The sequence below is a fragment of the Grammomys surdaster genome, unplaced genomic scaffold (genome assembly GCF_004785775.1).
Source record: "Grammomys surdaster isolate TR1022 unplaced genomic scaffold, NIH_TR_1.0 146, whole genome shotgun sequence".
Lineage (NCBI taxonomy): Eukaryota > Metazoa > Chordata > Mammalia > Rodentia > Muridae > Grammomys > Grammomys surdaster.
In genome coordinates, this window is record NW_021604604.1 from 1603973 (window position 1) to 1671835 (window position 67863).

The 67863-nt window shown below is 41.4% G+C and overlaps 2 protein-coding genes across 3 annotated transcripts; one reads left to right on the top strand and one right to left on the bottom strand.

The window, feature by feature from the left end:
- Window positions 1-28097: 28097 nt before the first annotated feature.
- On the bottom strand, window positions 28098-36179 carry Thnsl1 (threonine synthase like 1). Of its 2 annotated transcripts, none has more exons than XM_028764925.1 (4): window positions 36068-36179; window positions 33415-33473; window positions 32434-32590; window positions 28098-31070 (listed from the first exon to the last, which is right to left on the bottom strand). In XM_028764925.1, the coding sequence occupies exon 4, from the start codon at window positions 31026-31028 to the stop codon at window positions 28782-28784; it is 2247 nt and encodes a 748-aa protein (XP_028620758.1). In that variant the 5' UTR covers window positions 31029-31070; window positions 32434-32590; window positions 33415-33473; window positions 36068-36179; the 3' UTR covers window positions 28098-28781. The 2 variants fall into 2 exon arrangements, with proteins under 2 accessions (XP_028620758.1, XP_028620759.1); XM_028764926.1 differs by lacking the exon at window positions 36068-36179 and adding an exon at window positions 34459-34536.
- Window positions 36180-36549: 370 nt separating this feature from the next.
- On the top strand, window positions 36550-60530 carry Enkur (enkurin, TRPC channel interacting protein). The gene is made up of 5 exons (XM_028764959.1): window positions 36550-36841; window positions 45250-45395; window positions 47385-47608; window positions 52336-52482; window positions 60126-60530. Exons 1-5 carry the CDS (start codon window positions 36765-36767, stop codon window positions 60297-60299), a joined length of 768 nt encoding a protein of 255 aa, XP_028620792.1. The 5' UTR covers window positions 36550-36764; the 3' UTR covers window positions 60300-60530.
- The last annotated feature ends 7333 nt before the right edge of the window (window positions 60531-67863 follow it).

Genomic DNA, 67863 nt, shown 5'->3' on the forward strand with positions numbered 1-67863 from the left:
GGTGTGAATACTTTACAATCACTCTGCTTTATCAATAGCCAAGCACAAGTCTCACAGAAGATATCATCTTATCAATAAAACTGTGTTGGGTATTAGCTACAAAAGCGTAAGAGTTAGTATAAAATTGATAAGGTGAGATATAAATAATTTTTTTAAAAACTAAAATGTGTACTTAGAAGAAGAGTGTATGGATATTAAAATATAGACTCAATATGCAGCAGAGTCCAAATGTTCACATGACACTGTATTTCACAAAATGGTATTTCTCCTCAAGGAGTGATGGAGATAGATATCTTTTTACCAGTTGATGAAGCGGTTTGCTATAGTATTAACATTTGTTAACCTAGCTTTAATTTCCTGCTCACACTAGTTTACTCTTTTTGCCTCTCCTTGCCATCTGACTGCCATTGACAACCCTAAAAACTCCCTCTGAGTTGTCACTTCATGAAGCCATACATCCCTAATGAATTTGCATATCTGTTTACTCATATATTAAATACTTATTAAATGTCTACTGTATAGTGAGTGTTAGAAAAAAGAGACAAGGCATAGTCCTGCCCTTGAACAGCTAATAGAATTTAGACAGAAATTAACACAGAGAAAGAAGTTGACTATGGAAGATGGTGTTTCCACACAAGTTGACCAGACTTTATGAGAACACAAAGCAAGGACAGGAGACTTGGTTTTGATTTAAAATGTTGGGGAGTAGAACAAAGGTTCTTAAAATACATTTTTATGGTCAAATTAGATTATATTCACTAAAAACTACGACAACAATATGAAGTGGAAATTTCTGATACCTTTGGAGGCTCAGTTGTGTCGTGATGTTCTTCTGGAAACTGTCTTATGAGAGGAAGTTTTTTGCCGAAGCAGACATTTGGGAGGATGTTTTGTTGAGAACAAACAGGTGGTGTTTTTCTGAAAGCAGCCTGGGAAAAGGGCATGTGATGTTTTGCTAGAGTGGATGCTTGAGAGGACACGTGATGTTTGGAAAGTTTATAAGTATAACCCAACAGTCAGTGGATGAGTCTGTGGCATTGGTTTGCCTTGCCACTCTTAGCTAGTCTTCGTTAGCTTTCGCTCATCTTTACTGATGACACTGTAGCATTGGTTCATCTTGCCTTCTTCCCTGATCATCATTTATTGTGACTTTGTAGAGAGAAATGCACCAAAGAACTTCTGGTGGTGTTCTGGTGATTTATTGCCATTTCTGCAGACAGGATGATTGGCAGAACCTCGAAGTTTCTTCTAGATCAAACTGCCATTGTTGATTCATGAATGCTGTTTGTAAGTGGATCAAGCTACGTTGTTGATTCATATGAACTGAACTTCTGCTATCCTGACAGTGAAAATTGGAATCTCCCCAAAGAACTATTTCTAAACAGGTCTACAGTTTCCTTTGCCCTATTAATCTTTCCTTTCAACTACCTCTGGTGGATGGTGGGCTAGAAGGGGGGTTAAAGCATTTAAGAACACTTATTAGAGTAGGTTTTGAAAAACATAAGCTTACAACAATGGTTGAATTTCTCATGTGTAGGCACATGTCCTCATAGTATAATCTCAGTAATGGTAGAGTACTTGTATAGCATGGACAAAGTTCTGGGTTTGAGCCCCATCACCTCATAAACTGGGCTTGGTGATACATACCTGTAATCCCAACATGCCAGCACAGCAGAGACAGACACAGGAAGATCAGGGAAGTTCAAGGTCATTCTGAGTTGCAAATGAGCTCAAGGCCAGCCTATGTTACATGAGACACTGTCAATAAATACAAATAAATACATAAGAAAGAAAAGAATTGGAAAAAAGCATGAATAATCTAAAGGGAATTCTGTATGCACTAATTTCCTCCCATTTTATAGATCAGAAAAATGGAGATCTGAAGGTTTTGAAATAGTAAGTGCCTTCTCAAGTTCACACAGTCATCAAGTAGCAGAACACTGTTTGGGAGAATGCTTCCAGCCAAGAAAACAGTGTATATGAAGGGTGCAAAGAAAGAAATGAGAATGGCATGTGTGCTCTGCACTTGTGGGACTGTGCACAGGCAGCACCAGCACAGCAGGAGCACAGATAGTTAGAGGGAAGCCTGCTGATGGGCTCTGGTAGCTCTGTTCAAGTGATGCAGGTCTTCCACATTAAAACTGCCTTAGCTAGGATAACTCCTAATATTATAAACAGAACGGGAGAAACTGACGTCATGTTCATATGCTGAGGCCTCAGTTTATCCTACATTTCTTCAAGCCCTAATTTGAATGGAAGAGGGAGTTCAAACAGTTAGTAATGGGTGAGGACCTACATTTCCACCACTGCCCTCTGCACCTCAGTAGATGAGTAAGCTTTAGAGGCAGGCAGGAACTGTCATTTCCTCTGTCAGGGTTTAGTTCTGTTTTGTCCTCACACATCTAATAAGTACCTTATACTAAACACTCAAGCTGCAGTGGAAATAAATAAATAAACAAACAAATAAATCTAAAGCCATGACTCCAGACTTTCTCTGGAAAGTAGAGGTCAAGGGGAATTCAGAGTTCCCTGAGGCATGTGCTCTGGAACTCTGATCTATCCCTGGAGCTATCTATTGTCTTAATCTTTAAACCTCGGACAGCAAGGGTGGCAGAGATACAAATCTTTCCAGCTAACTGCATCTCCAGAATACCACCCATTCCCAGAAGGAAAGTTTCACTTCTGTCTTTTGCAGATGAATACACCTTTTGTGGTGTACATTTTAGCAATAATATTTGAGGCGCTAAGCAACACTCTCGAGAGGGTTGATCCCTAATTAGGGCATTTCAAATGCTACCTAGCCACTCGTGGAATGTGGATGCCTGATTAGGATATTTCAAATGCCTCCTCACTCCCAGGGTGGCGATTACTATCTCCAGGTAAATCAGCACACAGATGAAGTCACTGTTCATTACCCAGAACCAAAGGGGAAAGTGTCCCTTTGTCAGTGTTTCTAAATACTCACTGCAAGAAGAGAAGCCATCTTTGAGTGATGGGTCCTGTCATTTCCTCTTCCTGAGCAGATCTGCAGCTGAAACTTTAGTCATGCATGAGCTCTGTATCCCTCTGTCTGCAAACCAGAGTGACACATTCTGCTCTCTAAACTCTACCATCATCCCTCAAGCTTTGGCCACAGCTGGACAGATGCTGACTTAGAGAAGGAGAGATACAGGCTGACACTCCTGGGAGAGAAAAGCGACAGCAGAAAGGGCCAGGAACATGTTTCTATGTGGCTGCACAGGAAACATATTGTGCACTAGCTGAGCTTAGGAACAGAGACTTCTGAGCAAAGAAGAAAGCTGGCACCCTGGACAAGCTAAGAACAGAGGCACATTTGCTTCCTTTCATTTGCCTCTGCCTGTCACATTTAAAAGACACCCTCAGCTCAACACAGTTCTTCAGGGAAGTCAAGGTACCACCAATTGGAACTCTTAGAGGACCCCACTCTGAATTAAGAGCTTTGGCCTTAATTCTCAAAAACAAACAAACAACAACAAATAACAAAGAAAGTACCTGTGTATACATATATGATGGGGGGCTGTAGGCTGTGTGGGATAGCATATGTACTTATTAGTGTAGGTAGATATTGGGTATCTGTATTCAACCATTTTCTGCCTTTTGTTTTAAAACTGGAAGTTCATCAAGTTTACTAAGATTGCCTGGCTAAATTTGGCTTCAGTGTCAACCTGTCTCCCCAGTACCTAGGGCTAGGGTTACATGTGTTTACCTTGCCCCATCGTGCGTGGCTTTTTATACAAGTTCTCAGAAGCTTGTGTTTACACAGCAGACTATTTACTAAGCTGTCTCCCCACGTGACACATGTGATTTTTTTGTGTAATCTCAGAAAAGTCATGAGTCCCCTTCCCTAAAATATCACACATACATATACAGACAAACATAATACTAAGGGTCTCCCCACACCAACAGTGCCACAAGCTGAACTGTTGGGATAATGGAAAGGCCTAGCAATAAAATCTCTTCCATGACTACGATGTAGACACACATCTGGGGCAACCGACATCCAGAATAAAAGTTTGATTTTCCTGTGAACCACCCCCTCCATTCTTCCTCCTGTAGTTTCAGCCCCAGACAAAAGGGAACCAGGATAAAAACATTAATTATTGTATAATTCTTTTTAGCATTTATCAGCCATATTTTATTCAGTAAGCATATATGATTAGAATAGACAAAATACCATCAATATTTCCATGAGAAATTCTTACTTGAACATACAACTGATAGGTTTTTCTATATTTTTATTGTTTGTTGATTTAGTGGATGGAAGGTTTTAGATGTAGGGCTGGTAGAATAACCCAAGGCCAGATTCATTCTGAGATGAAGGGGCACCGAGTCTCCTTGCATGACTTGATAGCGTTCTCAAATGCACAAAACATGAGCATTGAGTGCATCAATTGAACTTATTAACAAAACAAAATTTTGCCGTGGAGAATCGAAGCCATTCAAGCACTTATGTGCTTTCAAAAGTCATAATAGATCTCCGTGAGAGAAAAGCCTCTCTGAGCTGGAGGTTGGTGGGTAGCCCACTCCTTCTCCCAGCACCATGCTCTATGCTAGCCTTCTCTCTCCTCCACTAGTTGTAAGTGCCTGAGGACTGTGGAGATGAGCTGTCTGAGCACCATTTCAATTCCTCTCAAAGAGTAGTCTCCTCGCCTTCCTCTGCCCCAACTCATCCTCTGCCAACTCTTGCATGAAAGACAAAAATCTACTAGGGAGCCTCCACCTCCACTTCCCCCCACCACCCACCTGCCCAAACCAGGCTAGCCATCCTGAGCTTGGGCCCTCCTCGAGATCCAATACTGGAGCGGAAATACAAGGTTATCTGCAAACAAGTACTAGATTGCATTTGTTGTGTGTTTTTGGGGGGGGTGTTATTATTGTTTCGTATTTTGTTTGTTTGTTCTTCCATCAAACTACTTATAAGATAAACAACATTTTATCCAGAGAGCTAGGGAAATTGCAGGTGACATGCCCAAGTGCTTTGAACAAGGGAGCCATCATTCTCCCACCCCCTGAGCCCCTCCAAACTTTAACCTCAGTGCCGGCTCCTACAGCACATATTGGGCAAGGATCCTTTCAGACTCTGAGAGGTCAGAAATTGGACAAAGCATCACAGGATCGCCTCCAGCATGAGCTGGTTCTACTGACCCGGTGCCGAGCATGGCACCGTGTCTACTTCTTCTCCTATCCCGTGTCACACTTATGTATGCCAATCCCTCAGAGGGTAAAGGAGATACACAGAGGAGCAAACTACCCTTCCCGCCTTCAAGCGCTCCAAATCTACTAGGGCTCCTGAGAGCTACCGGGATGTAAAATCTACCTTTTATACGAAGAACTTCCCTGTAGGAAAGGAAAGCAGAGAGCGATTCACAGAGGAAGAAAAGCTTGGTTGTACTTGGACGCATGAAAGTAGAACAGAGGGGAAAGCATGATAAGCATAGGCGACAACGTGTAAAAGCCCGGAGGGGAAAACAAGTGACATCTGGAGAGAGGGAGGTCATCCCATGTACCTAGAACACGGGAATTGAACACGGGAACTGAAGGACAGACAGGATGGATGATGTGAAAAGGGTGGTTAAGGATGGACAGGAGGGGCGAAGCTTCCGCTCTCAGCTTGGCTTCCCTGTCACTTCCCGGCAGCCTAGCTGACCGGGCTCTCTCCCCACAAATGAGTCATTGCGTATATTCCCTGTCTAGCCCCAAGCCTGGCTTAGTGAGGTGTGTGCTGTCTAAACATGGCTCTCCTCACACAATTTTGGTGATTATTAATGGATAAGGCCAGACTTGCAGTGTCACTGGTAGCCAGAAAGCTAGCTCCAGATGGGCAATTGGCTGAGATCTTGGGCAGGCCTTCTGACAGCTCCTGCCTGAGGAAGGCAGATAGTCACTCTGGAGGGACACAGAGGAAAAGCAAAAGGGAAATGCTAGAGGCTAAGTAGAGACTTCCCAGATGGGGAGTGGCTGTCCGGGACCTCCATTCTTCCTGATGATTCTCTGTCATCTTCTGCCTTTATCTTTCCTCCCTTGACAAGTGTGCACACACACACACATACATACGAAAAGATGTATACAACTTTTCAAAGCAAACTTGTTTACCTTTTCTGACTTTCAGACAGAGCATTGATGCAAATGTCAGGAAAATCAAGATCTGTTTGATTAAGGAAGACTGATTCTGTGGACGAGATCATGGTTATTTGTTAGCAGGAATGGTGGCTCTCAGAGTGATGTCCTTTGTAGGAACCAAGGAGGTCTCTCTACACAGGAAACACACCACCAGGGTGATGCAAATGCCAAAATCCTATTCTTAAGTGTATGAAACGATTCGTAAGCTACAGTTTTAACTAGAAGGGATGCTGTGGCCTTGTGTGCTTCCTCCTTGTTTATAGTGGTTATCGTTGCTTTCCCTCAGAGAGACGGCCAGCTGGTGGGGTTTTTAGCAAATCTGCATTTTTGCAGCTGTCATCCCAGCAAATATTTTGAAGTATCCACCGTACACCAGGAACTATTTGTTCTAAATACTGATTGTGTGCATTTTGGCTGGGGCTGGGGGTTAGATTGTGAGGACCATGTTGATACATCAGATGGAGAAGTGTGTGGGCTAGAAAGGAGAGCCGCTGGTTAGGATTCTGATGATAAACTTACTGAGTATTACTGATTTTACCGTGTGTGCGTGTGTGTGTGTGTCTGTCTGTCTGACTGCTAGTATGTCTGTGTGATATGGGAGGGTGACAGGGTTGGAGCATGGGTTGAGCAGTCTAGAAGCTGCTCTAAGTGCTGAGCCTGCAGTAAGTTTCTGTTCTCTTGTCTGGGTGTGTCTTGGAGCCTGCCTTGTATCTGCAGCACACCTCAGAGACTAACACTTTGTCACATGTGTCTGGTACCTGGGAATCTTCTCATGGAGACTTGTTGCCATGGAACATCAAAACTGTTCTGCTCAAAGTTTTGACATCTGGACAGCTAGCTCAGAGGGGGTTTTAAGGGTCTTATTACCTCATCTAAAGATTCATGAGGAAGGTGGGTGGAATTTGTAATCCTGGCACTCAGAAGGCTAGGGCAGGAGGGTTTTGAGTTCAAAGCTAGCCTGTGCTTCACTGTAAGGTGGAAGAGGGAGGGAGGAAGGGAGGGAGGGAGGGAGGGAGGGAGGGAGGGACAGAGAGAGACAGAGAGAGACAGAGAGAGACAGAAACAGATACAAAGATAGAGATAGTAAGAGAGAGGGGGAGGGAGGGAGGAAAGGTAAGGAGGGAAGGAAGGAAGGAAGGAAGGAAGACAGGCAGAAAGGCTATGCCTCATCTAAAGAAATAGGAGAGATTGGTCTTATCTTTCTGGGTACATGGCTGTGGTGGGCTCTAACTGTAAGTTTTACCATGTAAGGTGACAGACACTGGGAAAATTCCTTCTAGAAAATCTCTCTGCATTGATGTAGTGAATGTACATTTGTCCTGGAGACTGAGGAAGCAGGTAAGGTCTTCCAGTTTGGGTAGGTGTGAGGCTTCCATGAATTATGTTATCTCTCTGGACTTTCCTTGTTGAAATGAGAAGTGTCTTCTTCCTATGATTGGTTGAGAAAGTCGAGCAGCTGAGGTATTCTTTGGCTCTTTGTTGGAGCCTGTGTTATGAGAATGGAGACTTTCCTCATTCAGGAGCCTGTTCCGGCCCAGCCAAATTACCCAGGAGCTTGGCACCCAGTCTGTTTGCACAACACATTTTTAGACTCTGAGTCACCTTTGAGTTCTTTCTGGTATCAGGTTGGATTAAACCTCACAGCATCCTGTTACCTCTGTTTCTCTGTACAGGCAGGTCTGCTCCAAAGGCTTCCCAGGAGCCCCACCTCCACAGGTAGAGGAGCCAGGGCAGATCAAAGGGTTGCCTATATTACACCCACTTGACTGAGAATACCAGGTATCGATAACAAGGGTTTTATCATTCCCTGCCTTACCTAATTCACAGAAAGTTGCCTTGGGCAAAATGGTGTAACAAGTCCAATTCTTCTGTGATTTTTTTTCAGCCTTTCCTTAGGTTAACATTGGCTAGTATACCCTCCCATTCCCAGTAAAATATAACGTCATGCAACATGTGTTTCTTAGCAATTACCTTGCCAGGTCTAGGCACTACAGATACAGTAACAAAGTGTATGTGTGTGTGCGTGAGTGTGTGTGTGTGCGTGTGTTTGTGTGTGTATGTGAAAAAGAGAGAGAGAGAGACAGAGACAGAGACAGAGAGGAGAAACAGATCTTCTCTCTCATGGAAGGGTCAACAGGAACCGCCAGAACTTTGGCTATTTCTACTATAAGAATTTTCTTTGTGCTATATATACAGGCCTCCCATAACTAGTACAAAATTATACTTTAAAAAAATCAGAGACCAAAGTAACATCAATCAGCTGTCTTCCTAAATACAAAGCTAACTTATGCAGAGGAAAACTGAAAGCATGGGCCTGTGGAGAGGGGAGTGGCCAGTTTCTCTGAGCAGTTGCTTTGTATGAGTCTCGGAGGTTACACTAGCCCCCATCACTCTGCCAGGTATGGCTTTCTTTCCCACTGGCCACCTTCTGCATCAGAAATCAACTGTACTTATGTAAAAGGTGGCCTGTTTTAAATTGTGTGACATAGACGGGCTGAAAAGGCAGTAAAAGCCAGAGACTTTCTTGAACCAAAAAGGAAATAGGTGAACAGTTGGTCCTGGGTGCAAATTGCTTCAGCCTGGGGTGGCAGCAAGAAAAGCTTCCTTTCTCCCCACCACCTTGTCTCCATTCATGAGACCTGACATTACTGAGGCAAAGACAGAGGAAGAGAGACCTCTGAAATGACTTAAGAGAAGAAAGGACACAGGCATTGCTCTAGCAGGATGTGTGTGCGTACTTGTTTATTTTGAGGTGCCACAAATTAAAACCAGTGCTAAGTAAGCACTTCATCACTGAGCTACACTTCCAGCTTCATATATATGTAATGAATATATATATATATTTTTTAATAAATATATATTCTAATACATATGTATGTAGGATGCTACTACACATATGTAAGGCTTGCAGTATAGGATTTCTAGTGGTCTAAAATAGATCTTGAGTGTACATCCTGAAGGATTCCATAAGTGAGGCCATGAAAATGTTCAGGTATTTTGTAACAAAAGGGAAGAAGGAAATGACACAGAAGTCTAGCTGTTACTGTAAGACTCTAGCCAGCAGAGCCTTCATTTACCAGAGACCCCCCTGAATGAACCACACAGAGACGAGAACCACTGCAAAAAAAAAAAAAAAGAGGAATTTTAATGTTCCAGCAGGCTGGTGCCATCCTGCATCTCAAGAGGAGAGCCAACCACGCGCAGCTCGCTTGTTCAGTGAGCTTTTATAGAGGGGCAGCAGACATTAGGCACAGTATGATTGGCAGAACAGTGTGACTTTTTAAACTGATTGGTTTTTAGGGAATGAAGCGGCAAGGACCTCCCTTGTCTGGGCGTGGCCAACGTGCATTGACCATGTGCTCTGCCCCCCACCCTCCACGCCCCCACCCCCCACCCCCTACCCCCCCCAACAGGTCAGTCCCAAACTCCTCTGGTCTAAGGAATGTTAATTAGCCTTTCCCTTCTATGACCTTTCTCTTCCAGGAGGGGAGGGGTCAGGTGGAATTTTCCTCCACTACCACATCTCCCAAGGTCTTGCCTCTTCTCTGTGTGCTTGACTGTCACTGGTTAACGCCATGTTGCTAGCTCTCACGTGGGAAGAACCTAAGAGTGATCATTTGGATAAGCACATTTAGCAGTAGCATCTTAACCTGACTCTTCCAAAGTCTAGGAGTCCAGAAACACTGTTTATCCACTTTATTGTGTTTCTGTATTGGGTTCATAAGCAAACCTGGTACTCTTAATCTTCCCAGAGTTCTCCATGTCTCTGTCTCTCTGTCTCTCCCTCTGTGTGTGTGTGCGCATGTGCGTGTGCGTGTGCGTGTATGTGTGTATGCAACTGCACACGCACATATCCCAAATCTAATTATTTGATGTAGTTCCTGGCGGAGCCCAGCTCTGAACTGGACCATTCTTGACTCTTTCCTTTCCTCTCACTCTCCCTGACCCCCACTCTACCTCTCTGAGTTTCTTGTGTATTTTGGGGATGTATATGACTACACAGAATGCTCACTTTCCCTAGATGAGTATATTTTAGATGTACATACCATATCATACATGTCATACCATATCATACATGACATGCCATATCATACATGTCATACCATATTATACATGCCATACCATATCATACATGTCATACCATATCATACATGTCATACCACATCATGCATGTCATACCACACCATACATGTCATACCACATCATACATGTCAGTTTGGTTTTAGCCTCTTTTTTTCACTTTTATAAATTTATTTCATTTTTTGAAACAAAGTCTCTTGTGGCTTAGGTTGGACCAGAACTTGCTATGTAGCTGAAGATGACCTTAAATTTCTGATCCTCCTGTTCTACTTCCCAAGTGATAGAATTAGAAGCATCACCACCATGCCTAATGTCCCAGGGTACTAGGGATCTAACCTAGGGCTTTGTGGATGCTAGGCAAATGCTCTACCAATTGAGCTATAACCCTGGCACTCATCCATTTTTGGGATGTTTGTTTGTTTGTTTTTTGCTTTAGTTAAATAGCATTAATTATAGCTTTAGTGCCTCTGGGTAGAATTTATTTCCAAGTAAAGTGTGCCTTTCTGACCTTAGAAAAGAGACTTTGGTAGTGAATTTGCTCTGGAGCATGTCACTCCTGCCCTGGCCAGCTGTGGCTGCCTGTCTTTAGCTGAGCAGTGTTTTGATTGCTCCTGGATTCTTCCCATAGCTGAGCCTTTTGTGGCAACTGCCATAGCTTCAGGTGGCAGCTTACTGAGAGTACATCCTCAAGGTGAGTTTTTAGATTGTAAGGGTTAATCCCATACCATTAGTGCATGCAACAAAGAAATACTCCTGTGCTGGTACCTTAGCACCATCAAGTAAGATCAGTGCCCCAAACTCCATGCCATTAACATGTCAGTAAGCTGGAAAGTCTTTAACTCTTGCTTTTATTAGAATTCCCAGCATTCCAGTCCTTCCACAAAGTAATCTCTGGCCTTCTAGACATTTCTCCTTCTAAGCCATCCCCCTGGAATAATCCCCTTGTCTTCTCACCTGTTTGCAGCACTGCGTTAGGAGCTACACTTGCGTTATTACACACGTTGTATTTTCTTTATTGAACCTGATGATGTCCATCTTTCAGAGTCCCTGTGAAGTCCCTAGTTAGCCCCCATATACAAATTCACCTTTGTTCCAGCCTGAATCTTGCCACCAGTCTCTGATTTTAGCAATCTGTACAGCTGAGTCTGCAGAGGAACTGTCCCTGTGTGTGCCTTCTCCTCCCCATAACCTGGGAATGCCTGGGGTGGAAAGGTGGTGCTGCCTATCTACAGAGCTCAGGCTTTGATTCCCAGCAGACCTGGATTCAAATTCTGCTCCTTTCCCTACTTAGGCGGGCCAGTTTACCTACAGAGCCTTAGATTCTTTATCTGTGAAGAGAGAGCAACAACATATATATCTTGAACGAGACTAAAGATGGTGCCAGAAATATACAACAATGATGACAGGGGATGAGGGTCAGGGTAGTACACATCTTCTTGGCTGCCTTTGTGTTCACAAGAAGGAGCAGCTGCCCAGGAGCTTGCTTCAGGGCTCAACTTAGGTTACTCTAAAGGGAGGTAGACAGCTGGTGGTGCTACAGGAATAGCCTGATAAGTGAAAGTGACCAGAGAGCATCAGAGAGTCCAAGGGGCATAAAAGAAGCAGCCTGGTATCTTTTTATCAGGCTTCTCAAAAGGAAGTGAGGCTGTCTTCTGATCATCAGGGTTACTAGGGTCTCCTGTGACCCCCAACAGCCCCACTTCCTGCCAGATTTGTGATTGCCACCATTTGTTGGTTTTGCAAATTGCTCCCTGAATTTAGTGTGAAATGTTATGCCTAGGCAGAAGAGTTACACTGTACCACATGGGAGCAAGATAAAAACTCTTAGGCAAATTTAAGGGGAGCCTGCCGGCCCTGTGGGTGCATGCCTCCCCACGGAAAGGAGTTAGGTTATAGAAAAGGGGCCCAAGATCAGCACCATGTTTTTGTAGAGTGGCATCTAAGGTAAATTGTAATGTATTTCTGTTCTCTGCCTAACTTTGGTACACAAGAAAAATGTATTCAAAATATCTACGAACATTCCTATTCAAATAGAGAAGTCACAAGAAGACAAGAAAAAAATGTATTGTGGATGCTATCACTCACTCTGGAGATTTGAAGAAGCAGAGAACCAAAGAACTATGATAAAATATATTAATAAAAACCCAGTGAATTTGAAATGAAAAGATACAGGTATAAGTTTTGGTCCTTGACTCCATTGCCAAAGCATCTCAAGATCTTGCAGAACCTCTGTTTTGGATATTGAAAGTGGAGACCAAGAATCATATCCTTCATAGGGAAGCAAGGGAATTAGGTCCTTGCAAATGGCAAAGCATCGTTCAGTCTAAAGCTGCTATTTATCCTCAGCCGTTCAAGGAGTGTGCCTTGCATTTGTAATCAGAAGCACAGTTCTAGGCTGGAGAGATGGTTCAGTGGATAAGAATACTTGCTATGCATGCTTAAGAACCGGAGTTCAAATTCCCAGGACCCATATAAAAAGCTGGGCATGTCCCCTTAACTCCAGTCCTGTGCTGGAAGTGGATACAGGAGAATCACTGGGGCTTGCTGGCTAGCCAACTCAGCCAAAAACAAAACAAAAGCTTCAGGTTCCAGGTTCAGTGAGGCTGGGGCTGGGGTTGGGGGCTGTGGTGGTTTGAACACGCTTGGCCCTATGGAAGTGGCGCTACTAGGAGATGTGGCCTTGTTGGAGTGGGTGTGGCCTTGTTCGTGTGTCAACATGGGGGTGGGCTTTGAAAACCTTCTTAGCCTGGAAGAACAAGTCTTCTCCTGGCTTCTCAACGTCGAAGTAAAATGTTGAACTCTCAGCTCCTTGAGCATCATGCCTACCTGGACACTGCTGAACACTGCCATACTTCCTGCAATGATGATAATGGACTGAATCTCAGAACCCGAAAGCCAGCCCCAATTAAATGTTGTCTTTATAAGAGTTCCCTTGGACACTGAGTCTCTTCATAACAATGGAAGACAGGGGTGATGAGCTTAAGAGAGATGAGTAGAAAAAAATAAGGATTTCTTTTGTTCTGTTCTGTTTTGTTTGTGTGTCTATTATACAACATACTGACTAGAGTTAGTAATTATACATATTTCAAATGACTAAAAGAATAAATTTTAAATGTTCTCACTACACATTCAAGATAAGTATTTGAGGGATACATTTGTACAATTATATTTAAGTCTGTCACTATATGTAATCATGCACAATTTTAATTTGCCAATTTACTGCAAAAATCTTAAAAAGGAAGTGGCACCTAGCTGAGAGTATGCTTCCATGTTCTCCATTCTTTTTATAACCTCATGACTGGTACACATGTGTTTACCAGGTGGGAATTTCTGCAGATTCAGAATAAATTCAGTTGATATTGTCTGTGCCTTATCATATTAGACAAAAATATCTAATGCTTGTTCAGAAAAATATGAAGATGGTTCAAAGTTGATCTTCCAAAGAACCAGAGTTCAGTTCCCAGCACACGAATGACGGCTAACAATCATCTTTAAGTCCAGTTCCACAGGATCTGATGCCTTCTTCTGGCTTCTGTGGGCACTAGGTCCATATGATACACAGACATATATGCAGGCAAAACACTCATACATATAAAACACGAATAATTTTTTTTAACTTTTTATTGATTCTTTGTGAATTTCACATCATGTGTCCCAATCCCACTCATCTCCCTGTTCCTTCCTATCTGCCCTCTGCCCGTGCAATCTACCCCTCAAAAGAAAAACAAACAAACAAACAAACAAACAAACATCTTGCTGTGGGAGCTGCAGTGTCAAATAGCTTTTCTTGCAAATGTTCACTGCTGTGAGTCATTGGTCTGGTTTGAAGACTCTGGCTTCGGTTAAACTATCAATACTGGATCCTCAGTGGCACTCCTCTCGGATGTCCTGTTGTTGCCCTGTGTCGTGGAGATCTTGCAGTTTTGGTTCTGGAGGACAGCCCCTTCACATGCTTCAGCAGTTCACAGATGGAGTAGATGTTGGGGTGAGCCAACTCAGGCCCTTAACTAAGTTCACCACCCGGGCCAGCTCTCCAGCACTGCCCAAGTAAGAAATGGGGCCAGCTCACCTGCTCTCAAACCATCTCGGCTGGCCTTTTTCATACCACACCCCCAGGCCCAGCTCTATTATACTACCTAGATGAGATTCAGGGACCACTCTCCAGTGTACTGCAGCCTGTATTGGGTAGGGCCAGCTCTGTAGCCAGTTGAGGGGCCTGGCCAGCCCTGCACAGCCCTTGGATATCAACATGGCCCCAGACACCAGCCCAGACCGAGGATGTCCGAATGGCCTTATCTTGGTGATAACGTTGGTCACAGCCCACTGCAGCAGGGCCACAGACCCAGCACGGCCCTGGATGGTGGGAGCACTGTTGAGGACCTCACCATGGCCTCAGGTGGCAGCACAGGCTACTCACATCAGGTTGTGTCACCACCCTCGAGTCTCCAGTCTGCCTCTCTTCATAGTGAGCAAATGGCTCTGTTTCTTATTCCTTTACTTACTTGCTCATCTTAGTGGCACCCAGGGTCTCTGGGTGTCTCCTAGTGGCACTGGGCAGGCATCATCTCGGGTGTGCTCTGCCCAACCCCCTCTGAGTGGCACCCAAATAAAAATTTTTAAAGAGGGATATTAAAAAGAAAATTACTGTCTGGCCCAAATGAAGTGAATCACACCCCCCCATGTCTTGCTTGAGTTGAGTTTATTTTTGTTTTCTTTTTTTCTTATCAAGCTGTTAGACTCGAGCCATCATTTCTCATCCACCAGGGTGTCATCCAATAAGACACTTTCTAATCCATGTCTCTGCACATCCCACCCAAGAATTCTAAAGAACACTGCTTTCAAATTAATAGCAAACTAGCTTTCTGTTCTGTTTTGGGGGGTGGCTATATTGGAATTTTATAATTCAATGTAATTTTTTTACATTTTAAAAGTAATTATTTTATAATATATGAATTATGCATGTTGCTGATGCATATATGGCTGTGTCTATGTCATGTGAGTATTGTAACAGTTGGCAAAGTTTGGTCCAGTTCTTCCTCCCAGCTCCATGCTCCCAGAAATAAAGAATCAGGCTCAAAATATATTTACAAATATCTTGGTCATATTGTTGGGTTCTACTCTAACTATAAGCATAATTTAAATTAACCCATTTATTTATTCTAATCTACATTCTGTGCTCAGGTACCATGTGTTCATCTTATCACATTTTCCCAGCCAATCTCTTCCTGGGAATCTCTATTCTGAATTCTTTCTCCTCCCAGATGTTCTACCTTCTATTTCCTTCCTAAGCCATAGGCCATAGGCTTTTTAATTGACAAGTGATATATCCATACAATACACAAGACATCCTCTTTAAAAAACAGTAGGTTGCAGAATAACTTCAAAGATCAAGAGAAAGACGTAAGCTCGTGATGAGTTAGGGAAACCAAGTTTTCTTCCAACCATCCTAGACTCGTGATTCAGCCTTGTTTGCGTCAGAGGCTTGATGATTTTTTCCATATCATTCATGAAAGGACCAGCACAGTTTTATGGAATCTCAAGCATGGAAACAAGAGAGAGGATATACCTCAGAAATCAGAACACCAATGAACCCTACATTCATTTGACCTTTGTTCAGGACTTAGTACGACACTCATTTTGTACATCTGTTTACTTTCAACACTGTTAATGTAGGAGCTTGTAGGTTCAATGTATAAATAAAATGTCCCAATCTGTTCATATTAGACATGAGTAAGACTATACTATCAGTAAATAGCAAGAAATTTGAACTGAATTAGATTTTTTGCCATAATTGACCAGTGAAAAGATGACTCTTGTGTTAACTTTAATGACTCTCCCTTTTTATAAAATCCATTTCAAGCTTTTATAAACATAGGATACATTTCTATCACCTGTGGATTTGGAGGGTTTTTTTTTTTTACCAGTTCTGTTCTATATTAAATAAATAACTATTGTATTTCCTGTTTCACTTGGGAAGACAGTAAAAATAAGAGAGTTCAAGAATTTTTGCCAGCTCTGTCTTATAATATAGTACACAGCATGAGCCTGACTATGCTGTTACCTCTCTGTGGCTTACAGGATGTCATTGCATCAATAAGCTAATAAAATAGCCCATCAGTCTAATTTCAAAAACACAAGGACTATTATTGTCTTTGTTAGGTTTTTACTGCTGTGAACAGATACCAAGACCAAGGCAACTCTTATTAGGATGACATTTAATTGGAGCTGGCTTACAGGTTCAGAGGTTTAGTTCAATATCATCAAGGTGGGAGCGTGGTAGCATGTAGACAGGCATGGTGCAGGCAAAGCTGAGAGTTCTACATCTTCATCTGAAGGCTGCTAGCAGAATACTGACTTTCAGGCAGCTAGGATGAGGGTCTTAAATCCCACATCCACAGTGACACACCCTCTCCAACAAGGTCATACCTCCTAATAGTGCCACTCTCTGGGCCAAGAAGGTATAAACAATCACAATTATTTCTACAAGTCTTCCTAAGAGAAAGAAAAATCTTAACTAAAAGGGGAAATAAATGGCCGCTGAACCAGGAGAGGCACCAAGATCCAGCATCCCAAGAAGGAAAGGAAATAGTCTTCCAAGGAGCAGCCTAAAGTTGGGGATAGCTGCAAAATACCAACACACACACAAACACACAGACACACAGACACACACACACACACACACACACAAGTCCCAGAATGCATCCCTAGAGGATTAGAATGGATGGATATGTTTAAGATGGCCCATGATACACCCCAATAAAAACACAAGCACAGAATTTATTTTTTTACAAATTTAAAATTTTTAATCTCATGTGATTGTTTTATTTTTGGTAAGATAGCATCTCAAGTATCCCAGGATAGCACTGAACTCTGTGGCCAATATGGCCTTAGGCTTCTGATCTTCCTGCCTCTGACTCGTGGGTGCTGGGATCACAGGTATGTGCCACCACAACCAGTTTATGTAGTGCTGAGGACTGAACCCAGGGCCTGAGCTTCAGATCCAGCATTCTCATTGTTTTAACCCTAATGTTAAGTTCTCTGACTTATAGATACAAGTAGAGAATATCTATTTAGTTGATGTAGATTATATATAGGCACAGTGTTTGAAATTCAGAAAAGGGGTCCTAGTAACTTATCTTTACAATCTGGTCACATCAACTGGTCTTCACAGAACCCAAGAGAGTGGGAAGTCAGAAGGAACATCAAGAAGGAAAGAAAGGTCTTCACTATTCATCATCTGGCACTTTTAAAATTGTAAAATTTCATTTTGTGTGTGTGTGTGTGTATGTGTGTGTGTGTGTGTGTGTGTGTCCCACTGGTTCTCAGGGATTCAATTCTGATCACAAACAAGAACACCTACTATCAGTGTCTCACACAGTCCTAGAGGTTCTAGCCGACATTTGGAGGAACAAAAAGAGAAGAAAGACAAAAAGCTACAATTTGAAGCGCATACATTTATCTATCAAGAAAACAACCCAAAAGATATGAAAGTTTGACAACGGTGCTGGGTATCAAATTATGACACTATGCTGTCTATGCCACTTACAATCACATAACTACTTATATCCAAGCAACCACTTACAATGGCAGTGTGAACTTCGAAATGTCTAGAGATTAGCCTGACATACAGCATCAAGATCTCTGTGTGGCCTGTGTGTAAAAGGGTTCTTCCCCAGTGCAGCCTCACACCCCCACACCCTCACTCTCCTACTTCTCCACCCCTACTCCCAACCTACCCATCACCCACCCCACTCACCACCCCACTCATCACTCCCCAATGCCAAAGGCTTCATCCTGAGCCCTCAATGATGCTGGCCAGTGGCAGTATTTTTGATGAGGAGAATAGTCAGTTTCCGGTCCTTGGAGCCTTGCTCTCAGAGGGAGCTGCAGTACTGGTCCTGATGCTTTGCTTTTGGCCAAGAGGTGAGCAGTGTCTCCTACTGCCCTCTCACCATGGTGTAGTATGAGAGATGAGATTAGATCATAGTCTGGACACTCCAAAACCAGGAGCCAAAATAGACCCTTCTTGTTGAAGTTGATTACCTCAGATGTTCTGTAAAAGTAACAGAAAGCCTGCAGACACAACGTCGGGGGAGAAATCATAACATTGTAAAACTGCCTTCTGGGATTGTCTGAATAAGTGGACTATCTCCTGAGTTATTGGGAAAGGCAATTATTACAAAGAGGTTAAGTTTCCTCAAATTAATTCTTTTCACAAATAAAAAAAAATGTAACAAGCTTTATGTCAAGTTGACACGAATTGATTAGTGATTGATGGAGGGGGGGCCAGCACATTGTGAGTGGTGCCAGTCCTGAGCAGGTGGTCCTGGGTTCTATAAGACAGCAGGCTGGGCAAGCCACAAGGAACAAGTTAAGAAGCAGCACTCTACCATAGCCTCTGCAGCAGCTCCTGCCTCCAGGTCCCTTTCCTGCTTAAGCTCCTGTCCTGACTTTGATGATGAACTGTCCTGTGAAGGTATAAGCCAAATAAACCCTTTCCTACTCCCTCCCCATACACACACAGACACAGACACACACACACTAGCTTTCTAAGTAAAGTCTCTAAAACTTTGACATTTCTGTCAAAATACTAAGGGTTGTGGTTAGTTCAAGCTACTTTGAGGCTCCAACTGGAAGCCGGGTACTTTGCAGACACTCTGTCCCTTGGAACCCTGAAACTCTACATCATAGCTCTATTTCCTTTCATTTTCTTCCACCATCCTGTGATCCTGACACATTGCTGCTTGGCCTCTCAGCTTGGCCTCCAAAATCAGAACACCTTGAAGGACAACTATGATTCAGTGAGTGTGTGTCTCTTCAGGGCTCCTCGTGGACTTTGGCCCAGCAAACCTTTACTGCTGGGGCAGCTCTGCAGTCACCCACGTGTTATCACTGGATCCAGATGTCAAGGGTTGGGTTTTATAGAGGTCCCTTGTTATTTTTGACACCACTGTGTCATTTTGAGACATTCTCCACAACTCCAGGTATCTGATCCTGGGTTTCACTGTCTCCTCTGCACAGTCCATCTCTGCTGGCTCCTGTCATTACCATCACATGATTCTGATGACACGGTTTCTCTTGCTGGTCTCTCCTAGATATACTCTTTTTCTACACCTTAGCTGATAGAATTGTTCCCTCTTGCCTTTTTTTATCTTTCCCATTCATTCTTATCATTTGGTTTTGAGCTATGGGTCCTTACCCAGATTTCCAAATCCAGTTCTATTGTTATCTCCTGAAACTATGTGCACTTTGTTTCTCAAGTTTTTCCCAGCACCTAACAATTCTGAGTTCCATGCTGGTGACTGATAGCTACCTGTCCCAGCACCTAACAATTCTGAGTTCCTTGCTGGTGACTGATAGCTACCTGTAAGAATCTCCAGAGAACACACTATAGTGCACAGAGTGCCTTCTAATGAGTCACAATAATCTTCCCAACAACCTTTTGACTTTATTATCCTCATCTTATTGGTGAGACATAAAAACATTTAATAATTTACCCTGTGACCAAATCCCTGAAGAAAACAAGGCTTAATGAGGATGTATTATTTTGGCTCACAGTTTCAGAGGTGTCAGTTTACAGTGGGGAAGTGTGTGCATAGCATTTCAGGAAGCAGAGAGAAAGGGATGCTGGCTCTCTGCGTTTCTCCTTCCATCTCTCCTGCTCCCTGTGCATGGAGTGTCCTCCTGTACATCAGGTGAGTCGTCGTCTCTCACTCAGGCCTCCACATGCACTCAGAGCTTTGACTCACTAGTCTCCTGATGGGTTCTAAATCTAGTCAAGTTAAAAATGAAGATTTGCAGAGAAATAGTTTGATTATCACTATCTATGCTGGGTGGCTCACAACCACCTACAGCTCTAGTTGTAGGAGATTAGGAGCACTCTTCTGGCCTCCTTGGGTGCTCAAACGAATATGTGCATATACACGTGCAGATGTATGCATAAACAATAAACAAACAAACTAAAACTAAAACAGAAAGAAATGTAGTTTGATTTTTACTCAAAATCATGGTATTACTGAACTGGGTATGGAACATACCTTTAATCTCAGTACTCGGGAGGCAGAGGCAGATGGATCTCTGAGTTTAAGACCAGCTTGGTCTACACGTGAGTTCCAGGACAGCCAGGGCTACATAATAAGACCTTGTCTCGAAAAACAATACAACAACAACAAAAACTCACTGGGGCAAGCCATACAAAAATTCCTTTACCACTAGAGACCATCATCTAAGAATGGATTAGGAAGAGCCCATTGTGTCCCCCTGATTCCCAGCCTGCTATGAAAGTTCCACGTGATCATCCCACTTGAAGTGTCCTAAGGGCTGAGAACAGCTCTGTGAGACCTTGGCTCACAAATTGAATCCAATGTGGTTTGGCTGTTGGTTTGGGCCACGGCCTGTGCAGGGCTCTGCTTCTCATCAGGCATGCTGCTTAGTGTCAAGACCCTGACTAGGGTTTGAGCTTCTCCATTTCTGGACTTGCTTGTCCTTACATGGACCTAGGCCCACTGGCCTTGTGACTGTCATTTATCATGGAATGTTCAGACTCGGAGCTCTCTCCCATTCACTTTTGATAAGCTTCTGTGCCCTTTTCATATTAGTAAATATGTGGACCTTGACATGATGTGGTATCTGCATGGAGGATGAGGAGGGTCTCCAGTAGTCCTCCTCCGGCTGCCTCTAAAACCTCAGTCGTTTTTACCTCTGTGCTTATTTCTCCACTTTCTAATTAAAAGTTCTCAGCATACTCTCTCAACTCGTTCCCTCTTTTTCTTGCTAACGTGGCTTGACTTTCCTGCCACCTCTATGACCTGTGGTTTCATGGGAGAGCCAGATGTAGCTCTGGGACTTCCCTAATTGTTCCCACAGAAGATTTGCAGGGGAACTGTGGAGATGCCATTTGTGCCAAGAGTATTATACAATTTTTGTTGTGGTGTGGGGTTGGGGTGCACGGGGTGAAAGGTCTTGACCTTGAAGAATGCTTCAGAAATTATATGTAAGGCAATCCAGAGATAAACGGCAGAAACTATAGCAAATATTGTGGCCAGGAGAGTATTCTGTGGGATATGAAGCAATTAAATAAAGCCTAACCAACCCCACTGTGTATGCTCTCCTTTGTGCTATATATGCTGGTTAGGGAAGCTGCAGAGACCATCTTAAATCTGCTTCCATTGTCTTTTTTTCAGGCACCCCAATCAAACTGCCAACAGCAACAACAACAACAACAAACTTACCATGTAAGGAAAGAAAAGTAGTCTTTAAAATTGACGGAAACGGGCTGGGGAGATGGCTCAGCAGTTAAGAGCACTTATTGCTCTTACAGAGGACCCAGGATCAATTCCCAGCAGCTACATGGTGGCTTATAATTGTCTGTACTTCAGTTCCAGAGATCCAGTGCCACCTTCTGCTTTCCACAGGCATGCATGTGGTGCACAGACAAAACACTAATATACATAAATAAATTCCCCAAAAAACTTTTTTAATGATTGCTAGAAAGTGTTCAAGAAAAGGAAAAAACAAAATTCAAATCTGAAGTTCAAGAACTTTCTTCCCTTTTATAACCAAAATTGTATAAGATAAGTGTGTCTCCAAATGAAGGGACTTATTAACTTTGCTTTCTTCTCCTTGCTGGTACCTTTCTAATGACAGAGGAATGGAGCATCGTGGGGGATGTCTCATTGATTGCCAATACTTCTTTGAAAGGACAGAGGGAAGAACACGGTTAGAAAACCACGGTGCCAACCACCCTGCTTGTTACCACAGCACAAAGGTCTGACAGGGAAAAGTCTTCAGTCAAAATCGGGTACAAGAGTTTGCCAATTTAATTACGCATGCTTTCTCCACCCATGATTCCTCTGAGTGATTGAATATGAGTGACCAGACAGAATGAAAGACCAGTATCTCCTGGTAGTCACCTGGGATCTAATCCTGCTGCCGATATACAACAAAACCCTTGTCCTAAAAAGAAATAGAAACAAAAGTAACTGGCATCTGTGAATAAACCTTCCAAGTCTGTGTTCACATCAGGTTAAATTTGTAAAAAAAAAACAAAAAAAAAACAAAAAAAAAACAAAAAAACAACTGGGATTCATGTTTCCTAAAGTATAAGGATTTGCATGGATGGTACTTAAACTGCCAACAGTTCCAGAGACAATTACTCGGAGGTTTTTGAAAAAAACAAACAAACAACAACAACAAACCTTGTTTTAATTTGTTGAAAAACTCAGCAAGAGTCTACTGTCTTGGCTTAAAACTCAGATTAGCTTGCAGTTGGCAAATAGTCAATTTTTTTCACCCAAATACAACAGCTTCTAATAATATCTTAGACTTCTAAAGGTGGTAACTAACACACAAGAATTGAATTTTGAGTACAGCAATCTTTTAGTGGAATCCTTAGGGGGTTTAGGCAAAACTGTCAACATACCTGTATGTTTATGGTAATGTACTATATTTTGCAAACTATTTGAACTGGTCTGGTTCCTTAAAGAATTATTTTTTTCTTCACAATTATTTGTATCATTTTTAAGCACTAAATATTTAAAACAATTTCATTGCATTTATTTATTCATTGTGCACTTCTGTGTGAGCTCTCACACTCACGCACACGTGTGGTGGTCACAGGACAGCTTGCAGGAGTTAGTTCTCACACTTCCACCAAGTGAGTCCTAAGCAATCAAACTCGGGTCAACAGTCTGGGCAGCAAGCACCTTTATCTTTGAAGTGATCTCACCATCTTTAAAATACATTCTAAAGAAACATGTCAACATAAACTTCCTCCCTTTACTTCCAAGAAAGCAGCAAAGAACAGAAATCCAGTTAAAACCCCAGGACAGCACAAGTTGCACAGTGACACAAACTGTGCACAGATAATGTTTTCTTAACTGACTACAAAGCCGGGAATGGTGGTGCATGCCTTTGATCCCTGCAAGCTAGGGAAAAAGACAGGGGGATGTCTGTGAGTTTGAGGCCAGCCTGGTCTACACAGAAAACTTCAGGCTAGCTAAGATGACATAAGTCCCTGTCTCAAAAAAAAAATTATTTTAACTACATTTCAATCATTTTGAAAACTTCTAAAGTACGAGAAAAATAAATGACTCCAGTAAACGGATGGAGCTGAGAGGAATGACCCAGTCTAGAAAGGCAAATGGCACCTGTGCTTACTCATAAGTGGATCCTAGTTTTGCATCTTTGGGTTTGTGTGTCTAACTTAAAATAAGCTTAAAGCCAGGAAACTAGAAAGGGGCCATTGGTAGGGGGAAAATGAGCTTACAGGATAATATGGTAGATCTGTGACTGGGGAGGTCATTGGCCCAGGGAAGAAACTACTGTTATTATTTTAATGAATGGATATAGCATCAAACTGCTTTTAAATATCTATTCTTAGACAAATAGATTAGTACTGCTGTCACGTCTCAACAGAGCAGCTGTTTATGCAGTGGATGGCAGGCAATTGCAGAGATTAACAGTTTGTCAAAGACCAGAGAATAAGTGACTGTAGATCGCCCAGCCATAAATAGGACATCTGTATAATACCCTGCCCCACAAGGCTCAGAAAACATCCAAGAGGAGGAAGCAGACTGTAAGAGCCAGAGGACTTGTAAGATTCTACAGGTAGGAAGGACTGCTGCAAAATAGTGTCCTCTGAACGTGACAGACTGCTACACTGAAGACTGACTGTCTCCCAAAGATGAAGCCAGCCAACATTCCAGCATGGATGGGCTGAGGCTGGGAAGTCCCCTGGGAGAAGAGCCCTTTTTCTTCCAGAGTGTGACCTGTAATAGGTTGCCCACATTTCACCAGATGGCTCCGCACCCATGTTCATTTGGTTGGCATTCGTTACTCTCAAAGAAAGCCACAGTCAGATCCACAATGTAAGTGTTAAAAAGAAGCAATGGAGAGACAAGAAAAAAATCAGATAGGAAAATGCCATGTTTCACACATGGAGGCAGAGAGGCCTGGATGAACACTATTCTTCATCAAAGCCTTGGGAAGCAGAAGGCTATCTCAGCATCCTTTCTGAAAGATAGCATGCAAGTTTTAAATGTCCACACTCTTTAAAATTCCACTTCAACAAATTTGCCATGAATAAATGACCGAAGTGATATAAGTGGATTTAAACAGTAGATGAGGGATTAAGTATTGATGGATATCTATGAGCTATTTAAAATCGTCCTCATAATTATTGACAGATTTGGACAATCCTATTCATTTGACTGTGTATATGTGTGTTTATGTGTGGGGGTGGGTATGCTGTATGAAGGGGAGGTCAGCCTCAGGTTTCTTTCCTTAGATGTAGTCTACCTTGGTTTGTTTGGTAGAGTCTCTTACTGATCAGAAGCTCACCCAGTAGACTAGGCTGGCAGTCCAGCAAGCCCCCGTTCCCCTGGGATTCATCTGTCTCTGCACCCAGTACTGGGATTATAAGCATGCATCACCATGTCTGGCATTTTAAACACAGGTTCTGGAAATAAACTCAGGACCTCATCTTGTATAGCAAAGGCTTTGCCAATAGAACCCATCTGGTGAAGTTTGAAAGAGAGGTTATTAAATGGCATGAACTCATGTATATTCTGAACGTAAGCCCAGCATGTTTTCACCAAGAAGAGACAGAATTTTGTTTAAAACAAGACAGGCCAGATGATAAAACACCACATGAAGTGCAGGATTCATCACTGTCTATACATTATTAGTGATAGAATTCTCAAATTATGAACAAGAAACTATCTTCCTGATGTGATTGCCACTTGAAATGACCATGTATTATAACTGGTAGAGTGTATAATGTGGCCCCAACGGGTGACTCCAAGTCCACATTCTTCTACTGTATGACTTTGCTACTCTAGCCATAAGGAAATGCAACTTATTTCTCTACAACTTGAATCTAACTGGACTTGCCACCTGCTTTAAGCATACAATACAGTGGAAGTGATGTTCTGGAACATTCGGTGTCTTCCAGGGAGATTGCTATGGTGGTGTAGCCTCATAGTTCTACTTGTGCTTTTGGAACATGGCAACTCTAGAAAAGTGATTCCACCTGTATGGAATCAGAAATCAGGTGCCAGGTGACGAGGTCTGGGAGGACAGGATAACATATGGAAAGAGGAGAGAGGCAGAGAAGAGAGGATGTGTGCTTCGCTCCAGGCTCTAGCCTTCTAATGGCTCTGGATCTGTAAGTTTTAATTTCTCTACCTCCACCCAGTTGCCAACATGATCTCTCTCTTAAAAAAAAAAATTGGAGGGATCTGGAGATAGTTTGGTAACTATGAGCACTTGTTCTTGTAGAGGGCCCAAGTTCTATTCCCAGCATCCACAAGGTAGCTCACAGCTCTCCATAACTTCACTTCTAAAGAATCTGATGCTCTCTTCTGACCTGCAAGGATATAAGCAAAACACTCACACTCCACAAAAACAAACAAACAAACAAACAAAAAACAAAAACAAAAAAGCTCAGTCATATCATATACCTCTCAGAAATGTTTAAACCTATAGATCTTGCCTGACTTCCTAGCTTCATCTCCAGATACCCTTTATTTCAGATAAACTAAACTAAACACTACATACCATACTCTGTGTCAAATTCCTTCCAGCCTCTATTTGCCTATTTAACTTTCACTTAAATTTTAAGATTTGGATCTCATGTTCCCATGTATGTCATCATGTCCTCTAGAACATTTATTTTAAATATTTTGTGTTTTGCCTGTATGTATATCTATGCACAGTGCACATGCCTAGTACATGCATTAGCCAGAAGAGAGCACTCTATCCCCAGGAACTGGAGGTGCAGATTTTGTAAGCTGCCATGTGGGTGCTGGTAATCAAACCTGGATCCTTTGGAAGAGTAACCAGGGCACTTGACAGCTGAGCCATTTCTCCAGCCCCTAGATTCACAAATTAAAGACAGCTAACAACTAAAAGCAAAGCAAGGTGGTAAACTAAACAAAGGAAAACTGTATTAAAGGAAAAAAAAAAGGAACCGACTTTAGACATGGAATTGGGGATAGCTACTTCTTGTCTCTTAAGGTGCCAGAGGTGAGAACGTCCGTAGTACTCAGCTCTTACTCCAGAGACTCAAGCACCTCAGTATTTACTACCCATCTACACTCACTGTACAGTGGAGACAAGGTGGAATCAATTCTACAGCCTTTGTAGCACTATGTCTTGGTTAGAGCATAGAGAACTACAGAAGGTAGAAGTGTGGGTGCTTGCAGAGGTTTTGTTATGAATGCTAAACTATGTAAAGAGCATCTAAATGCCACAGGAAGGCAGGCTCCCTTGAAGACATTGAAGGAACAAGAGAGGAAGGAAGCAAGCTATCAGAATGAAGTGTGTTAACAGAGTTGAGGGAAACTGGACACAAGGCTCACCTGGACACTAGCCCTTGAAAGGAGGACTACTAAGTCACATGGGAGGAGAGTGGGCATCTCTCCTTTTAACAAGAGTGAGCTGAAGCTGAGTGTGGTGGTGCATGCCTTTAATCCCAGCACTTGGGAGGCACAGGCAGGTGGATCAATGTGAGTTTGAGGCCAGCCTGGTCGACAAAGTGAGTTCCAGGACAGCCAGGGCTACACACAGAAACCCTGTCTCAAAAGAAACAAACAAAAAAAGAGGATCTGAGGGTGATGGGGATCCAAAGGCTATGTAAAGACATGAGGTAACCATCTAGATAGTGCGAGAATAATCATATAATGATGAGCGAAGCAGTCAGACACAGTGTCTTCTCTCTCTACTGCTTGACTTCCAAAAGCTGTCCCTCAGGACCTACATCCGCTATGGAACCCTAGTTATTTTATAGCAGTACCTCCTTTTTGTTAGCTCACTTATTCATTTAGAGACAGAGTACCCTATGTAGCACAGACTGGTCTCAAGCTCACAATCCTCCTGCCTCACCTTCCCAGGTGATGAGAGCTCAGGTAAGTACCACCACACCTTATTCCTTTTGCTGTTAAACTCCACCCTACCAGCTGCATCATGTATCTCCACACTGTTTTGCAGTAATTACTTTGTGTTATATATCACTTGGACTTCATGCGCTCTTCCATTAGTTGCTAAATCCAAAAATCAAGGCTCAACATTATCCCATCATTTTTAAAGGAGATTATCACATATACATACAGTAACATTAGAATATTTTTTTTCTTTTTACAGATAATTTTCTAAGTATATCTACTGAAACAAACATTCTGAAATGATAGAATGCGTACACAAACATAGAGCCTTGAGTCTCCATTAACAAAGGGCTTCAAGTATCTTTCTCTTTTCCTTCTATTCCTTTTTTAAAAAAAAAAAAACAAAAAAACAAAAAACAAACAAACAAACAAACAAAAAAACCAGGATCTCATGTATCCCAGGCTGCCCTCAAACTGTGGCTAAACATGACCTTTAACTACTGCCTCTTACCTTCCTAGGTGCTAAGGATGGAACCTAGGGTTTTGTGCACTGTAGAGGAACATTCCCAGCCTCCATTATAGGCTTTAGAACTACATTTTAGAAGCAAAGCCAGAGAGCTGATATTAACATGTAATTGGTTTAATTTAAAACTTGTACAACAAATTGCTTCTTGCCCATCAAAACTATTAACTGTTTTCATCATTTCAATTTTGAACATTTCTCTGTAAGGTAACCAGAAGCAGACTGTCATAGCAAATGCTGTGGGAATGCCATCTTGTGGTGGGGAGCAGCCCACTGCACTTCTTCATTCAGTCACATCCTTCAATCCAGAAAGTAAATACGCAGGAAACACACAAACCACGGTTAAGATCACAGTCACTATACAGCACTGGAAATGAAGCATTTGTATCAATTTGTGTGGATGTAGGTACCCCAAAATGTTTGTTGAAAGTGAGACAAATAGGAACAGACTACAAATAATACAGAAGAGCTGCTGTCTGTAACTGAACTTTTATTAAAGCAGCTTAAACATTACTAATCTTGGATCATCTTCCTGAAGTAGGTGACTTTGTTTCCAAATCCACTACTCCACAGGTCTGTCAACTGCTACATCCTAGAGTCACATGTTGGCCTGATTTTCAAACTTTACCAGCACTAACTACAGACATTCAAAGAGCAGTCCACCAACTCTCTAACTGGATAGTGTATGGTACATGTCAGCAACTATTGTCCAAACTGGAATTTGAACGGGGTTGAAAACGATGACTCTAATCCTAGTGAGCTTACTATTTCCTCTATGTTAGCTAAATACCTCAAGCAGCAAAATGTTCAATAAACACTAAATGGCTATAGATTCAGTATCTAACTGTGTTTAAGTATTTTTAAATGCCATGCTAAATACCAGATATTTTGTTCCACTCAGAAGTGGGAATGAAGGCGAAACTGCCATACCCAACACGAGCAGAGAATAAAGCATGATAGCCCAGGGTTCCAGGTACTATGCTGGCTTCTGTCTCTTCTGGAGGACCTGTGGAGGTACACAGCAGGTGTAATACTCAGCTCCAGAGATCAGATGCACACATAAAACATTTACACAAAACAAAATGCTATGGTAGGTCATCCAAATCGACTTTTGAGATTTATTATTGCTCCTTACCAAGAAAAAAAAAAAAACCCTACTCAGACTTCCTTACGAACCAATTTTGGATGAGTTTTTCTACATGACTCTTCAGGACATCCACGTCAGCTACACAAACCTGGTAATCCATCTTCTCCTTCTGCTTCATTCTCTCTAATAGAGCCTCATGAGGAGGTGGTAAGGCATTGTACGAGCTCAGTAAGTAAAGCTGGCTTGATGAGGTCTGGTTGAGCTCTTTAATCCTCAGTGCCTGCATGATGGCAGGGGCAAACTTGGAGTAGTGAGCTGTGGCTGCAATCAGCACTGGACAGCTTTTGTCTTGCATCTTGTCTGCAACCACTTTTGCAACAGCAGTGTGTGGATCCAAAATATAGCCCGATGCGTTGTAGGTGGTGCTGATGGCTGCTAGGCATTCTCCCTCAGAACACCAGTCAGCAACAAAATCCTGCTGCAGCTTCTCCACTAGCATCTTCTCAATCTGGAAGTGAAGCTGACTCTCTAACTGATTGTATAAATTCACCATTAACTGTCCGTCTTTGTTAGTCATCAAGTATAAATGTCGCTCCAGGTTTGAAGACTTGAGAATATCTATTGATGGTGAAAAGGTCTGTGCTAATTTCCTATTCCTTAGATCATAGTGCCCAGTTTTTATGAAATCAGTCAAAACGTGGTTCTGATTAGAGGCACAGATAAATTTTCGAATAGGAATCCCCATCATCTTGGCATACACTGCAGCTAATATGTTTCCAAAATTTCCTGTGGGAATACAGACATCTACTGGGCTTCCAAAAGAAATAAACCCTTGGCTAACAAGCTCAAGGTATGCAGAGGCATGATAAACTACCTGTGGAAGTAGTCGAGCCCAATTAATAGAATTAGCTGAACTTAAGATTGCTCCGTATTCCACAGTCAGGAAGCCAGTAAAATCGGAATCATTAAATATTTTTCTTATAGCTGTCTGGCAAAAATCAAAATCTGACCTGACACCTACTGCCCATCCATTTTCTCTCTGATTGCCAACTATCTCTGCTTTCTGGAAATCACTAACTCCATTCTCTGGAAAAAATGTGACCACAGCTATTCTTTCCTTATCATTTCTATTAAGATGGCTAAACCCATTTAAGACTGCACTTCCAGTGTCTCCTGAAGTAGCTACAAGTATCACATAATTGCAACCTGGTGGGATACAGTAGGCAAAAATATGAGGCATAAGCTGTAAAGACAAATCTTTAAAGGACCCTGTTGGGCCATAGAACAACTCCAGGATGAACTGATTGCCAGAAAGGTGCCGGACAGGGGCAACTTTGGAGCAGGCAAAGTTTTCCCCATAAGCAGTTTCAATCATTTCTCCTAACTTGGCAGCAGGTATGTCCGCAGGGTGAATGCACCTTTCCAAGAGTACCTGTGCTCTTTCTATATAGGTTGCTCCTATCAGGTTATTCCACTCCCCGCGGCTCAGCTTTGGAAACTCCTTCTCAGGAACAAAGAGACCACCATCAGAAGCCAATCCCTCAACTACAGCTTCACTGAAGTATTTTGGTGGGAACTTCTTGTCATGGTCTTTAAGACAAACATGCCTTGTTGAAATGAAGGTCTCTGAATTCACGTCTTGGTATCTTTTAACCACATCAAGCACTTTGTCCGCAACCTCCTCGGCTGAAGATCCACTCTCACAAAAGACTCGGGCATCGTACCACTTCTTATAGTACAGTCTTCCATGCTTCAACAAGTCTCTCAGAGATGCTCCAGTGTTCTGGCCCACAATCCTATCAATTCTCATTGATTTCAGACGACTAATTATATCTGTTAGAGGCACATCCAGGTACACAACAATTCCATTTTTCTTCAGATGCCACATACTAGCATCATGCATGGGATTGGACCCGCTGAGGGAAATCACACTTCCAGATGCAGACAAGTTTAACACTGCTTTTCCTTCCTCTTCTAAAAATCGCTCATTACCAACATCCCGCAATTTTTCAGACACGCTCATATTCCAGGTTTTCTCAAGGACATCACCATTCACATCGATGACACAACAGCTGAGTTTGTCACCTAATATTCTGCCGACTGTTGTTTTTCCAGCACCAGGAGGCCCCATCAGGACAATATTTTTGTCTCCAACAAGAGAGTGGGTGGAGTGCCATAACTTCCCTGATTGTGCACGTGCAAATGCTCGTGGAAGCTGTGTGGGGGTCTGCACTTTAACCGGTGCACCAGAAAAACACTTCTGGGTTATCTGCCTCAGATGGTGACATCTGGTAAAGTTCAGCATTCTCTTCATTTTTGTGACCAGGCCAACCTAGGGATTGGCTTTAGCCCTTTTCTAGACATAAAAAAGGCACATGGTTACTTTTTCAACAACTGCTAACTCCTGATAGAACTGAATATATACATGCACTCAATGCACAGATGTTCAAATTACTTCAAATTCATGGGACACTTAAAAAGTGTTATAATAAATACTGTACACTATTCTTCTTAATAAACTATTATAATTATGGCATATTAATTATACAATCAATGGGCCTCACCGTGTCATTTCCATCCTGCTTTTATTAAGTTCTGATTATCCTGTCCCCACTCCCTCCCACCCCCTCTTCTCCCATCTCTTCCCTCCAAATACCTCTTCTACTGTCATGTCTGTTTAGTTCTTTGAGAAAAAAAAACGTATTTGTTAATATCTTTTCAAACTTCAAGACACCAATAGCATAAACTTTTTTTTAAAAAAAAAAAGGTCTATGACTGAGTATTAGAAAGAGCAAATATTAGCAGCAGAAATATTATTCAGAAAATACCTTACCACAAAGTCTTTTTAAAAACACTGTAAGTCCTATTAGTATTCCTTTTCCTTGTAAAAAATACTGTGGAAAATACTGATTCACGATTATAACCACAGAGAGTATGTGGATTCATATTAATACTTATTTGTAATTCACAAAAGCTGAACTGCAGTCTTAATATTCAATTTATCTTTATGATCATATAAGTTGACTGTCATTAATTATTAATTTCTCATAAAATCCACAACAGAGAGTTAGATTACATGACCAGACATGCTCATAAGACACGGGTTCTACACTGAGTCAAAGTGAGCCTTGACCCTGCACACTGCTGAGGGCTCTGTTCACATATTGTCAAAGTGCACGCCTTAAAAGGCCATAGTGGAATGGACAGTGTACAAAAATTAATAAAGATTAATCAGGAACGTCTCCACTTGTTTATGTTCCTACAGCATCATTAGTGGTCAAACTTAAATTCTAGACTTAGAGAAACAGCCAAGAAACCCATAAAGGTACTCAACGATGAAAGGAAACTGTTTTGGCATCTTAAGATGATCTACCATTTCCAATATAGATCCAACCCCTGTCTTTGGAAATGTACTCATTCTTAAAACAAAACATGCCAGGTATCAAGTATTGTGTCATAATAAAATTCAATTTAATAACTTGCAACATTTCTTAAATTGACTGATGTAGCTTTATAGGAACAGAGGGAGGCTTTCTACATGCTCTCTGACAGAATTAGTATGCAACTAAACTATATCAAAAATTAAGTAGTATATTTAATCATAAAAATTTTCCAATAGTTTACTGCTTTTGATACTACTCCATCTTACAATAAACTACTCTGTTTTACAATAAAATCTTTAGACCATTTTTAAAAATCTAACTCTGAATTTTACTTACAAGTAAGTTGCCCTGTCAAGAGAAAAACTTCATTTCCTTATTTGGCTTTGTATGGTGCTATGCTTAACTCACTGAAGTGGAAACACAATATAACAGGAACCACAGATGAAGAGTGTACTGAGTCTGAGGCAAAGTCGATCTTTGCAAAAAATAGGGTCTACAATGAGAAAGAATTTCAAGTTAATCATAACTTCACACAGCATCCTAAAATTTCATACATAAATATTTCAAAATGGCACTTGAAATTTGTAAATGACAAGGAAAAAATTTCATGCTTCCAAAATCTATTATTGAATGATTAAAATGTTGGGCTTTATCTTGCAAAATTTATTATACAAATGGATTTTGGTATAAAAAATGTTATTTTTATCATCAGGCAATAAAATACAACATAATGAGTGCTGGAGATGGCTCAGAAGCTAAGAGCACTTGCTCTTGCAGAGGACTGGGATTGGACTTAGTGTCCACACAGCAGTCACAACCATCTATAAACTCTAGTTTGGGGGAATCTGACACCTCTTCTAACCTCTATGGGAACCAGACAGGCACATGATGTGCAGATACACATGTGAGCAAAACACTCAGACATAAAAAATACTTTAAATAAAAATGACAACATAACCAAACGGTAGCAATTGCAATATCTTTCATTATGCCATCTGACTTTAATTACTTAACTGTATGTTTAATGCTAAGGGCAGATCAGTGAACTAAAAGCTATGCAGTGAGATGAGTACCTAAACTGTTCTTTCAGATTGTCATGTCCATCTAAACCACTCTGAAAAGCCTGTAAGCCCCTGCTACCCACAATTTACCCATGATAAATTCAAAGTGTATATTCTTGTAAGTATAATAAAAATATTAATACTAACAATTCCCAGTCAATGATAAATATCAAAGAATCTACAGATGAAACCAAATTATGCAGGGACAAGACCAAGCATATCATGTATAAATTTTAGAGAAAACAGTGATGCTTACCCCAAATTACAAAAAATTTTGCCATGCAGTCTGATACATTCTCTGAAGCAAAGCAAAACCTAGAGAAAAATTTTAACTTTAATCACTCAGCAATTCACAAAATTGTACTCCGGTAGTGTGTGTTAGCACTACTTGCTTTTAAGGACACCTCAAAACAACATAATTAATCTTTTGTTTATGTACATGTATAGGAATACTCTTAGGTACACACATGCATGAAACAACTCACAGTGCACACACACATACAATATGTGCTGTTACCTGAGTAGCTGGCTTGTTCTTCATAGACAATGAATCTTTCATGTTTGATTCAACTTTTTACATGAGTTACTTACTATCCATTCCATAAAGAGCAGACAGTGGAAAAGCAAACACTACACATATTAACTTTCCTTACTTTCTCCAGTCTTCCTTGGGCTCACCACCCTATATTCTCATTTTAAATGTTACTTCATTTCCTCTTCCCAAACAACACTGGCAGATCAAGGTAAAAACAAGACTATTTTTGTTCAACTTATAAATTCTGCATACGTATCATTTCACAGTAAATGGTCTCATTAGACTAACAAAAGGCAGGCAAGTGCTATGACAAGTTGCAAATAAAAGAGTATCCTTTCTAATTCCGTTTTAAACTACATACCAGATTTTGGGTTGTAGTATTCAGCCATAAAAATAAGTTTGGAGCCTCTCTGCCCAAGTCTTAGTTGAGCTAATTGAAAGACAGAAGATGAACTAATTCTCCACTGCTGACCATTTACCTGTAATCTGAGTCTTCACTACGATGCTTCTCATTCATGTATAGTTAGGGTCTATAACACTCCCATCATCCCTGAACTTGTGAGCATGGCCACTGTGATTTCCTAAGTGAGATGCTGGGTTGGGTTCCCATGAGCCCTTAGTTACACTACTTTTTTTTTTTCCAATGAATGAATATATTAGCCTTACTCTATGTGTATATGCATATACATTTGTACACTGCTCATTAATATGAACAGAGCCAGCAGCACTCTAACTCATACCTGAATGAAGCTCATCTTAACATACCTGCTGTTCTGTAAAAACACGCCAGTCTCTTCATACTTTGGACTACTACAGAGCACCTGAGTACTCGGTTTAGGAATCACTTTAAGCGGCCACTGAAACCATAAGAATGCAACACATGTGGCATGTTTTGCAGAATATAAAAAGATATATGTTACTGAAACACCAAACAAGACAAAACACAGCTCGCCTCGCTTCAGCTGAGAACACGCACTTACTACACTTCAGAATTTTCACTGCCATGCCTACGTCCATAGATGACTAATAATGTGTGGCCAAATACTGAAGAATTGTGAATAAACTTGAACAAATGAGACACTGACATATAGAATCCATAAATAATGTAGGTTAGTTTTATGTCATTTCCCTTTATTGAAAGCTGAATTTTTAGCCGGGCGGTGGTGGCACACGCCTTTAATCCCAGCACTTGGGAGGCAGAGGCAGGTGGATTTCTGAGTTCGAGGCCAGCCTAGTCTACAGAGTGAGTTCCAGAAAAGTCAGAACTACACAGAGAAACCCTGTCTCGAAAAAAAAAAAAAAACTGCATTCTTACACCCTTTCTCACATATCAATTGCTTCTAATTAGAACACGTCTTGGGGTGTCAATCTGGTTCTGACCACTGGCCTCAAATACCTGAATCCTTGGGTTCTGTCCCAAGGTCAGGAAGGTATATGCCTTGGCTAACGGCTATCAAGTTAGTTAACACTGTTGCATTCTATGAATTCACAATTCATAGGTTAACATGCACAGGAGCACAGACCCAAAAAGGAAGTTTTTCTCTTTACATGTTAAGTAAAAAGAAGCAGAGAGATTTTTTTTTCCAAGAACAAAAATGGGTGCTCCTTGTCCACACATAAATCTATATGAAGTGTTTTTAAAGAAACTCAATCTGCTGTGTAATAAGGAATCACCCACCCCCTCCCCAAAGATTATTCATCTGAACTGTGGGCTGCCCAGAAAAAAAAAAAAGATAAATTCTATCAAACCGAAAAACAGGAAGCTAAATTGCTTCTTTATTCTTATCGAATAAAATTTAACAAAAGCCTCCAATCACAATTTGCATTGAGCCAAGCCTTTGAAGTGAGAACTAAAAAGATCACTAAGCCACCAGGCCATTTAACCCATCCACCAGCCAATGAGAATTGCAGAACTGATGCATTTGACTTCCTGGCTGGACAACTGCCAAGTGGATTCAGACCCATGGATTGCTCCCCCATCCTCACCTCCCTGAAATCACAGGGCCAATGAATGTGACTAGGGTTCAAGGCTTTCAAATGAGCGTGCAGTCACAAGTGCATACGCATGAACGGAAGATCAAACAGCTCAAAACGAAATAAAAGCACTTCTCGGAGAGAGAGAAAAAAAAATACATGTCAAAAAGAGGTCAAGGGCTGAAACCTGGGCAAAATACGAGGCCCACTTCCAAAGACTGGTCCTCATGGCGCAGGCTAGCGCTCGCGCAAGCGCCGTGGAGACAGCCGAGGGCAGGGCGCGCCACCGGGTCCGGTGCGACAGGTGGATGGCGAAGCGGGGCCTGATGGGGCGCGGCGGAAGGAGGGATGCTAGGGTAACAACCTTCGCTGACCTTCCATTCCTCCTCCATTAACTCACCAAGAGAACCACCCAGAGAAGAGTAGGGAGAGAAAGGGAAAGGGAACCGACTTCGGCACAGCCTTGGTAGCCTCCGCCGGCAAGCCCACCCCAAAGCTGCTGCTTCTGCGCCTGCGCCGACTGCGCGCCGCGCCACTAGGCCAGCCACGTAACCCAGACGCCCCGCCCATTGCCCCGCGGCTCCTCCCCTTCCCCGTCGGTCGCTCCACCCCCCGCAGGGACGCCGCCTGCTTGTTGGAGACTATTGTGTGAGGCCTGCGCATCTGCCTTTGCTGCCTATTGTAGAATTTTTCTTTCATTTGCACCAAGGAAAAAAGCAAATGTTTGGGTGCGGGCTGGGGCATTGTTTTCATGTCATCTTTTCCAAAGACGCAGGACCGTCTTTATCCTTACGTTTTTCTCAGACAGAAGAGGTTACCAAAAAGGAATCAGAAAAAGCCAGTTCGCAACTGCCCCGTCTCCTAGCAACTGTTTCCTTAGCAACCACGCGGTCAACACGCTAAGCAGTCCCAGAAGGAGAATTCTTTTCTTCCTGAAAAGGGGCTGTTACAAAAGGGTCAAAGGGAAATTACACGAAGGAGAGATTTTAGTTCCTTGTTAAGAGAGTAAGAAAAGGAAACGACGGTGAGAGAAAGAGTAGAGACAGTGGGAAAGTGAGTCAAAAGTTGAGTAGCTGTTAAGGAATTCCTTGGTGGCCATGGACCCCTCCTGCACTTCGGAGAGTATTTATAACCTCATACCCAGTGACTTGAAGGAGCCGCCCCAGCATCCTAGGTATGTGGGTAAGCAAAAGCGATGGCTTCAGCCCAGAGGAAGATTACTGACCTCTATTAAGGACTTACTGGGCTTGCATATCATAGGACTTTTTAATCTTGGGTGGCAACTTCTTAGGAACAGGTGGACAAATCTAAATAGCGTTTCATATTTCACAGGGAAAAAAAGGTGAGCTAGTACTGTCAGAGGTCCATTTTATGATCATAGTCCCCCACTAATATGCAATTATTGATTCGATTTTAGGTGGTGTGTATAGTGTGAAATTCCATGTCGTTGAAAAGAGAAAAAAAATCTGTTTTATCAGTCCGTTTTGGGAAATCTGATGTTTAATTTTACGAACTCAATGATGTATTTGACTTCTGCACTCGTTTGCCTCCTGTAATTTGTGTCTAAATTGAATTCTCATTTGTTTCTAGGCCTCGGTATTTCAATTGGTTAAACAAAGATGATGGACTAGAGAGTATATCTGGGATTTTTTTTTCAGATCTTGTGGTTTAATGGAAGGGATATGATTGGATGGACAAAGATTCCAAAATATATAATTGAAGGAAATTTTTATGTATTTGTTAGACCTCTGAAAATCTCCAAATCTCAAAAAGGAAACTACAAACTAAGTGTCCCAGATACTCTACCATACTGCTCTTTTGTAAACTCTATTGAAATCTGAGAGAAGGTGGTCCCATGCCTCCTAAGACTTGGTGATTTCTGTTATCTACCTTTGTCTTTTGACTTATGAAAGTCACAGCCACTTTAAAAGAACCACCACTCAGGTGCACATGCCTATTTCAGCACCCAAGAGAGAGAGCCTGAGTTCAATGCTAGCATGGGCTGCAAAGACAGACCTTGTCTCTAAAACCAAACAACCAAGAAAAAAAAATCCTCTGACCTTAAAAAAAAAAATCCAGATTTACCAGTTATTATTGTGGAGGTGTGCAATCAATTTGCACTTGTTTTCTGATTTGAAAATAAATGAAGCAGACATTCTGAGGTTCCCTCCAAATGCAATGGGCAATTTTTTATGACTCAAAGTGGTAACAGCAAAGTGTAGCACCTTCCATCTTAACCCTAAGTAAAGATGTAGTTTATATCAGAGCAATCACGATATTGTACTTCCACGATTGTTGGTTTTTTAAGCATGATAAAAACATTTCACCATATTTCTTCACCACACTAACACAAACTTCCTCCCCTCAGTCTTCTCCCTAAGATGCTTAATAACAAGAAAATACTTAATTGTACAAGTCCTGCTTGCATCATTGAATTATAATCCAAGTTCCTGGGGAGGCTGCCACAGCTCTGAATCTCTGGCAGAGACTGATCACTAACTGATCCAATCATGATGTGCCACACCTCACAGTACACAGTCTTCTTGTCCAACAGAAATAGAAACATTAAAATGTTGATTAACCTCAAAGAAATATATTATTTAAAACCTTAATGGAAGTTTCAAATGAATGAGTGGAAGAGATACTTCGAAATATCAGTTTTCACTTTCTGCCATATAAATGAAGAGAAGGACATGATATGCAAACAGGGTTTTGACAGCAAGGAAAATTGCAGCTGCCATAATTTATCCACGCCACTGCCTCTCACCCACACTTCTGTAGATGACACACAGAACTGTTGACTCTCCTCAATGGCATTCTGCATACAAACCACTGGGGAGAGGAAGTGTGCCAGTGTGCCAACATTACCAGTTAAAATTAGCTGCCAAGGAAATCTGTAGATAAGTCAAACTGTTCAGAACATTATTCCGTTTCAGAACAAAGTTTACCATTCTATACAAACAACCCTGTAGAACATATTGTGATAAGAGAAGCCATTTTAAGATTTTAGGAACTTGGGTCGTCTGTTAGATTCACCAGAATTCAAAAATTTAGGACATAAGACTACATTTTTATCTTACCCAGGACTCTGAAAAAACAGTGTTAAATGAATTTAGTTTAAAAAGTTAACCCAATATCCAGCCAACAGATACAGTGGCAACTGACACTACCCAGAGTCATGTCCAACTTACTAGTAGGTCTGACATTCTGGGCAGCTTTTCTCTCTCTCTATTCATTCCCATGGGAACTCTATCAGATGATTAGCATTGTTTCACTTGAGGCAGGTAAGAACAAGAGCCGAGACTGACAGCAGTCTGACTGCAAGGTCCAACTCGGTGTCAGCTTGCAACTGCCCAAATAACAGGAAGAAACTAGAGGCGTGCCTTGACTTCAGTAGAGCATTCACCTTTGGTTCCTGATAACTTACTATGCATCCGATACTGTTGAGTATTCATATGCTGTTTTCTTCTTGTGCAATAAGACATGTTATGATGAGAATCATAGCAAAAGAACATAGTGACAGAAAAGTAAGACGGTATTACAAATGACATAGAACATAACTGTGTGCTCAGAAGTCTTGAATCTGTCTCACTTAGATTTGACTTAGAGCTACCAGAAGGGAGTCAGTCATCCACAAAGGAAGAAATGTCTAAGTCACCACACCATGGCCAAAAGTTAAGCCGTAGCTGAGCAGAAGTATGATGCTCTTTATAGGGAACCATAAATACCTTCTCATGGTTCTTGGAGAGAGAACCCAGTGTGGGATGGGAACTGGGGTCGGTATCAGTCTCACTGGAATGTTCCATGTTTTGTTGCTCTGATATTACTCCAGTGCCAGCATAGCTTAATGAAAGCAGTTTGAATGAAACTAATTCATTAGTTTAATTCAATAGTTCAATTAGACAGATTTTTCTGGTATTTCAGTGAACACTGACCAATAGAAATGAAATATGATAAAAATTTTCTTTTTTTTACATTTATTTATTATAAGTACATTGTTGCTGTCTTCAGATACCCATAAGAGGGCATCAGATCTCATGGTAGATGGTTGTAAGCCACCATGTGGTTCTTGGGATTTGAACTCATGACCTCCGGAAGAGCAGTCAGTGTTCTTAACCACTGACTCATCTCACCAGCCCGATAAAAATTTCCTAATAATCCTTTTTAAAAGAAAAAAAGACAAAAGCAAAATTAACCTTCATGACATATGGTTTTTAGTCTGATGTATCTACACTACCATCATTTCAATATGTGGCACTAGCCCCAATACCCACAAGCAGAAATTTAGATGATTATATTGATAGCATTGAAATTTACCATATTTTTTTCTCAATAGCTTTAGAAAGACCATAATTACACTCAATGACATATACCTGCATTACTGGCTATAAATTAAGTACAGGGCATAACGGTGACAACTAACCACTCTGAGAGTAGAATTTCATCTGATTTTGGAAACTTAATTACCCTATATCGTCAATAGGATGAATTGAAAAGAAAATAATTTCATCTGTGAGTGAACTTATACAGTATTTAACTAAATGTAAAATTCTCAAGACATAATTTGGAGGACTCTCTAAGACAGTTCAGGCTTGAGAGGCAATATTAATCTAAAATTGATTAGATTAATTAGCACACACACACTCACACACTCACACACTCACACACTCACACACTGTAGCTTCTCATATCTCTCATTCATTACAAGGAAAATCTGAAGTCCTTTTAATTCATCAGCACATGTAAGCCATATTGCTCCTTTTTGTGTATCCTTTTAATATGTTATAAATGGATTATGATGCTGTGCTCATTGGCAATAAAATAGTTACAGTATTTTAATGAAGATGACAATTTTAGTTTCAAAATAAGTTATTTCTAGCCCAGTTTAAAATAAGTAGAAAACAGGTCCAATCATCTGATAAAATTATCTACCACGGGGATGGTGAGGTGGCTTGGCAGTTAAGAGCACTGGCTGCTTTTTTTGGAGGTCCTGAGTTCAATTCCCAGGAACCACACGGTGGCTCACAACCATCTGTAATGGGATCCTATGCCCTTTTCTGGTGTGTCTGAAGACAGCTACAGTGTACTCACATAAAATAAATAAATAAATCTTTTAAAAATCATGCCTGCCACATCTTTATAATGAAGCTGCACAATTTCAAAAATGCAACGGGATATAGCTATTTAAAAGAAGAATTTTTTCTATATACTGACATGGAAAGGTATCACATTACATTATGTTTAAGAAATAAAGCTGCACGTATACATGTACACATTATCTATGTAACAAGTAATGTAAAGGAGGTCAGGAATTTGCAAAAGGGCAAGAGGGGTATATGGGATGGTTAGGGGGTAGAAAAGAGAAATGATGTAATTATAAACCTTAAAAAATGAAAGAAATAAATATGGAGGTAAACAAAGTTAAGCATATTGATGACAGTACACTAACAGAATGAAAAGAATAAAAAAGAAAGAAGGCAACACCAATTGGAGTTGCAATTTGTATAGACAAACACGCACCAAGTTTATACAGGAAAACTGATTGGAAGAATGAAGGGAAGGGAACTGAGATCTGTAATTGCCTGTTCTGCCACACGTTCGGGGGCCACTTTGTAGCTGCCAGAGCTGCTGCTCCAATCTGTGGGTCAGGGTCTAGCCAAAGAAAGAGTGGGGATGGAGGGGTGAATGACACAAAAGATGGATACAAGACAGAGTCTGGTCAAGTCTCCCCTTTTTATTGAAAGGAAATCATGGGTATATATAAGTATAAGCAGGGGAATGCAGCTGAAGACACTTTACCACGTGCACCTTGCAGCTGGGGGCATTAAACAACAAAACAAGATACGTAAGAAAAGCAAGATATTTATCAGAGTGTGCTCAGCTGTTGTAGGCTGTTGAAAACAAGTCTCTTGTCAGGGTATATGGCTCGAGATGGCTGCAAAGATGATAGCTGCTTTCTGCTCGGAGCCAGCTCCCAACAGAGATCATTATTCATTCGTAATTGATTTGGAACAAAAACTGTTACTTATCGACTAAAATATCAGAGTTTTGTCTAACCAATGAGCATGTTTTCAATTCATATACACACAAAAAGTATTGAGTCGCAAATTTCCAAACTAAAAAGGAGGAGGCTATACACACATCCTATTTCACATCAAAAGATGTCACACCTTCTCTGCCAGCTTCCACAGAAGCTTTAAGCAGCAGGCTTGGCTTGAAGATCACTTCCGAAAGTTGTCTATGACTCAGTCATTTCCATAATGTTCCCAGCTACTGAGTTCATGGTTGAGGGAAGGCCCTAAAGCATAGAAACAGTTTGTTTTTGCATACATGTCAGTGTATCCACATAATACAAACAGATAGGGGTAGGATGACTGAGTGGGAAGTGGGTGTGAGCAGAGCGAATTTATACAAGTATGAAATTGTCAAAAATTAAAAACCCAAATTAGGAACAGATCAGAAAGAAAACAGATTACCCCAAATTCCATGTCCCTAAGATAGTTATGTTTTGATGCATTTCCTTCCAACAGTATTAGTATAAACATTTTGATATATCTATATTGGGGTAGATATTATACATAGGATTTTAATAACATCAGCATCACGTCCTGAGGATTTTCTAAAGCTATTGAGATTCTACAAAAAGAAATCAATTTTTAAATTCTTTGCAAACAAACAAACAAGGCTAACTGAACATATGCTTCCAAGAAAAGATGGGATTTATTCTCTCATCAGAAACAGCCAGGATACCAGGAACAAAACACATGGAACAAAGATTTCAAACACCGGACAGGGAACAGCACAGGGCAGTCAGTCCTTCCTGAGCAAGGGGAAAGGGTTGAGGCAGGCATGCAATTCCCCTAACAGACACTCTAGGGACAACATCCTGGCCAAAGTCCAGAGAAAGGAAACAAAGCCGTTGGTTATCCGAGAATTAAGAAGACAGTTAGGAGCTGGAAAGACAAAGCAGCTAGCATTCATAGAACAGTGCACCAGAGAGGAGAGCACAGTCCAGAGAGGGACAGAAACCTACTTGAGATCTCCTTGAGCTCCTTGATTGATAGTGCATATGTATGATGAAATGTAACACCACGAAAATGACCTCAGAAAGCAGCAGTGCTGTAAAGTTCATCTGCTCACCAGCCAGAGGGGTGAAGTCTCCTTATACACAGAACACAGTGCTGAAGAAGCAGGGCAGAATTGGAGACAAAGCTCGAAAGCTGAAGACTTCACATCTAGCCTTAAAATGACCAATTTTTTGGACTATGATAACTGCATTCTAGAATAAAACTAAAGAGATGCTAAAACAAATTTTAAAAGTAAAGAAAGAAAGAAAATCAGGTATGGTAGTGCATATTTTAATCCCATACTTGATAAGCAGAGATAGGGAGATCTCTGTGAGTTGGAGGCCAGCCTGGTCTACAAAGTGAGGTCCAGGACAGACAGGGCTAAGCAGAGAAACCTTGTCTCGAAATCAAAATAAAACAACAGAAATGAAAAGGCATGCAAAGAACCAGGAAAATATAAGTTATAACCTAAAGAAAAGTGGCCAATCTAAATAGCTAGAAATAGCACAAATAAAATACCAGACAATGGCATTTAAAACAGCTATTTTAAGTATCACATTCAAAGAGGTAGAAATATGCAAGACTAAGATATGGAGACAAATGAAAGGGGAAAGAAGATAAAAGTCTATCTTCTAGATGCAAAGATGACCATGTCCAAAATGAAAACAGCATACTGGGCCAGCTTAGCAACAGGGAAGCCACTCATAAAGAAAATGGGGAATCTGAAGACACAGTAGCAAACAGGAATCTGAAGACACAGTAGCAACAACACAAAATGAAACATGGAAAATAAAGACCAGAAAAGGGAACACAGCATTGGCAAGCTAAGGACATAAGTTAGGGGTGGTAGTGCATACCTTTTTTAATCCTCAGGAGTCATTCCCTCTGTCTCTCTGCCTGTGCTCCCAGGGATCAAAACTAGGTCCCTAGAATTCCTGTCAAACTCCTTAACCTGCTGAGCCATCTTATCAACCCACAAATATAGCCCAAAAAGCACATTAAAATTAAGTGACACAAACATACAAAATAAAAGTGATTAGTGGTAAGATTTCCATGCAGTCTATGAGAAAATCCCCCTAAAAATAAAGGTATCAAGTACAAAACCAGGTTGATTCAGTGATCTGACTAGCATAGGCTGCTACCCCCTTCCTTACGACCCCATATATGTGCCCCCCCTAAAGCTATGTGCTGGGGAAAAGAGGATGACCTTTCCCTGAGACAAGACTTTTCTTCAGTCAAAAGTCTAACTGTGCTCTGTCTAGGTGCCAACTTCTCTAGTATACACAGAAGTATCAGTATTTATTTTTAAGAATTGAAGTCATACAAAGTATATTCTCCAACTGCAGTGGAAATAAATTAGAAATCGGTTAAAAAAAATAATTGAGAACTCTGAATCTATGAAAACTGAGCAAACATAAGCAAACTTTTTAAAAAAATAATTTTAAAAAACCCATCTAAATGAAAGCAATATGAAATGTATTTTAGGTTGCATGAAAATGAAAGCTAGGGGGCTGGAAAGATGGCTCAGTGGTTAAGAGCACTGACTGCTCTTCCAGAGGTCCTGAGTTCAAATCCCAGCAACCACATGGTGGCTCACAACCATCCATAATGAGATTCGATGCCCTCTTCTGGTGTGTCTGAAGATAGCTACAGTGTACTCATAAATAAAATAAATAAATCTTTAAAAAAAAAAAAAATGAAAGCTATCCTAACTTTCCCACTACATCCCTGGGAAACAGTGTTGCTCTATGTAGCCCTGGTCGTCTTGGAACTCACTTTGTAAAGCAGACCGGCCTGGAACTCACAGATCTGCCTGCTTCTGTCTTGCAAGTGCTGGAATTAAGAGCTTGTGCCCCAAGCCTAGTGAAAGATTTTTCAAAATATTTGGGATGCAGCCAAGGCATTGCTGGGAGGAAAATCTATAGCTCTAAACACCCAGAAGGTCCCAAAAGTTTAAAATCTTTCTCTGGGGTGTGTGTGTGTGTGTGTGTGTGTGTGTGCGTGTGTGTGTAAAATGTACTTATGTGTATAAAATTATACCTCAAAAAAACTTAAGGAAGGAGAATAAATACTAAAGAACAGTGAGGAAAATGTTAAAATGAAGCAAGAAGTCACCATTAGAGAAAAAAAAAAAACAATGAAATTTGGGTTCACTGAGAATTTAATTAAACTGACAGTAAAACTAGCTGGCTGTGGCTTGCCGGTAGGAGACACATACATCACTAAGAACAACAGTGAGGGAGGAGACATCCCAACTGATGCTAGGGACAGCCAGAGGATGATACAGAGACAAATGAATACCTTTGCCCTGGTCCCTCTTTTAGCCTAGTGTGTGTAAGTGTGTAAGTGTGTAAGTGTGTAAGTGTAGTGGATGCTGTTTCAGATCACTAATCTTTATGCCCACTCTCCATTATCAATATAGACATATATAAAGCATAATTTTGTGGCTGTTTTTAATCTTAAAGTATTTTGCACCAGAAATAAAAATGCTACAATTTCTAATTTTTAATTTCAGGTATACATCACTGTTTAGAGCAACTATAAAAGATGATATGAAGAAAATCAAAACTGCAATGAAAACCATGGGGCCTGCAAAAGTAGAGGTACCCTCCCCAAAGGATTTCCTAAAGAAGCATTCCAAGGAGAAAACACTACCACCCAGTAGGTTAAGTCACTTACTGTTTTAAATATTAGAATTGTTGGCAAGTAATTTAGTTACCATTATATTACCATCAATGTACATTAAATAGACACAGGCAACAGCAACTTTACCTAATAGTGAGTCAGGCTTAGGAGACTAGGAGAAAGAAGTAGAAATAGAAAAAATAATTATAGTGGCCAGTGATAACTTGGTTCTGTACAGACTCTTGGTGGGGCAAGCATCTTGAGTTACTTCTCAACCTTTCCAAAGAGACCCCACTTCCAACACCACATGCTTCAGTATCCATCCCCTGGTGTGTATCTTTAATACTAAGATTTATAAAAAGGGTTAGCACCCTAGGTATAGTATTTGATTGACAGTCCAGGTTACCACTCATTTTGTCTCCAGACTTTTATTCTAAGACATAAAAATTACAGTGGTTATTAACGGTTGGACCAATATCTATGAATTAGCAACCATTCTAATAACTTCCATTTATCTAAATTACCATAAAAGATCTTACCCTCAAATAACATTCACATTTTAAGGTACTAGATCTGTAGATTCAATATGTGAATTCTGGAGGGACATAAGTCAGCCTCAAGAAGAAGGTAATCCAACTCATAGATTTTAACAATAATTATGGGGATTTTTTTCCCCTGAAAATAGAAGTACTATCATCTCATTTGTAACAGATCCCCACACCTTAGTATGACTGACTCCATGATAAAATTTCCATTCAGTCCATACAACTCAGCATATAGATAGTACCACCTCCCAAAACTAAAACAAAGGACTAATCGATCCATCAAAGCCCATAGTACCTGGAAAGTCTCTAAATGAGCTCACCATGCTTTTCGGCTTCTATAGTTCTGCTTCTGGCTAACTGTTCTGGTTAACTGACGTATGTCAACTTAGAACATGATTTTTATGATTAAAAGCTTACCCTAAGAAAGGCTTGGGGCTACACTGGGATCCCAAACACCCAGTGTTATCAACAGCCAACTAATAAAGACTTTCCATTGGTGAAACCATGTCTGAGCAGTCTTCTCTTGTGAACGCCCCATAATATCACTACACAAACAGGGTCACCTAATACAGAAGTGAATAAACTCAGACTATGGTACTTATGGTACAGTTGAGATTGGAATAAGACAAGAGAGTAGTTGTTTTCATTCTTAGAAATAAACTTTGTTTTCCATTTTAGAATAGACAAGTCATGTTAATGTGATGATATTAAAAATGCTAGCTGGAATTGTTGAATGGGAAAGACTGTTAGATGAAACAATTTCATCTGCTTTCATGAAGAGTGTGTGGAACAGAGATAGAAGAAAAAGCCTGGTGGTTGCTCCCTTAGAATGGTGGGTCACACTAGAAAGGAAAGAATGGGGAATTTTGGTCACATTGGTAACCTTTTACTTGTTAAACTGTGCATTGAATGCATAGTAATTATTCATTGTGATAATAATAATAGTGTCTGTGAAAATATCCAGAGATCATTGGGCTTCCAATGTAAAGCTTTATTAATTTATTCATGGGCTTCATTATAATTTTCTCTTAAAAATAATTCTGGTTAATACTGAAGGAGTGCTGAAAATATCTGTGGTTTTGTATAGGCTTATTTTAAGTGCTAAAACTGAATATGAGTTGCTGTAGCCTTTATAATCGCCATCAAAACTGTACTAGCGATCTATTGTTATGACCCTCTTGCTTTTTATGCTGTTGCTCAACATCAAATTGGTTACATTGTGCTTAATTTTGTATTTTGATTGATTACATTCTTTCTGTTTAAGTACTTTTATAGAAGTACGAATGACAAATGAAAAGCAATGCACCTTTGATGTAGACAAACCAATAAATTTGGGGGTATATACATTTTTTTCACCTTAAGTATTTATATATGTTGGAATGAAACCTTAATACCAGTGGTACATACTTGGATGTCCCGAATAGTGGTGAGCAATAACGTTTACTTTTGAACATTAACAATGAAATATTTTGTTTAACAGAAAAAAAGTTTAATAGGTGCTCTCCCAAGAAGCCTGCAGTGCCCTTGAGGACCGATCATCCAGTCATGGGGATACAGAGTGGAAAAAACTTCATAAACACAAATGCAGCTGATGTCATCATGGGCGTGGCCAAAAAGCCCAAGCCAATTTATGTTGACAAAAGAACTGGAGATAAGCATGATCTTGAAACTTCAGGACTATTTCCCAAGTACATCAATAAAAAGGTAGCCCTTTATTTGTAAGTAAGAGACATGAGATTCCAAAGTCCTGCAGAGAGCTCCTAGTCACTCATTCCCACCGCTTTGGGGTCTGTGTGCAGCTCACACTGAAAGCATGAATGCCATCTTCCTCAATTTTAGTTACTAATGTACTTAATAGCTACAGCAGTCTCTAAAAAAATGTTAACTATCAGTGTGGTAAAAAATGTCACTAAAGGCAATCACTACTGTAAATCTGGAGGAACGCACCTTTCAGGAGGTCTTGAGATGTAGCCATTCACCTGTATCAACCTGGGGGTGGGATGAGAATCAGAGCTTCCTGTCCCGTCTATCTCTCTGAAATAACCTGTGTTACAATTTTAGTGAAAGCCGATTTATGTGATTTGAGTTTGGGGAAAGCACTGTTAAAGGGATTAATGATTTCTACCTGGAAAGGTTTTCATCGGGGAGGAACAGAATTTTATTTGCTAGACATTATATAAAAAGTAAATTTGTAAAATTAGTAAATTAGTAGTTTGCAATTAGTAAAAAGAAGGTTTTTACATAAAAATAACTTACAAAGAAAAGTACACAAATCTTACCCTATTGTATATACTTTATAGAGCATAAAAGTACATGTGAACACATACTAAAATTAGCTGCAAAGTCCTAAATATTAATAACAAATAATAATTAGCTGTGGCCAAAAATAGAAAAGGAATAGGAGAAAGGAAGGAAGGGAGGAAGGAAGGAAGGAAGGAAGGAAGGGAGGGAGGGAGGGAGGGAGGGAGGGAGGGAGGGAGGGAGGGAGGAAGGAAGGAAGGGAGGGAGGAGGAAAGAGAGAGAACTCAAGGAATGTAAGGCAGAGGATGAGAGGAAAGGGGAGAAGGAGAAAGAAAAGGAGAAGGAAAAACAGATGAGAGAGAAGGGGAGGGGGAGGAGAGAAGGGAAGATGGTGAAGGGGTGGTGACAGGAAGGGAGGAGAGGGGAGGGTGGACTCCAACAGTGAGGAATGAGTCTAGGTAGTCCTGTGATGCACTGCATACCACCCACAAGTGTAGAAATGAAAACAGGCTCCAGGCCACATTCAGAGCACAGCACCTATCCTCTGGGAAATTTCTCTCATCCAGCAAGCTATGATCACCTCCAGAAGAACTCAGCTGTTATCGGTCATTGGCCCCATGCTGAGAACATTACTAAGACTTCTCTGGATACTTCTTCTATGGATCTTGTCCCATCACTGGGAAAAGTGGCCTCCTGGCTCCTTCAAGTCGCTTCCAACCCACTCTTGATTGTTACGACACTGTTACGACACTGTTACGACAGCAAGGCTGCACACACTCACGGCCTCTCCTCTGGGCAGTCTCTGTTTATGCTCCCCATGTCGATATGCTTTTTTATTTGAATAGAAAAAATGTTGAAGTATCCATCATAGAAACATGACACTTGCAGACCCACCTACTACCTGTGTGTGTTTATCAAGTCACAAGGGCACACACTTACTGTTCTGTTGCTGTCCCTCTTCACAAACTTATTTGTTCAACTGTTCACTATTCAGAGTTAACTCAAAAAAAAAAAAAATCCATGATAAGTAATGGAGGTCACAGCATCTCTGTTTGGTTTCTATTGCTATTTTATGTGATAGACTGCATGACCAAAACCATCATAGCGGGAAAGGGTTTATTTAGTCTTACAGCTTATAGTCCATCACAGAAAGAACTGGGAGTAGGAACTCCACGCAGGAATGATGAGACAGGAGCTGGTGCAGAGGCCATGAAGGGATGCTGCTGACCAGCTTGCTCCCCATGGTTTGCTCAGTATGCTTTTTTATAAAACCCAGGACCACTGGCCCAGGGATGGCACCACCCAGTGTGAGCTGGGCCCTCCCGTATCAACCATTAATCAAGAAAAGCCCAAATAGATTTGTTTTAGAAGCCAATTTGATGAAGGCATTTTCTCAGTTGAGCTTCTATCCCCGACAGACAACCCTAGCTTATGTCAAGTCAACAATAACCATTATCAGATGGTAAAGAGAATACAATGTGGAGAAAACCAAATAGACACCCCGTCTCTCTCGTTAGTTCTAAATGAATTATGTGTCACTTGTGCTTTGAGATTGTGGAGACAAACTAAAAGATGAACAAGCATATGAGGTGTATCACAGTAACAGGGAGCTAGCATTTCAAATTCTAACTCGCTGCTTGCTAACTTTGGGATCTGTGGCATGCCCTGGAATCGACCACAGGGGTAGAGTGATCATTAAATGACATTAAGTGTACTAAGTACCTGACAATGTCTGGCACCTAATAAAAGAGCCAGAATGGATAAACGTTATAATAGAACAATTAGTGACAAGATTGATCAGCCTCCAGCCACTTAGCTTGTAGGAACCCGTAAGACCGCTAAGGCTTTTGCTCGTTTGCCAGATTTTTTTTTCTTAAAATGTATTACACTAGTCCCATTCCTGAACATAACATGGCAAACATAATCTAACCTTTAAAAAATATATTTTATTATGGGGCAGGGCAGTGTGCATGTGCCACAGCTCACAGGCAGTGAATTGTTTCCATGACTACCAGACCCCTCATGGCTGCTACCTTGGAGATAACTGCCCTGGGTTCTTTATCTTCAGTTGCTTCCCTTTCTTTGCCCTTCTTAGCCCTTGTCTACATCAGAGCACACGCACATGTTATAGTATATTTTCTTCCTCGGTATTACAAGGGTACCTTGTGGGTACCAATATCCACAAATGCTTGTGGCCTTCATATGAATGGCTTAGTGGATGTGTGTAACATACATAACCTGTAATGGGCTTTATTTTACCTCTAGATTTCTTAACATAAACAATATACGGCAAATTCTGTGTACAACATTGATATACCATGCCACTTAGGGAAGAATAACAAGGGGGGGGGAGTCTGTAAGCATTCAATACAGATGTAGGTTAATTTTTTTAGGTTTATTTATTTTTATGTGTATTTCACCTGAGTGTTTTAATGAATATTTTGTCTGCATGTATCTCTGTCCACCAAGTATGTGAGTAGTACCTGTGAAGGCCAGAAAAGGTTGCTAGATCTTCTGAAACTGAAGTCACAGATAGTTGTAAGCCTCTATGGCAGGGCTTTGAACTGAACCCAGGTCTTCTGCAGATGCAGCCAGTGCTCTTTAACTTCTGAGCCATCTCGCCAGCCCCAGATACAATACTTAATGTTTTCCTCTTTTGAGGGTGACTTAACAGAGAAAGTCTCTACCCAAGAATAAGAACCCTATGAGGAAAGAAACCTTACTCTTCTGTTCACTGTTATTCTTAGTACTCATTATAGTCTCAAATACTGTTTTGAAAACTGAACAGACATTGTGTTCCTCTAGACAGTGACACTACATTCACTAACCTGAAAGAAGTACAGCCAGTGGCCTCACCATCAGTCTCTGTGAACATCCCAGGACCTGAACAGGCATCTCGCCCTTCCAAATCAACCTTAGAGGCCAGAGCCAGGCTTCCCTTGAAGCTCTTGTGTCTGGTGCCCATTAAGGGCTTGCTTTTATGACTTATGAGGGTTTGTCTTTTTTACTTAACCATATTACAAAAAAATGAAAATGAGAGAGAGAGAGAGAGAGAGAGAGAGGAGAGACAGACCTTGGAGATACTCAAGAGATTTCAAGTAAAAGCTGAATTACATAAAATGCAGGAAAGAAAAACCAAACTAACTCTTTTTTTAAGACTTTTTTTTAGCTGTGTATATGCACTTGTGTCCATATGTGTGCCAATGCAAGTACCTACAAGAAGAAGACATCAGATTCCCTTGGAACTGGAGATTCTGGTGATTCTGAGCTACCTGAGTGGGTTCTGGGACCTTAACTCAGGTCTTCTGCAAAGGCAGCAATGGTTCCTAAGCATGGAGCTTCTCCATAGCCCCAGAAAAGCCAACTCCTAAAAGTAAAAGTTTCTGGGTGTAGTGATGTTAGTCTCAGCACTCTCCTGAGGAAAGTGGATCTCTATAAATTTGTGACCAATCTGGTCTACATAGAAAGCTCAAGGCCAGCCTGGGCTACTCTGTCTTTAAAAAAAAAAAATGTCTAGAGCTTAAGAGTAGACACTGGTGATAGAAGAGAGAAAACAAATTGCTACAAGATCTCTCCTCTGTGTGTGTGTGTGTGTGTGTGTAATATACATGTATGTGAAGGTCAGAGGACAACTTATAAGTCACTTCTCTGCTTCCATCATGTGAGTCCAGGGGATTGAATTCAGATCATTTGACTTGGGACTTGGTGACAAGTACCTTTACACACTGAGCCAGCTTTATGATCCAACATTTTATTTTAAGAGACCAGAATGAAGTACCTCTAACTTTTGGAAGCGGTGTGTGTGTGTGTGTGTGTGTGTGTGTGTGTGTGTGTGTGTGTAATTGCTGAATTTTGCCAATTTGCCTAGTTTTTGTTTGTTGGGTCATTCTTTTTTTTTAAGATTTTGTTTATTTAATGTATATGAGTACACTATAGCTGTCTTCAGATACACCAGAATCATTACAAATGGTTGTGAGCCACCATGTGATTGCTGGGAACTGAACTCAGGACCTCTGGAAGAGCAGTCAGTGCTCTTAGCCATTGAGCCATCTCTCCAGCCCTGGGTTATTCTTTTTTCTTCAATATTTAAGACAACAAACATGCTTGTTCTCTTGTCCACAGTCGCTATGTTCACACATAGAAGACTGCTCAGGAAACTGATTGTTTTTTTCTTCTGGAAATCCTCACAGGACTATGGTGTCACACCTGAGTACATATGCAAGCGAAATGAGGATGTGAAGAGAGCACAGGAAGAGTATGACAGTTACATCCAGGAGAACCTTAAGAAGGCAGCCATGAAGAGACTCTCTGACGAAGAGAGGGAGGCGGTTCTGCAGGTGAGCCTTTCGAACTCTCCTTCCTCCCCTCCAGCTCCGCTTGCTACTGAAGCCAGGGCTACCACTGCCTCAAAACAGTCTCTTTGGGCTCTAGCAAAAGTGCTCAGAGTAAAGCTTACTCTTTGAAAAGAGAAAGGAAAAAAACAAAAGCAACTCATAATACAGAGATACAGAAAATATTTTGTTTCTAATTTGGTGTGTTTAGGTTATAGGGAAGCCCGCTTTCTCCTACAACAAACTGGTATTTTAAAAGAGTGAGAAAACACTTTCATTCACTAAATTTACTTTTTAAAACACTCACAATGGAGCTATTTTTCACTAGATGGAGCTCTAGAATAATTGAAGCTGTGCCCAAGCTACATTTTTTTCATTCCAGTAATTCAACTACACAAATTATTAAATGAATGGGTATTAGGTTTCACATATGTGTCCTCTATTTTGAATAAATGAGCCATATGACATATTGTCGCTATAGTTGAATGGAAGATGTCTGTCTGACGTGTGAGGCATCAAGAGACAAGCAGGCCATGACACTGTTGTTTGCACAGAGCAGTTACTAATCACCTGCTTGTCCTCTTCTGCCACCACGCTGACCCTTAAAGAAGTGACATAATGATTCTTTTTTTTTTTCCATTATTTTGAAAGCTTTCTACAAGACAATATCCAATGACTTCATAAAACAAGAGGATTCGTTTGGGGATATAGCTCAGTAGTAAAGAGCTCGTCTGACGAATATGGGTACATAAACCGTGGAATATGATAGTGAGTGTTTGTAATCCTAGGCCCCCTGTGCCAACATGGAAGGCATAGATTGACAGGAGAGTCCCTGGAAGCCCATGGGCCAGTTAGTCTGGCATATAGAGGAGACTCTATCTCAAACAAGTTAGGCAAGGACCAATAGCTGAGGTTGTCCTCTGACCTCCCTACAGGCATCATAAATACTACATGCGTGTGCACACACACACACACACATATATACACACACACACACACACACACACACCATAAAAACCAAAACTTTCTCTTATTAATAAGTGTTGAAAATGGGCCACACACCATTATGATTCCTAACATTTAATGGATGTCATCATAAGCACCAATAAAGATTTATTAAATGTCCACTCTCTATACAGTTTTTGCCTGAGCCATGAAGATACCACAAATGGTATAAGATACAAGTTTTGCTACAGAGAGTGTTGTAATTGGATTGGTGAGACGTAATCTGTATAATACACTAGATAGACAGGAGTGTGTGTGTACATGCATGTGTGTGTGTGTGTGTGTGCGTGTGTGTATGTGTTGTGGGTGTGTGGATCTCAAGCTTAAGAATAATCCAAGGTAGCTGTCAGCACCAAATGAGATCACTCGTAAGGGGAGCTGCAGGGTGAGAAGCACCCAGACACCAGGGGGAACTGTAGAGCAGGGGCTTCTCTGTTGAGGAAGCAACATGATGGAATGTTGAAAATATACAGGGGATGAGGGTAGGTATGGCAGGCAGGAAATGGGGAATTACAGGTCATGTAGGAGAGGACACGGCTCGTAGCCCATTATTTTTCAATTATTACCTGGCTTCAGGAAGCATATCCCTCTGCAAAAGCCAGATCATCATGCCTGCAGGACTGCATGAGAAGACTGGAAAATGGGAACAGGAAGGCCTTCCTCAGAGTGCAAAGGCTCCTCCCTCCTGTGCCTTTTGGCCATAGTGGAAAAGCATTCTTTGCTTTCCTCTTCTGGTCACCCCAGGACCTCCCTTTGATGCCTCACTAGTAACATAGTAAATCCTTCATGGAATGCCTCACTCCCCAGCCAGTGCATAGGCGGTGCATACTCGGTTATAAGGCTAATTGTGACCCTACTGACAAGCCTTGCTTCCCACTCAACTCAAAACTGCAGAGGTCTATGGTACAGTGGTTGTACATCCGCCCTGAGCTCCTTCTTTATACGAGTAACAGCCCCATTGCACCTGGAAGGGACCATCTGAGCTAATGATTCCAAACACCTCATTTCTACAGATGAGATCAAATGCAATTATAATAAGCAATTCATCTGTGCGTTTATTTCTTCCTTAATTTGTGGACATCTATGTGTTAAGGTCAAGAATCTAACACAGAAAATAAGCACAGCCCTTACTCTAGTGAACTGGTGCATTTGCCTTTGACCACATATCATCAAGTCTGCGAGTCGGGACTAAAGTCAAATCTAACAAACCCTGGGCCAGTGTTTTTCCCACGAGAGATGGGTAAAAGGGAAGTTGTATGAGTCTGGGCCCCAGTGGGGAAACAGAAGACAGACTCAGCTGGGGTTCTGAAGGGAGTTTTGGAAGGAACAGTAGACAGAAGTGAAGTCTATTGAAGGAAACCAGCAAGGCCCTGAGACCTCCAAGACCAGGGACAGGGAAGTGCAGCACCATCGATAGACATAAGGACTGCAAGGCGGGAACAAAGGACTGTCAGTGTTCTCAGTACATAATGAGCTGGGAAGACCTCACGGTACAGGACACCCAGAAGTGTGTCCAAGAGTATAGAAGGCAAGGGGGTAGACTCAACCTCTCTTCCCTCCCGCCAGAGCTCCTTTAAACTCAGAGGACAGAAGGACAAAAAGCAGGAAGTTCACTCTAGCTGTGTCACAAGGCAGGACAGGAAGGTGGAGAGTGTTTGGGAGCCAAGGACCCAAGAACAGGAAATGGAAGGCAATTTTTATGGCTCACTATTTGAAATTTTACGTCATTAACAATATTACTTGAGTACAAAATCAGGAGAAAGAAAAATGAAAAAAAATTAAAAGGATACATTTCTATTGCTCCAGTGGATAAAAGACCATTTTGTAAGATAAAGTAAACAACAACAAAAGGTTTAAAAGCAGCAAAGGGGCTGCGCCAACATGATACAAAATTATATTGAGTTTCCATCCTAGCTGTTGACTTTGATCCAGTGTTGTACATTCTAGAAGTTAAAAGCAAACTACCCTTCAAAAAGAAACCCATAGCAGGAAAAGATGTGCTTCTGGGACCACAAGTAATATGAAAATATTCCCCAACTGGCTTGAAACCCCTTTGATATTTGAAAGTGTATAAATGTATACATTTTCTCTCTGTGGTAGACGCCCATGTGGAACATGTCCAGGTTCCACAATGAAGGACCAGGGAGAAGCAGAGTCTCTTTGAGGACTTCTCTTCAGGACACATGCTGTGTGCTATTAAAAGCTTCTCTGACCAGACTCCCTCTTGAGAGAGTTAAAGTTCAGTGATTACAGGCTTCTACCTTTTGTCATCCCAAATCTTTGCTTCAATCTGACTCAGAAAGGAACCAAGTCACCTGTCCCATTTCCTTAACCAGTGTGTCTTATTTAGCGTATCCCATCTGCTCGTTGCTTTACCTAAATACAGAAGTAAATCACTGAAACTTCTTTGTTCCCCACAGGTTTCTACTTACTGTGATGTCATCATTATATAAGATCTTCCAATCCTGTTTTTTTTTTTTTTCTTAGCAAAATACTGATACAAATAATTACTGGGAATCATTGCAACATTTTTCATAAGTGCACCTAATGTCTTTGATCATATCTGCCCCTCATGGCCTTCGCATGTTTCTTCTCCCTCTTACTGTTCTCTTCTCCTTTTTATTTCCTCCCCTGTTTGTTACCAGTGTTTAAAGTTGGCATACAGAGTGATGGGAATTGAGATGCACTTCATGCTATGTGACTTTGAACTCTGTTCAAGTTTGTTCTCCTCCCCCAGTGGCCTCTCCCGCTCCCTGACCTTCTCTGGCTGGTCTTTTTCTGCACAAATGGGCCTCCTTTCTGCTTTCTTGTCACATTGGTCCATTACCCTCTCCTTTTACTGCCTTGCTTAAGATCTGTTCCTCCTCTGTCCCCTCCTCCCTCAAGACTTCTCCCTGCTTCTATGATTTAGACACTTGAGTGCGCACATGCATACACACAAACACACACAAGAACACACATGCAACATACATGCACATACAAATATGCATACTTTAATGTCTATGTTCTCTTTTTCAGGGAAATGTGAAGCCTCTTAGCTTCCTACCAGCAGCCTACAAGGATTTCTTCCCCCCACATCCTCACCAGTATTTACTGTCGTTTATGTTCCTCAAGGCAGCCATTCTGCCAGGGATTAGATGGGGGACCTCAAGCAGTTTTAATTTGAATTTCATTGATTGCCGAGAATACTAAACATTTTCTCAGCTATCTAATAGACAGCTTCTGGATTTCTTCTTTGGAGACCTATTTGTTCTGTTTCTAAGCCAGTGGAACAGGTTGGATGATTTGTGCTTGGTTTTGTTCCCTATTCTGAAAGCTGTGTCTTCACTATGCCAATTATTTCCTTTGCTCTGAAGAAGCCTATTTTACACTCTGATTTTATTTTACATTTATCGGTGTTTTGCCTCCATGTGTGTATGTGTGCACACCACCTACATGCCTGGTGCCTGTGGAGGCCAGAGAGGGTGTTGGATCCCCTACAACTGAGTTACAGATAGTTATGAGCTGCTGTGTGGAAGAAGGGAGCCACAATGTGGTCTTTTAGAAGAGCAGCCAGTGCTCTTAACTTCTGAGCCCTCTCTGCAGACCCTGAGAAACTCTTTACTTTCATGTAATCCCGTCGGTCTGTCAATCTTTAGGCTGGTTTCCAGTGCTGTTGCAGTTCTGTCACCTATGCTGATATTCTCAAGTATTTCCCACGCATCTTCCCCAGTTGTTTCAAAGCTTCGGGTCTTACCTTAGATCCCTTCTATTCATTTTGAACTGATCTGAGTAGTTTTATTCCTCACTCAGAAATTCCATTTTCTCAGTGCCATATTTTGAAGAGACCCTCCTTTTCATTGTGTGTTTTTGACACTTTCGTCAAGATTTAGGTGGTTATATATCTGTGGGTTTATTTCTGGGCCCTCTATTTTATGCCATCAGTCTGCTTATCTGCATTTGAGCCAGTACCATACTGTTTTTGTTTCTGTGGCTCTGTAATATGGTCTGAGATCAGGTATTGAAAGTCCTCCAGCATTGCTCTTTCAGTAATGTTTGTTTGGCTATTCAAGGCTCTTGAAGATTTGAAACTGACACCTGTATATGTTCAGAGGTGGAGGCAGGGTCAGTTGAACTCTTGGACCCCCATCCTTTCCCAGCTTTATACTGCTGCTGAGAAGGTATTGAAGAACTAGATGTTCACCAGGTCTGTCTTCACTTTGATGGTGTTACTCTTCGTCTCAGGAATCTCTGCTGGCCACATGTAGCTTTTCAGCCTGTGGTCTGGATAATTGTCTCATCCTTCAGATACAACCTGTACTACATCCCTGTGGTGGCTACTGTTCTAGCTGGAGATGTCTCCCAAATGTCTTGGGAGTGTGAGAAGCAACCACAGCACTGAGATCTGGTCAGGCAGAAACTGTCTCTATGCTTGCCAGAACTCCTGAGATGCCGTGTTGGAGGGAAGCCTCTCTTAGGTATACAGACCAGGCCTGGAACATCAGGTTTCTGGGGATGTAAGGCAGTGCAGGTCAGTAATCATGGTGCAGAGGTTGATCAGACTAAGAGCTATCTGACTGCAGGGTTATTCTCTGTCGATGAGATCTGTTTCTGGCCTCCAGGGTCAGATTATCCTTCCCCATGCACTTCCCTCCCCAGCTTCCTGTCGCCTACAGCCTGGGCTTGTCAGCATCCAGCCTGCTGCTCTCCACTTCTGCCTTCAGAGACTTCCCACACCCTGACGCTGTGGCAGGCCAAACTGAAGCTCCTAGTCCTGTTCTCACGCTTCAAGGAAGCTTAGTTTTTCATAGCATCTTGCTCAAGATGCTGCCTGTTAGTTGCCCTGAGTCACCCAGAATGACACTGTGGGATTTCTCACTGTCTCACCAAAACCCACAGCTAGAGTGGCAGCTTGTGATGCTGCCTTGGGCTTGTCCTGATGGATGGTGGGACTGCCTGTTGCCTGTGTGGGTCAATCTTTAGAAGTGGCATCTGTTTCTTCTCCGCCTGCATGACCCAGCTTGACTTACTCCTTGTTCACGTGGTATCTGCTCTTTTGGGGCATCCTTCTGCTTCCTTTGTGGACTTCCAAAACCCACTCTTTCTCTCTTAAAATGCAACTTACTTTTTCTTTATGTCTGGAAGTGTGCACACGTTCGAGCGTGCGAGCACACGTGCACTCATACATGGAGGTCATGGGTCAATGTAGGGGGGTTGCTTCTTCTGTCGCTGTCTACTGTAGTTTTTGAGAAAGGGTCTCTCACTGAACCTGGAGTTTCCAATTCAGCCAAGGCCAGCTGATCTGAAAGCTCCTGTTGTATCTTCTTGTCTCCACCATTATGCCCAGGAGTGGAGTTAGTTACAGACAAGTGTGTAAATAAAATGATCTGTAACCTCATCGTGAGTGAAAAGTGCTACTTTGTAAAACTTCGCCTAATGAATTCAGTTAGTAGATCAAGACCCCGTTGTCAGTGGAGCCCCCTGGTGCACTGTAATGAGAAATGTAACCAGGCAAAGATGGAAATGGCATTTATAGCTCCTAAGAGATCCTTAATTTTGAATTTGTTGATTTCAGAGACCATAAAACATTAACTACGTTATTAAATTAGCATGTGTTCTGCATTTAATGACATTCCAACCATGTCTAGAATACATTAACAGGAAGTATGGACCTCTTGACTCTATGGAAGATGATTTAGTCTTTGTAATATATTGAAAAGATACACAAAAAGGTCATTGTAAAACTGAATTTTGGTATTTTTCTTACAATAACACTTTGCCAAATTAAATATGAATATGCCAGTCAAAATTCAGGCTTCTGATGTGACCTCCATGTTGAAGCATAAGGATAAAACAGAAATTTCTGAGCAGGGAGGAGGTGAAGGTGGGGGTGGGGTGGTTTGTTGTATAAAGTGTCTACCTTATGAGCATCGGGAGCTCAGCTTGATCCCCAGAACCCGTATAGGAATGCCAGGTGTGGTGACATGTGCTGTCATCTTAGCAGTAGCATAGAAGAAACATGTAGATCTTGGCAGTGGGGGAGGGAGCAGCGGTGGGAGGAACCACTGGCCAGCTAACCTAAGTTCCTGAGTTCCAGGCTGCCAAGAGGTAGGGTGGTGGTCCTGAAGATGATACATGAGATTGTCTTCCAGCTTCCACTGACTTGTGCACACACATGCCCAGGCACACTCACAAATATACATGAGCACGCATATACATACACACACACACACACACACACACACACACACTTTAGAAAGACAAAACCTTTCTAATAAATGTATGAAAAATATTTCCAAAACCAACTTTTACTTGGGACTATCAATTTTCAGATTGTTGATATTTACTAAAGCATTTGCTATAAGCTTGGCTCCACAATGCTCATAACTCTGCACTTACATATGAGATGCTAAAAATCAAGTTACAGCCACACTGCTGGTAAAGCACGTAAATCCTCCCAATGAGGATGGAGCAGATGACAGAGGGCAGTGCTCTGCTTCTATACGTGTTTTCTGTTACTGTAGCCAAGTCCAGGGCGGATACAATATCATTTCCAAAGTCCCTCCAACAGTCCTCCGCACCTTCTCAGTCTTCATTACAGGCAATTTTGTTATTGTTCCTTTTGCAGTCTACCCATTACATCAAAGTCTCTTTACTGTTTGCAGGGGCTGAAGAAGAACTGGGAAGAAGTACACAAAGAGTTCCAGTCCCTCTCGGTGTTCATCGATTCCATACCAAAGAAGATTCGCAAGCAGAAGCTGGAAAAGGAGATGAAGCAGCTGGAACACGACATCAGTGTCATCGAGAAGCACAAGATCATCTACATCGCTAACAAGTGAGGCAGCTACTGTAGTACAGAAAAAAAAAAATCCAGAAGAAAAAAACTCACACAGACATCAAACTAAACCCACTCTTCTCAAAGAGGACTATGAAGAGAATAAAGCTTTCACCAAAAAACGTAGACAGTGTTGAAAGAATAGTTGAATTATTTGCTTGTTCTAGAAAAAATTTTCCTCCATTGTCAGAGATCTACTTATAAACAAACCATTAAAGTCGGAAGCTGCACCCTGGGTCTGTCTTCAATGTCAATTATCCTAGCACCATGGATGTGTTTCACGTGAACATTAATTTTGGACCTTGAAAAGTAAAAACATTCAGCATTTCAGGGGTTTTTTTTTGGGGGGGTGCTATGTTTTGATGTTTGTTTGTTTATTGTTTTGTTTTTTCTTCCCTGGGTGACAGTAAGAATACAGTGCAGAAAACTATGCCTGTCAGAGACTGGGGCACCAGACTACCTGATACTCGAAAGCGTTTCCTTTATGTTGCTTCCAAACTCCAGAGATTTGAAGTGTGTGTTCTCAGGGGTCCAGTGTTATTTGTAATTATTTATAACTCAAGATCTTTTCAGTATCCACAACAGTATGCATGATACAATGTTGACTTAAAGGAAGAATATTTAAGAAGACTATTCGTGAAAGGCTCCAGGAAGAATTCAAGAAAGACTCCCTTTAAGGCCTAGATGTAGCTCAGTAGCAGGACCTGAAAGATCAGCGGAGATGGGGGTGAAGAATGACTGGATACAGGTGAGGGATTTCCAGCACACACTCAAAGGGAGCAGAAGCAAACAATATCAAGACAAAATGAGCAATCCTAATATCCTGACTGTGATCCTTTGATCTGTTCCATGATTCACTGTGAATGTTTCACTAAACAGGGCTCTGTTGCCATCTGGTCTAGTGTAAATATCGATTTTATGAATCCCAAACTTACCTTTTGTAAGATTGCACAGCTTATTAATCAATAGATTTATGCACCTAGAGGTATCTTCAACCCAAAATAAGAAACAAATCTACACATACGTAAGAAAGAAGTTACCTTTTTTCATGAAATTTTAAGTTAGGAAAGTTTGGTTAGGCATTAGTACTGCAAACTACCAGAGAAACACAGCTTATGTTATTTCCACTGGGTTTTTATGGCAACAGTTCTTTCGAAACATTCTACATGTACAGAATTTGAGACATCATTATAAAACTTTATGTTTAGAGGAGAATGTTTATATGTCACTATTTTTGAAAATTCATCTTGTTTGTTTATGAACTTCCCAACTCTTTATTAATTAGGGGCAAATGTAAACTAAGGGCAGGTTATGACAAATACAAAAGATGTTACCTGGCAAAGTCCCACTTGTGCGGGTAAAAGTTGCAACAATAGACCACAAAGGAACTGACTAACTATAATAGAACTAGTCTTACAGTTATGCTGTCTTGTAAAGAGGTCACATTCAGAACCTCAGACTTACAGAGTGGGTAGGTTATGTCTTATCCAGAGACCAAAAGACCATGGACCAGACAGTCTACAAACATTGAATACTGTTCCACCCCACATTGTTTGAGCTGCCAATTATAAACTTTAACAAACCAACCCTAACCAAATAAAGAGAAGTTTCTCATGTATACTTCCACTGGTATGAATGAAGAAGGAAGTTCTTCTCTGCCAGGGATAAGGTTAAGATGGTCAGGTCAGTATTTTGTTAATGAATTACTTACAGTGCAGATTCCTTTTCAAGTATTTCAAAAATCAATAGCAATACAAAAAAAAATCCAATGATTCAGCCTTAGAAATGTTCTACTCAAGAATCACGAGTAGGAGTAATCTTAACTGACAGTCATGATTGAGATGGTCTTAAATGTTAAAGAGATAAAAACTGTGGTTTTTAACAGATAAGGATGTTTGGGATTTGGCTTAACTTTTGTGGTTGTCCATTTAAAACTTATAGACATTTTTACATTTTCCCAGAATGCTGTCTCAGATCAATTTGTCACCTTGTCATGTACTGCCTTCTGACAGACATGTCTCCCTCCATCATGCTCAGAAAGGGCCTTGCTGCCATGGACTCTCAACTTTGGATGGCTCCAAATGCAATCACTCCCATCCACGTGCCTTCCTGGTCACCCTATCGAACAGAGGAGAGCCAGACCCCTGCCTCAGGTGGTTGTCCAGTGAGCAGTCAGATTCTTGCCCTTAATTGTGAATTAAGACCCAAAGACCATGATCACTGGGGAGGACATACTGTTGGACTCTATGATCCAAACCAGGCGACACACTCCCACAGAAACACACACGGACAGGGGATTCGCTGCAAAAAAATGAAGTTTAATGGTAATAGTATCCAGTGCACTGGGGTTCCCTCGCACGCAGGCAAGAAGAACCCCGAGTTGAAGCTAAGGGCAGTTTTTATACAGTTTAAGGGGTGGACTAGAGAAACAGTGACTAGACACAATATGATTGGCAGAACAGTGTGACTTTTAAACTGATTGGTCTTTGGGGAATGAGGTGGCAAGGACCTCCCTTGTCTGTAAGTGGCAAGGAATGTGTGGAATGTGTCTATGTGCTCTGAGCCTTTCTCACCTGCAGGTCTTTCTCCCTTGTGGTCTAAAGAATGTTAATCTGATTTTCCCTTCCTCCTCTGAATGTTAATCCTGCAGATGTCTTCTATCTAAGGAATGTGCTCCTCCTGGGATGTGTCCTGGGGCTAAGGAATGTGCTCCCCCTGGGATGTGACTTGGGGCAGTTAATTTTTAAGTTTAACTGAACTACTACAACATCTCTTAAAATGTCCACACTGAATGAAAAAATAAAAACAAAAGAAATTTAAAAAGGACATGACTGTTTATAGATATCGTGGGGAAAGTTTATTGTATATGAAAAGTAAGTGTTAGTATTCGGTCTAAACTCCACCTCCACAGTTACCTGGCAATAGCCAGATATGCTCCTCCCCACAGTTACCAGGTAGGTCTGCCCACTATAAAAGGGGCTGCTTGGCCCCTCCTCTCTCTCTTGGTCTCTTGACCCTGCGCCTGCAGGTTTGCTGTCCCCTCTCCCTTTCCCCCTTCCCTTCCCCCTCTCTCCACGTGGTCATGGCCAGCCTCTACTCCTCTCTCTCACCTCTCTGCTCTCTCCACTCTCCCTCCTAGCTCCTGAATAAACCTCCCCTCGTGGAACTGTCTGGTCTGCTGTGATCTGTCCAAGCTGCACACGACAACCTTTCAGGAAGAGCATAATCAGAGGCAGGGACATCTGGGAAAGTCCAGACTGAACATGACCCTGCGCCATGTGAGGAAGGGCAGAAGCCAGACCAAGAAGCCAGGAGGGTAAAGAGTACACAAAAGAGTCACGTAACCAATGTGATTAGATTATATAGGGAGGGGTGGCTGGGAGAGGGAAGTCCAGACCCTTGGATGGAAAAGTTAGGGTAGGAAAAGGGGATATTCAGACACACACACACACACACACACACACACACACGCGCGCGCGCGCGCGCGCCACAATGTGCATATGGCAATAAGAAGACATCAGCTGGTTCTCCCCTTCCATCATGCAGGTCTCCGGGATTGAACTCAAATCATCAGGCTTGGCTGCACACACCTTTAAATGGAACCATCTCATTGGGGAATCTTCTATTTAGTAACTATCTTTAGATTCTAAAAAATGCAGATGAAAAGCCACAGCCTCTTGATCTACAAAAGGCTCTGGTTTCATGGGAAATGGGCAAATATCCAGATACTTAGAACAAAAGAGGATCAATGCCTCAGTGAGTTCTAAAGATTTAACAACTCAACTTATATGGACAATGAGAAGGAAAGTGTCATTTTCTGCAGAGGGGACCATACTTGAAGACCTGAGAGGAGGACTGTCTTAGTCACTGTTCTATTGCTGTGAAGAGACACCATGACCACAGCAACTCTTATAAAAGAAAACATTTAATTGGGACTGGCTTCCAGTTTCAGAGGTTTAGTCCACTGTCATCATGGCAGGAGCTTGGCAGCATGCAGGCAGCCATGGAGCAGAGAAGGAGCTGAGAGTTCTACATTTGGTTCTGGATCTTCAGGCAGCAGGAAAGGAAAGACACTGGCCCTTGCTTGAGCTTTTAAAACCCCAAAGCCATCCCAGGTGACATACTTCCTCCAAGGAGGCCACATCTAATCCCTGTCAAGCAGTGCCACTCCCTGATGATCAAGCACTCAAATCTATGAGCCTATGGGGGCTATTCTTATTCAAACCACTACAAGGATTGTCCATTACAGCTGGATGAAACTGGCAGAATTTCAAGCACTCAAGCTAAAGTCTAAAACAAAGGGTCTGACCACATCCAATCTTGGTTCTTTTCAAAAGTCTTAGCATAACGACAAATAAACCAGATCTTCTGAGATAACAGTAAAGTTAGGTCTCAAAGTAGTGACAACTGAAGGGCAAATCAGCATATCAAAGCAGACCTGACTTACATCCCTCTGTGTCTACCTGTTATAGAGCCCTGTAACACCACACACACACACACACACACACACACACACACAATCACTCAAAAAAATGTAACAAAAAAAAAAAAGAAAGAACCCCATAGTTGATATTAGTGAAATGATACAATTCCAGGCCTGATTTCAAGTCTGGGCACTCCATGAACTATTCTCAGGACCACTTCTCCAATGTGAACTGAAATTTATTTAAATCAGAATTGTCACCTGAACTTGACTCTTTAGGAAACACCTCCCATCTAAACAAGTCCAGCTGGTGTAGGAGAAGGAAAATCATCACCCAAAAGTTATTTGAGATAGAGTAAAATTGTTTAGTAACATTATCATCAGAACCCCTGTAGCTAACATAGCACCTCACTCCCATTCAGTAACAGTCACATACCAGGAACCAGAAACCATCCTATTTGCTGGAAATGTACAGACAAAAAAAGAAAAAACAGCAGTGCTGGAAAGATATAAATAATCTAATCTGTCAAGTGCATTTATACTTAGAAGTCTAGTGTTTAAAAAAGTAAATATAGAAAATAAGATGCCATGGGAGAGAATATTAAGAGAGTCCTATATCAGATTTTGTAGGGTCCAGCACTTTCTGTTAGACTACAGAATTAGCAGAAGTTGGGGGATGAGAGTAAGCAAAAGTTGCAAGGAGAAAAAAAAAATCTGAGCAGAGAAGATAAAATGTATAACAGAAGCCAAAACCCACTGTAGCTGGTTGGGGCTTAGGGCAAAATATGGTACCTGAGGAAAGAAACAGGACCAGAGTGCTCTGTAGGCTTGATGCAATCTATTTTCAGCCATACCCTACATGGGCCTACTGTGGAAGATTACATGAGTTCTGTGGGCCTCCAGGTGGAGAAGACAGTGGCATAGGCCAAGGTCTCAGCAGCAGAGACAGACACTAGCCGACAGCTTTGAGATACAGTTATGAGCTTAAAAAAAAAAAAAAAAGTACAGCTCATTGATGACTTCAAAGGAGAAGGAAGAGCAAGATCGCAAGAGGAACCATCAGATTCTGATCTGAAGAACAGGCGACTGGAATAACAATTTCTGCACTGAGAAGAGATAGAAGTAGATATTGGAAGATGCTATTGAAGAGAGACAGAGGACGTGATGCTAGACATTATGACAACTTTGTAGCATCTACTTGGAGATTTAGACTGATGGAGTGAGAGGCAGACTCAAACATAGGGAAGAGGGGCATAAACTTGAGACATGAAAGAGATCTTAGGAGAGCTTTAAGTCCAGCAATACATCAGCAGGTGAGACATTGTCCCCTGAGGACTGTCATTGCTGACAGACAGGTCACCAGTGAACTCTGAGTGGCTATCCCATGAGGCCAGACAGGCACACAAGAAAACGTCAAAGTATAAGTGAGGGGTTGGAGAGATGGCTCAGAGGTTAAGAGCACTGGCTGCTCTTTCAGAGGACCCGAGTTCAATTCCCAGCAACAACATGGTAACTCACAGCCATCTGTAACTACAGTTCAGGAAATCCGATGCCCTTTCCTGTCCTCCTTGGCCACTAGGCACACACATGGTACTCAGATATATGTGCAGGCAAAACCCACACACATAAAACAATAGTTAAATAATTTTTAATTAAAAAAAAATTGTTAGAGGGGACAGCAAGATTGGCTCAACGGGTAAAAATAATTAGCATGAAAGTCTGACAGCCCACATTCATACCTGGGACTCACATAATGAAAGGAGAAAAACAACTCTCAAAAGTTGTCTTCTGATCTGTATGTGTGCCACAGCATGTATACACACAAAGAAACACACACAACTAATTTAAAACTTAATTGTTGAACAAGGTCAAAGGAGGTAGTTTTTTAAAATATTTTTGTCCACATACTGAATAGCCATTGGACAAGAAACTAGCAATAGAGTAGACATAGAATTGAAATTTTTTTCACTGTGTTGGCATAAAGTAGTAATACATAGATTGTTTTAAGCAATATATGCAAATAGTCCTTTAGATACATATTTTTTTATTATTCTGAAGGATTCATCCTGCATAAGAAATGAGACTGTGCCAGGAAGTGGTGGTCCATGCTCTTATTCCCAACACCCAGGAGGCAGAGGCAGACAGGTCTCTGAGTTTGAGCCTGTAACTGATTACTTTGCAGGTTCTCTTTTCTTCCACCTTTCTCCACCCTTTAACCCCAAACACTAGATAGGATAGAAAAAGGATAAGAGAGAAAAGAGGGTGATGTTATCATTAGACTATTTCCTGCTGATTAATGGTGTTGAGTTCCTCTGGATAAGTTTAATCTTCACTGTCAGGATATCTAATTTCTTCTTTCTTCTTTGTGCATCGCTGCTTAACAAACTGTGACCAACAGAAATCAACCAACAACCCACCCCGGTCTTTTGGGGCCCTCACATTTATATATCCTCTGAAAAGTTTCCAGAATTCCAAATGTCACACCATTGCAGAGACTCTCTGTAGCTGGCAAAATCATGCCCCTGCTAGAGCATGAGGCAAATCATACTCAGCCACTGTGGACACTCTGCAGCAGCCCCACATCTCATACCTGAGATTAAAACAAAAACATATTCCCATAATATTTCCTGTTTGGAATAAGGATTCATTCTCTCATTCCTTAGGAGCTATAGTCTATATGTCATATTATTTAATAGATTCTATTAAATATATGTATCCACTGTATAAGGTGGACTTCATTTAATATATATGCATATAGTGAATATATAGATCCATTGTTTATGGGTAGATAGATGATAGATCATAAATAGATGAGAGTGAGAGAGATGTGTAGGTGCCTCACAGCGAAACAATGGTTTCATTAAATCTCACTCTTCATTAGATTCCATAGAGAACATTAGATGTTCTCACTCTGGATAGAAGAGAAGCTATGGATTTGAAATGTTCCTGTATAGGTTTTTAGCAACCATCTGAGATTTTCTTTCTGCATCCTGCTGATGGACATCAACCTGTCAACTGCTTTCTATCTGTTTCTCTTTCACAATCTTCTTTTCAAGTATTAGAACGATATTCATCCTCTCCCTCTCCCTCTCCCTCTCCCTCTCCCTCTCCCTCTCCCTCTCCCTCTCCCTCTCCCTCTCCCTAT

Excerpts from the sequence above, each read along its gene's own strand:
- Thnsl1 (XM_028764925.1), bottom strand. The coding sequence starts at position 31,028 with ATGAAGAGAATGCTGAACTTTACCAGATGTCACCATCTGAGGCAGATA.
- Enkur (XM_028764959.1), top strand. The coding sequence starts at position 36,765 with ATGGACCCCTCCTGCACTTCGGAGAGTATTTATAACCTCATACCCAGT. Across the intron at positions 36,842-45,249 it reads GAGCCGCCCCAGCATCCTAG|GTATACATCACTGTTTAGAG; the intron begins GTATGTGGGTAA and ends TTTTAATTTCAG. Across the intron at positions 52,483-60,125 it reads AGAGGGAGGCGGTTCTGCAG|GGGCTGAAGAAGAACTGGGA; the intron begins GTGAGCCTTTCG and ends TACTGTTTGCAG.